The 72,089-nt window shown below is 43.9% G+C and overlaps 1 protein-coding gene and 3 pseudogenes across 2 annotated transcripts; 1 reads left to right on the plus strand and 3 right to left on the minus strand.

The window, feature by feature from the left end:
• The first annotated feature begins 1,185 nt into the window (after positions 1-1,185).
• LOC125536315 (uncharacterized) lies at positions 1,186-36,740 on the plus strand. Of its 2 annotated transcripts, XR_015614497.1 has the most exons (3): positions 1,186-1,791; positions 2,014-3,771; positions 36,355-36,740. XR_015614497.1 is itself a non-coding variant. In XM_087539294.1 (2 exons), the coding sequence occupies exons 1-2, from the start codon at positions 1,379-1,381 to the stop codon at positions 2,153-2,155; spliced, it is 555 nt and encodes a 184-aa protein (XP_087395420.1). In that variant the 5' UTR covers positions 1,186-1,378; the 3' UTR covers positions 2,156-4,253. The 2 variants fall into 2 exon arrangements, 1 of the variants encoding a protein (XP_087395420.1); XM_087539294.1 differs by lacking the exon at positions 36,355-36,740 and having other exon boundaries at positions 2,014-4,253.
• On the minus strand, positions 31,889-33,131 carry LOC147991900 (uncharacterized; annotated as a pseudogene).
• Positions 36,741-39,580: 2,840 nt separating the features above from the next.
• Positions 39,581-49,527, minus strand: LOC147991901 (serine/threonine-protein phosphatase 7 long form homolog; annotated as a pseudogene).
• Positions 49,528-49,824: 297 nt separating this feature from the next.
• On the minus strand, positions 49,825-52,623 carry LOC147991902 (uncharacterized; annotated as a pseudogene).
• Between the last annotated feature and the right edge of the window lie 19,466 nt (positions 52,624-72,089).

The following is a 72,089-nucleotide window of genomic DNA, read 5'->3' on the forward strand; positions in this document are numbered from 1 at the left end:
ACTTCAAAGCCACTTTGCATATATCTTTAAAATGAATTGTTGCTTTGCATATCTTGTCTAAATTGGCAATGAGGCCGCTCCCACAACCTGATTAGTTGTCGTATTTTTCCTTGTTCCTGGGATATCTAATCCCTACCTATGTAACTGAATTTCTTTTGCTCTCCCTCTGAAATGCATTGGCAGCATAACTGCCTTTACCCATTAAAATATATTCTCTTTTGTTAGTGATTAAATGTCTACGTCCACTATGTTATATAAGTGCGGTATATTTCTTTGTTTTATTTATCTCATTGTTATTTCTTACTCCCTTAGCCCTAGTAAATCAGATGCCCACACATATTTTTCGGTTCAGTTTTGGCATTTCATTGATAAAACTACTCCAATAGTCAAAGTTAAACTACGAAATACATAGACGTCTTAACCATTCAGTATGAGTGGTGAGCTATCCCAATAAAAATATCTGTTGCTAATTAGATTGGTTTATATGAAATTGAAAGATGTTCCATCTGATACATCAGTGTACCCGTACGCATGCAATAATGCGCAAGCTACAAAAATAGTAAACCGTCCCAATTAAGGTGCCTTGTCATTTCTGGTGAAAGAGAAGATGCCGGACACTGCACCAATTAAAGTGGCTGCAGAAGCAGAATGGCGCAATAACAGTACATGTCCAAGTCTGTTGGTTTTGCCCCACAATTTGTGTTGCAAACCTCCAATATCTGGACCGCTTAACGCGTCGGAGAGAAACAGTAGGCAGCAAGGAGCTTCGTCAAGGGGTGCTCCTGTGCTGCATGCATGCTGGCCGATGCTAGACATGGGCATGTGCACGCTGGCCAGAGCAACCGAGGCCCCGGCCGCGCGTGACGCTCCGTACGTCGGTGTACACTGAACTCCCACGTGTATATGTGCCTAGGCACTTCGTGTACACTGTACAGTATGTTTCATGGTATAAACTCCAATACTAAGGTCCTGTTTGTTTCATAAGTTCTAGAATTTTTTAAGTCCCAACTTATAAGTCTCGAGTCCCTACTTGTTTGTTTACAGGAACTTATAAATCCCGAGTCCTTACCTGTTTGTTTACAGAAAAAACTTATAAGTCTATGTTACCTCTAGTAATAAATGAATTACAGAATAGTGACAGCCGAAATAACACTTGTTCACACAAACGAATTAACACCTGTTCGTGGCAACACTTGTTCATAACAACCGAAATAAGAGAGATTACATGACAACCGAGATAACAGAGATTACGGCCCTGTTTGGTTAAGTTTTAGGACTTTTTTTAATCCCCTCAGCGTGGGCGTCCCTGGCGGATGCACTCGCGGATCATCCACCGGATCCGCTCCCTTGAGCTCTCCGAAGGCGAAGGCAGGGGGAGATGGGAATGGGAGGTCGGTCCTATGGTACGCGGCGAGGGACGAGGGCCTCAAGGCGCCGCTGCGGTGGGAGAAGAAAGCGCGGAAGTAGACACCCGGGGAGCACCTGCTCGACCCCGCCGAGCTGGAGCGGCTGCGGCAGGCGGGATGGAGGACGGGTCGGTGCGGGCCAAGTAGGCCGGGGTGACGACGAGGTGATGGAGGGCGTGTGCAGGGTGTGGTCCGGCTGCCAGGATCTTGCCGCCTGCTGGGTCGTCGAGCCGCAGGGTGGGGTGACGGAAGCCACGACATTCCCGCAGCAGCCGGCGGTGGCCGCCTCCGGTAGGCGGCACACGGGCCCTCCTACCGGCGTCGCAGTCGGCAAGCGAGCCTGCGAAGTGGCATGGTGGAGCGGACCCGGCATTGCATTCATCAGGTATGTTCTCTGCCCATATCTGTATTGTATGTCAGCCTCAAGAAGTACCCCAACTCTCACCTCGACACCGTGAAACTCAACAAGTTGTTTGTGGCCATGCTCCGTAGCAAACAGCTTCGGTGATTGATTCATATCTACCTCTATATCAGTTGACATGATTCTGCATCCAGTGTAGCATTATTTTCAAGATCTGATTTCTGAACACCTCTTGCTATAATACAGGGCCTCCCTTAGGTGGTATCATGTGAGGTACAAGGCTGAGGAGATTGTCAAGGATTTGATCGCCAAGACTCCCGAGTTCAGTGACCAGCTCTTGATGAATATCCTTCAGTACACCTGTAAGTTCTATAGCAAATGGTTGTAAGCAGTCTCAGTTCAACTAACAGTATTTGATGGATACCAAGTACTACTACCGATCATCCGTGTAAACTATCCCAACTCTATATTAGTTCTAGCAAATATTCTGATAGAAAATAATCGATTTCAGAAAAAAAACTGCAAAACTTGTAAGTTTATGCAATTATGTTGTTTTAATCTTTGCACTAAGAATTTCCATGCCTATATTTTTTAGGTATTCTTAGCAATTCGGATTGTACACTGAAATTTAGGTGCTTTCCGAGAGTTTACTGTACAATAAAATGATCTACCTTGCAATATCATTTTTTATCACAAATGAAGAAATTCAGAGCATCTAAGTCTTAAATTTATCTGCTAAAATATTGATATTTATACTTCATGTTTGGGGTTCTATTCATGAGCACTAGGCACTTCTCGACACTGCCACAATTATTCTAGAACCTCTTTAAATTTGCAATGCTCATCAGACCATGTCACGTGTCCAGTACAGGTTTTCCAGTCAACTATTCAAATTATCGACTAGGGACGATATTTTCAGTCCTACTGAGTTTGCAAAGGATGCGCCAAGCCAAGATTAATTATGATTTTTGTAAATTGCATCAGTTTACTTATGTACCTGCTCCTTAGATGATAGTGATTCAGTCATGGAAATTTCATTGCTTTCTTCGAGTGTCCGGAAAACTGATTCAACGCACGTTTGCCAGAAACTGTAGATTAGCAAGTCTAACGCGTGTTGAGCATGTCAGTCTATGTGTGGGATGGAGTGAAACTGTAGATTATGCTAGAGACGAGTTTCCAAAAAAAAGTCTTCAAGACGGCGCTGCTGCTGCTCCTTCTATGGGCAAAGTGGAGGCTGCAGTTCGAGGACTTCAAGGAGGAAAGGAAGACATGGTTGCTTCTTGGAGAGGTGAGTTGTTTTCTTGCAGAAAAATAAATCTCTAGAGTTGTTTAACTGAACCTTTTCCACTGTCATTGTTATGTTGAAAAAAAAACTTGCACGGATTTTTATTGGTCACTCAATGCCTAAGCTGTTGTTGGTTAATTTGAAATTGGACTGTACTCCAAGAGTCCATAAGATGTCATTTCCAGATGTGGTAGCTAATTTCAGAACTTAGCACCATTTTCTAAAAATAGGGCTGGGCAGTATGAGCCAACCACAGGGGAGGATATTTCAAGAGAATAAACTGATTGTAGTTGCCGAATTGGTATTAGTAAGTTGCTGTTCCAAGTTCCTAGAGAACCACTGGGGTTCTTTTGTTATCTAAAAATGCTTCTAATGTGTAATTCATCTAAAGAGTGTTTTAGTATTGTGATTCAGCCCTCCTGCAAGCGGTCATCTTGGAGCTTTCCATTGCCTCCCGCAAATGTCATCTCCCAGCTTGTGGCCTTGCCCCCAAGTTTTTTCTTACTGTAGTACGCTGCAAAAGCTTTGCTATTGGTTATTTTAACTGATCACAATACTCCAAAGAGAAACCGTGATAATAAGATTTCCCCTTTTGTGTTTTCTACAGAAAGTAGTCTCCATGCTTCTCAAATCTGGGTGCTGTTTTGTCCAGAGGCTTCCATTTACAGAGAAGCACATCGATGGAGAAAAAAGGTGTGGTGAAAGGCAATCTGTTTCAGGTACATACTCTGTACTGATTAAAACATATGAGCAAGGTTGCCAAAATGATATTCTATCTCAAAATGTTTTCTAAAACCTGGCCTCATAAATTTTGTTGTCTTATTATGAAGTACCGTACATATTTGTTCTCTACGTCTTTTTGTCCATAGCTTTTGGTTTCATTCTCTTCATTGTGTTGAGATTTTAGAAGCATTGAGCAGTCAAATGGCAAGTACAAGGAACATTATCACTATAACAGGGAGGTTGAAATAAGAAATTGAGATGATCACAAGTGAAAGTGCGTTATATCGACTAGAGGGGAGGTGAATAGGCGATTTTTATGAAAGTCTTCGAAACGTGGAAGTTTCGAAGACAAAGGATAGAAATAAACCTATTACCATGCAGCGGAAGGTAGACTACATTAGGCAAAGCATAGTCAAGTATTCAATGAAGTGAAGGCACAATGACTAATAGCAGCAATGTAGTAAGGATCAGGTAGGAAGATATTATGAAGCCAAACAGAACACGCAGTCACTCAGTGAAGACAAAAGATAGTGCAATCATACAATGACTTCACCAGGACCAACAGTAAGTGAAGGGAAGGGAAGGATGAAACCAGTGACTTGTTGAAGACAATGATTTGTTGGACCAGTTCCAATTGCTGTGACAACTGTACGTCTGGTTAGGGCGGCTAGATATTTAAATCTGAGGACACACAGTCCCGGACACCCAGTCCTGAACACGCAGCTCAGGACACCCAGTCCTCACCGTATTCCCCTTGAGCTAAGGTCACACAGACCTCGCCCAATCACTCTGGTAAGTCTTCAAGGTAGACTCCCAAACCTTCACAGACTTCGTTCACCGGCGATTCACAATGTCTCTTGGATGCTCAGAACGTGACGCCTAACCGGCTGGAGGATTCACAGTCCTCAAGTGTAATAAGTCTTCAGATCACACAGACAAGAAGAATTAAGTGATGCCTAACACCTTTTGGCTCTGGGTGGTTAGGGCTTTATCCTCGCAAGGAATTCTCTCTCAAAGGCTTCGGGTGGGTTGCTCTCAAACGACAAAAGCCGTACTCTAATTCTGAGCAGCCAACCGTTTATGGTTGTAGGGGGTGGGCTATTTATAGCCACTAGGCAACCCGACCCGATTTGTCCGAAATGACTCTGGGTCACTAAGGAACTGACACGTGTTCCAACGGTCAGATTTTAAACACACACGGCAATTTTACTTGGGCTACAAGCAAAGCTGACTTGTCCGACTCTGGACAAGATTCGCTCTCATAGTCTTCACTCGAAGACATAGATTTTGGTTAAGCATCACTTCAGTCATTCTGACTGGTTCTCTTGGACCCCACTTAACAGTACGGTGGTTCCTATGACTCAACAAAGAAGAAAAAGAACTACTATAGATCTAAGTCTTCGAGCCATAGGCTTCATGCGATGTCTTCTCTTATCATAGTCTTCGATGAGAATATCTTCATAAACCACCTTTGACATCAATGTCTTCATACATTTTTAGGGGTCATCTCTGGTAGGAAAACCGAATCAATGAGGGACTTCTACCTGTGTTATCCTGCAATTCTCACAAACACATTAGTCCCTCAACTAGGTTTGTCGTCAATACTCCAAAACCAACTAGGGGTGGCACTAGATGCACTTACAATCTCCCCCTTTTTGGTGATTGATGACAAACTAGTTGAAGTTTTCAACGGGGAATTTAATCTGTGAAATTGTAAAGGATAAGGAATTGTCTTCATAAGTTGCAAGGGCTCCCCTGAAGATGTGCATATAAGTAATTTGCTTTTGGAATGCAAATGCACATGGCAGGTTGTACTTGTGGAGATCCACTTCAACTTATGATGACAATCCACTATGCATGTGAAAGTATATGAAGATAATGACATGCATAATGGAAAATGGACGTCTGCAGAATGATCTAAGTGCGGAATTTATCGTCGTACATGCGGAATTTATCATCGCAACACAAGGTGGCAGATAAGTAGCAGACGACCATCGAGTTTAGGTGTTACAACTCGAAGAATCAAAAGTATCAAAACGAGAGTTGTAAACACGAGGCAAAATATAAAACAACCGCCCATGTGGACCCGCTTGAAGACTATCTAACTCATATGCTTCTCCCCCTTTTGTCAGTAAGGACCAAAAAGGTTTGAAGACATAGAGCATCTACTCGTTCCCATGAAGAGTAGGTGAATCAGCAGTGAAAGTGCGTTATATCGACTAGAGGGGGGGGGGTGAATAGGCGATTTTTATGAAAGTCTTCAGAACGTGGAAGTTATGAAGACAAACGATAAAAATAAACCTATTACCCTGCAGCGGAAGGTAGATTACAATAGGCAAGCCATAGTCAAGTATTCAATAGAGTGAAAGCACAATGACTAATAGCAGCAATGTAGTAAGGATCAGGTAGGAAGATATTGTGAAGCCACACAGAACACGCAGTCACTCAGTGAAGATAAAAGATAGTGCGAACATACAATGACTTCACAAGGAGTAACAGTAAGTAAAGGGAAGGGAAGATGAAACCAGTGACTCGCTGAAGACAATGATTTGTTGGACCAGTTCCAGTTGCTGTGACAACTGTACGTCTGGTTAGGGCGGCTAGGTATTTAAACCTTAGGACACACAGTCCCGGACACCCAGTCCTGAACACGCAGCTCAGGACACCCAGTCCTCACCGTATTCCCCTTGAGCTAAGGTCACACAGACCTCGCCCAATCACTCTGGTAAGTCTTCAAGGTAGACTCCCAAACCTTCACAGACTTTGTTCACCGGCAATCCACAATGTCTCTTGGATGCTCAAAACGCGACGCCTAACCGGCTGGAGGATGCGCACTCCTCAAGTGTAATAAGTCTTCACATCATACAGACAAGAAGACTTAAGTGATGCCTAATTCTCTTTGGCTTTGGGTGGTTAGGGCTTTATCCTCGCAAGGAATTCTCTCTCAAAGGCTTCGAGGTGGGTTGCTCTCAAACGACAAAAGCCATACTCTGAATCTGAGCAGCTAACCGTTTATGGTTGTAGGGTGTGGGCTATTTATAGCCACTTGGCAACCCGACCTAATTTGTCCGAAATGACCCTGGGTCACTAAAGAACTGGCACGTGTTCCAATGATCAGATTTCAAACTCACATGGCAACTTTACTTGGGCTTCAAGCAAAGCTGACTTGCCCGACTCTGGACAAGATTCGCTTTCAAAGTCTTCACTCGAAGACATAGGTTTTGTTTAAGCATCACTTCAATCATTCTAACTGGTTCTCTTGGACCCCACTTAACAGTACGGTGGTTCCTATGACTCAACACAGAAGAAAGAGAACTATGAAAGATCTAAGTCTTCGAGCTCCATAGGCTTCATGTGGTGTCTTCTCTTGTCATAGTCTTCAATGTGAATATCTTCATATACCACCTTTGACTTCAATGTCTTCATACATTTTTAGGGGTCATCTCTGGTAGGAAAACCGAATCAATGAGGGACTTCTACCTCTGTTATCCTGCAATTCTCACAAACACATTAGTCCCTCAATTAGGTTTGTCGTCAATACTCCAAAACCAACTAGGGATGGCACTAGATGCACTTACAATCTCCCCCTTTTTGGTGATTGATGACAAACTAGTTGAAGTTTTCAACGGGGAATTTAATCTGTGAAATTGTAAAGGATAAGGAATTGTCTTCATAAGTTGCAAGGGCTCCCCTGAAGATGTGCATATAAGTAATTTGCTTTTGGAATGCAAATGCACATGGCAGGTTGTACTTGTGGAGATCCACTTCAACTTATGATGACAATCCACTATGCATGTGAAAGTATAAGAAGATAATGACATGCATAATGGAAAATGGACGTCTGCAGAATGATCTAAGTGCGGAATTTATCGTCGTACATGCGGAATTTATCATCGCAACACAAGGTGGCAGATAAGTAGCAGACGACCATCGAGTTTAAGTGTTACAACTCAAAGAACCAAATGTAGCAAAACGAGAGTTGTAAGCACGAAGCAAAATATAAAGCATCCGCCCATATGGACCCGCTTGAATACTATCAACCTCATATGCTTCTCCCCCTTTTGTCAGTAAGGACCAAAAAGGTTTGAAGACATAGAGCATCTACTCGTTCCCATGAGGAGTAGGTGAAGCAGCAGGGTCGTTGGTGGTGTTTGGCGGTGCTGAAGAGCTTGGAGCAGAGTCGAAGCGTGCTGAAGAAGGTGGCGGTGAAGTAGCATCGTCTTCATCCTCGATCACTCTGGCATTCACAGTTGCAGCAGAGGAAAAGAACTCAGAGTCTTCGAGGGATGGAGTTCGTCGCAGCACTGCCCTTCGAGGAGGTGTGGAGTCAAACTTGAATCGCTCAGTGAAGCCATCCTCTCGAAGATCATCTTCAGAACATATCAGCGTTAGCCCTTTCCATGTGCGGCGAGAGGTTTCATGGGCAACAAAAGCATTCTTGGTGGCAAGATTGCGAATGCGATTAACATCCACCAAGAGGCTTTGCATCTGACGCTTCAGCCAGTCATGATGCCTATCCTGTTTCTGATGAAGAGCCACAAGAAGCTCTCGGTCGTTGAGAACACGAGTGCGCTTCTTGGGTCATGGAGCAGTTGTACTATCAGTGGCTTCAGTGAGAGCTGGATGCGGTGCACGTGTAGTGCCAGCCAAAGGATCCACACGAGTGACTGCTTCAACTCCTTCAATGTTCTGAGAAAAACTTTGATGCTCTGCATTCTGAAGACTTAGGGGTTCCTTGGCAGGCTCAGGATAGATGGCTTCAATCGACATATCCACATTAGGCAGAAAAATCCGATGATTGCGAGGAGATGGCTGATATGAGATAGTGGAGTGAAGTTTGATCAGCCGCATGACCCATGGGGCGTAGAACTTCAAGCCAAACAGATCAGAGCCTGATGCAGCAAGTTGGCGAATGAAGAAGTCCTGTGCATTGAAGCATTTTCCATGAAGAATATAGAAGACCAAAGTCTTCATTGCACCTTCAAGCTTGGCATGTGGAGAGTGTCCTTTAATTGGCCAGAGAGTTCGCCTTATGATGTGATAAATGGTTCTTGGCAGATACTCAAGGTCTTTAACGAAGAACTCCGTGGGATAAGCAGCATCTTGGGGCAATGGCTTCATCACACTGAGCATCTGACTCATATTAGGTCCAGTCTTCTGAAAGATTCTCTCAATAGCTTCACTATGAAGCTGACAGCCATGCTCGTAGAGATCGCCAGGAGTGGGCAAACCAGTGAGCTCAATGATGTCAAAGGCTTTGGCTTCGTGATGAACGTTTCCTGTCATCCACTCCAGGACCCAAGTCTTCGGATCTCTGCTATACCTGCGGATGTGAAGTGTGGCATAGAATTGGAGCAGCAACTCTTCATTCCAATGCTCTTGGTCAGTGACGAACGGCAGCAATCCAACTTCTTTGAAGCAGTCCAGAGCTTCTTCCAGACAGGGCAGACCAGCTATAGCTTTAATGTCAAGACGCTTGTGGGGGAAGATGCGACCTTGATTGTATAGAATGCAGGAGTAATAGCTTCGCTGCGGATAGCTCCAGAACCGATCAGATGATATCCTTTCCCTTGAGTAGGGGTTCCTGGAGCTATTGAAAAATGTGTTGTCTGCTCTGAAGCCATTGATATTGAAGGAGCCAGGTGCTGATGCAGGACCTGGGAACCTTGCAATCTTGGTATTGACTTCTGTACTTGAGGCCCGTGCTCAACATGATAGTCGAACTGGGGACTAGCAGCAAACTCAGGAACAGAAGTGGCGGGATCAGTGGCTTCACTGACTTCTGGTGCTTTTGTTGGTGAGGGCTCCACATTAGCTTCAGCCATGACAGCGTCAGTGGCTTCAGTGGTGTTGGTGGTGGCAGTCTCAAGATGTTCAACCTCCACTTGATGAACTGGAGGGTCGGTCACAGTCACGTTCTCCTCAAGAACAGCTTTTTGGTGAGACGGGGGTGTAGCAGCGCTTAGGGTTTCTTCTTCATCGACTGATGCAGCCGGAATGTCTTCAGCAGATTCAGCTTCAGACACAGAGACTGGAGGCCTTGGTCCTTTGCGAAGCCTGCGCAACGCAGGCGATGCCTGTGTAGTTGGAGTTGGCTGGGCCTCAAAGTCTTCTTCCTCTTGTGCGAGATCAGCCCATGAAGCATCCTGAGCGATTGGCGTCAGAGGACACCCAATGCTGATGAGTTCGCTGTGCTCGAGCTGAGGAAGGACTGCACCATCTTCTACATGGTCATGTTGACCAATGTCTTCAGCAGCGATGGGATCAGCTGCTGGAAAGTCTTCAGCTTCATGAGCCTCTGTGAAAGCAGGCTCATGGATTGTCAGTTGGCGTTCAGCGTCAGGACGAACCATGGAAATGGGTTCAACAATTAAGGGCTCTATGGGAGCAGCCCGTTCCTTCTTGGTCTTCCGCTTCTTCTTGGAGGGAGCAGTAGCAGAGGCTTCAGGATGTTTCCTCTTTTTGGCTTCAGCCTCAGCAGTCCTTGTCTTCTTCAGTTCTGAAGCGGTTGACCTAGCCTTTGGCTTCGAGCCAGTCATGCTAGTTGGGAAGACAATGGTATCTGCTTCCTGCATTGGTACGTTGGGTTCAGCCGTAGCGGGCTTCTTCTTCTTCTTTGCGGCCATCCTGGGGTCGATGCCAGGACGCCCAAGGGCCTTGCGCTTCTCAGCCTTATTGTAGGCTTGCACACATCTGTCAGCCAGAACCTTCATGCGCTCACGCGAACCCTGAGCTTCTGCACGTTTCTTTAGAAAGGCTTCCTTGAGCTCGTGCAGCATAATCTTGAAGTTCTTCACTTCTTGCACGCTGAGCTTGGCCATATGCTTCTTGAACTGAGCCTTTTCAAAGTCAATCTTCTGCTTCAGTTCAACAATGCGCTGAGCGATAGCTAGTTCTGAAGCAATGGCGCCATGGAAGGCGACACTGAGGCCAATGGGTAGTTGCAGATCTTCGAAGCTGATGTTTGGCATGTCAAACCACTCATCAATGAAGTTGTGGATGATTGTCACATCAAAGAGAGGCAGATCAGTGAAGATTTCCGTCTCTTCTTTGTTCTTGATGAGTTGCTCAAGAGCGTCATCTGCAAGATCTTCATCACTTGACAGATCAATGGCATCATTGCGCAGAATGGCAGCAGCTGTTAGCTCTTGGCCGGTGTGTGGCAGAGGTATCTTGACCTTCTGGGGCTTGGAGATGCGTGACAAATCTTCAGACTGCACACTGTCTTCAGGAGGTGCAGTTGCCAGTGGCTTCGCCCGTGAGATTTTTGGTGCAAAGGCCGGCTTTGAAGCTTTTGGCTGCTTCAGCTTCTTTGGCTTCGGCGCTGCAGGCGCTTCATCTGATTCAGCATCAGCTGCAGGCTCATTCACTGCAGTCCCTTGAACCAAGATATGGGTGATGAGGCCTTCAAGGTTGTAGAAAGGACCGATGACATTGGGTTCTGCAATTCGTGTGCCATCAGCCCTTGGAGCTGAGCGACCAGGGTTGAAGTCTAGTCCCAATGTCTTCTTGTTTTGCTTCGCTGAGTTCTGGGCAAACTGGAAGTTGCGCTTGAACAGAGTGTCGTCACGACACCATAGTAGTGACGATGGGTGTGCATCAACAGGCTGTGGCCCACGGACCATGCAGGGATAGAAGCCTTGTTCAATGGCTTCATCTCTGGACCTGGGTTGAAGATTCTTGTATAGGATGTCTCCCCACGGTCTCTTGATGGCATTTTTCTCAGCATATTCCTAGGTTACCAATCGGTATTTGAACCATTGTTCTGCCCAATATCTTCGAATCCATTGGATTCGGGTCTTGCGCTGATTGTAATCCTCTTCAGGATCTGGCTTGTACAGTTCTGAGAGGTCATCTGGCAGATCTCTAGATGTTTCTCCACGACGCTTTCTGCCACCCTTCCTTGCTGATTTCTCTGAAGCCATGAACTTTAAACTGAAAGGCTTCAACACGTTCAAAGGCTTCAAAGATTTTCGCTTGCTGGACAAACAGGAACTTGCTTCGGGTGAATTCATATGATGCTATAAGAATTCTGCAAATGAATGCGGACTATGAGAACCAAGGGATTCTCCCACGGACATGTACCTGTGACAGCATTAAGGTGCGAGGGAAGGGAAAGAGGTCATATGCATTCTCAGAAGATTTTTAATATAAATCAGTTTAGAAGACATTGACCTCATCGTGCGAAGACATTCACTCATAGATAAGGAGTTGGTTTCAGATTTGTACGAATCCAGAGATCAGTACAAGTGAGGAATCAAACTACTTTGTGAAGCATAAGTGAATATACTAGGCATGTTATGAGATGCAGTATGAGAGAGATCTAACTTGTGTGAATAGAAACTGCTTGTGGTAGAAAGTGAGAAAGCCATAGGATCAACGGTGCCGTAAAAAGGAAGTTTTATTTACCACACTAAGAACTGCTAGACGGAGTGGAAGATGAGGCCGAGCAGTTCGATCTTCCGTGCCCTAACTTGGCGACGGAGGACACCTATGGCGACGGCGGAGAGGACGATGTCCGCGGTCGGCGTGAATACAGCGTCGGAGAGGTTGCGGCAGCGAAGCGCTTCGTCGCCGGCGTCGTCGAGGGCTAGCGGTGGCGCTAGGGTTCGTGCGAGAGTGGAAGAAGAGATAATGACCGCCGTGAAGTGTGTATTTATAGGTACAGGGGCGGCACTGCGTTATTACATAGGTGCCCATGGCGATTTGCATCTGAGGAACACCTGGCCATTATGCGGAATTTTGAGGTTTGTTCCACGTCCCATGCACGCCTGGATTGTCGGGTGGTCTTTCCTACTTCTCCGGGTTTCATGTGGAGGAATGAGCATTGAAAACGGACTTAATGGTTGTCTCTGTATCTTCTGCTGACAAGGACACAGAGAAGACATTCGACAGTTTCAATAGAATGCATATAATTTGGAGAGATAGAATTTGAGATAGAAAGCATAGAGAGGTTAGGGTCTGATCACATTCACTTAGTTCAAAAGATTCAACAAGAAGACATAGTTATAAATGAATGCTGTAGAGGACAGAACACTAGTATATATATATCTATATAATCAACATAGTGAAGGTAATCATGAAGATATGTTGAGATTGAAGCCAAACCAAATGTGAATACATAGCAAATGTAACGCCATGAGTGAAACACTTCAAACAGAACATTTGGTGGTGGCGTTACCCACAGTATAGGAAGTATTAGACCCAGACACGGCGCACAATTATCGTGGCGCTTCGAAGTCAAATTCCACATTAATGTATTCACACTTAGAATGTATGTCTTCATTGATTGAAGATATACTTTACTTCGTGTGTTGCACATCTAAGTCATCAATATGCATAAGGGTTAGGATGTGTGCCTGATCACAGGACATTTGAGGATTCCAGGATATTTAGCTCACATCGTAACTTGCAAAATCTCTTCTCATCCAAGGGCTTGGTGAAGATATCTGCCAATTGCTCTTCAGTGTTGACGTGTATAATATCAATATCTTCCTTCACAACATGATCTCTGAGAAAGTGATGACGAATTTCAATGTGCTTTGTCTTCGAATGCTGAATTAGGTTGTTGGCAATCTTGATGGCGCTTTCGTTATCGCAGTAGAGTGGCACTTGCTTCAGATGAATTCCATAGTCATTGAGCGTTTGCTTCATCCACAGAAGCTGAGTGCAGCAAGATCCAACAGCAATGTATTCAGATTCAACAGTGGAGAGAGATACATAGTTCTGCATCTTTGAAGACCAACATACAAGTGATCGTCCCAGAAAGTGACATGTGCCTGATGTAGACTTGCGATCAACTTTGTCACCAGCATAATCAGCATCCGAGAATCCAACCAGATCAAACTCTGAGCCCTTTGGATACCATAATCCTAGAGTTTGGGTGTGAGCCAAATATCGAAGAATTCGCTTCACAGCTAAGTGATGCGACTCCTTTGGTGCCGCTTGAAATCGAGCACACATGCAAACACTAAGCATAATATCTGGCCTAGATGCACATAGATAAAGTAAAGAATCAATCATGGAGTGGTATACCTTTTGATCAAACTCTTTACCAATGTCGTCAGGACCCAGATGATGCTTGGCTGGCATTGGCGTCGTGAAGCCTTTGCAGTCTTGCATACCAAACTTCTTCAGGCAATCTTTGAGATACTTCTCTTGAGATACGAAGATGCCGTTGCGTTGCTGTCATATTTGAAGACCGAGAAAGAACTTCAGCTCTCCCATCATAGACATTTGATATTGCTCTCCAAGAGGAGGAGTCCACTTGTAATGAGTGGGACCGAAAAGATCCATGTGAAGCAGTTCGAAGGATCGAGTAGTGGTCATGATTGTCTTCGAGGGATGTTTGGCCCTCGTCATCTTTCCTGCCTCACAGGCACCGCATAAGTGATCTTTCTTGAACTTGACGCCCTCGATGCCTATGACATGCTTCTTCTTTGCCAGGGTGTGGAGGTTCCTCATGCCAGCATGCCCAAGCCTCCGATGCCAGAGCCAGCATTCTGAAGCTTTTGCTAGAAGACATACGGCAAGCTGTGGTCCTGCTGAGAAATCTACCACGTACAAATCATCTTTTCGATACCCTTCAAACACTAGAGACTTGTCAGATTCCATTAGAACAAGGCAACGATATTTTCCAAACATCACAATCATATTTAAATCGCAAAGCATTGAGACAGACATTAAGTTGAAGCCAAGGGATTCAACAAGCATGACTTTATCCATGTGTTGATCCTTTGAGATTGCAAGTCCACCTAGACCCAATACTTTACTTTTACCAGTGTCAGCAAATGTGATGTGGCTCTTGTCGGATGGACGTAAGGTTGAGTCCATAAGAAGGCTTCTTTTGCCAGTCATGTGATTTGTACACCCACTATCAATAATCCATTCTGAAGACGCTGGTGTCGTACCCTACAATGCAGTTAGGGGGATAGGCTTCACGAAGAGCATTGTGAAGCAAAAACATTTGACGAACCAGTGGGTTATGAAAACTTAGATCCAGATTAGGACTAATAGGGAGAGTAGCAAGCGATTCAGGAACGAAGTACATGGTAAGACCATTCGGGCATTTGATCTTGTGCCCTACAAGATGTTTAAGGTCCCCAGCAATAGCGTCAGACGATTTTGGTTTTCTGCTGGAGACCTTTCCCTGCAAAAGAGAGTTAAGCTTTCTTAGCCACCCACATCTTCAAGGGTGGCTTAGAAGCAATAAGTCTAAGTGCAGCATCTAAGAACTTTGGCTTTGGAGCCCTAGCAAACAGTCTTGCAGGCGGACAATAGTACTCATAAGAATAAGCAGAATAGTTCTTGGTCTTATGAACATGGCGGTTTGATGAACCGCTCTCATATTCATATGCCTGAGTATGGTTTCCCTGCAAAACATTTGTGTTAGTGCGACTCAGGTGAATCCTCTGTCTGTATGAAGCCTTTGGACCATATGAAGCCTTTGGTCTGAGGTTTGTCTTCTTCACGTGAGGTGTCATGATGACATTCACAGGAAGATTCTCCAGACACCTTTTCGGAACCCAGATCTTCTTCATAGGCGGTCCATTCCTGCAGTTAGTACCAATGTAGCTGGCAAACACTTCACCATTCTGATTCTTAAACAGTTTATAGTTTGCATCAAGGGATTCATCAATGATAATGGGGTTAGCACAAGTGAAGCCAGATAGATTGGATGGATCTGCTGAAGGTTCCTTTGCAGCAACCCACGTGGTTTTGGGGTACTGCTCAGGTTTCCAGTAAGAGCCATCAACATTCATTTTCCTTACGAATCCAACACCCTCTTTCCTCGGGTTTCGGTTCAGAATCTGCTTTTTGAGGACATCACATAGTGTCTGATGCCCTTTAATACTTTTGTACATCCCTGTTTCAAGCAATGTCTTCAACCTAGCATTCTCATCAGCAATAGCAGTGGTATCCTCAGCAGAGGGGTTAGTTACCACATCAACAGTTGAAGATATTGCAACGGTGGTAGCAGTACAACATCCAGCAACAGAAGTAGCATTATCACGCTCAATGCATTTAAGACATGGTGGTTCAAATCCTTCCTGAGCGAAACTGATCTGTTTGGCGCGAAGTGACTCATTTTCCTTTTGAAGATCTTCATGAGCCGCTCTCAATTTCTCAAGATCTTGCTTCCTTTGAAAATAATCATAGGAAAGCTTTTCATGAGTTGTTGAGAGAGTTTCATGACGACTTTCAAGTTCCACATACTTAACGTGAAGATTTTCTATGTCTTCAATTAAGGATTCAAATCGAGTCATTTCAGCACCTAACAGATCATCGCTTCTGTCTAACAGTTTTTGAATATGTTCCATAGCTTTCTGTTGTTCAGTTGCAATTTTAGCAAGTGTTTTGTAGCTGGGTTTTGAACCACAATCAGAGTCATCGTCACTAGATGTTTGATAGTGAGTAGTGCGTGTGTTTACCTTGGCACCGCGTGCCATGAAGCAGTAGGTAGAAGCGGAGTAGTCCTTGTCATTTTCATCGGTGTCGGTGGTGAAGTCATTGTCTTCAGTGTTGAAGATGGACTTGGCAACATATGCAGTAGCCAGACTTGCGACGCCTGAATCGGACTCCTCCTCAGACTCCACCTCCGCCTCCTCAGAAGCGGACTGCTCCTCTGAATCCATTTCCTTGGCAACAAACGCACGTGCCTTGCCAGATGAGCTCTTCTTGTGTGATGAAGACTTTGAGGAAGACTTGGAAGAAGACTTTGAGTATTTCTTCTTCTTCTTGTCGTCAAAGTCATATTCCTTGCTCTTCTTCTTCTTTTTGTTCTCATTGTCCCACTGTGGACACTCAGAGATGAAGTGGCCAGGTTTCTTGCACTTGTGACATGTTTTCTTCCTGTAGTCATGAGCAGAAGCTTCATCATTCCTTGAGCTTGATAGGGAAGACTTTTTGAAACCTTTCTTCTTGGTGAATTTTTGGAACTTCTTCACAAGCATAGCAAGTTCCCTTCCAATGTCTTCAGGATCATCCGAACTGCTGTCAGATTCTTCTTCAGATGAGGAGACAACTTTTGCCTTCAAGGCACGAGTTCGCCCATAGTTTGGACCGTAGATATCTCTTTTCTCGGAAAGCTGAAACTCATGTGTGTTGAGCCTCTCAAGTATGTCAGACGGCTCGAGTGTCTTGAAGTCAGGACGTTCTTGAATCATCAGGGCTAGGGTGTCAAACGAACTGTCAAGTGATCTCAGTAGTGTCTTGACGACTTCATGCTTGGTGATCTCAGTAGCGCCGAGGGCTTGAAACTCATTTGTGATGTCAGTGAGTCGGTCAAATGTGAGTTGGACATTCTCATTGTCATTTCGCTTGAAGCGGTTGAAGAGGTTGCGGAGGACACTGATTCTCTGATCTCTCTGGGTTGAGACGCCTTCATTGACCTTGGAGAGCCAGTCCCAGACCAGCTTAAATGTTTCCAAAGCACTCACACGGCCATACTGTCCTTTGGTCAGATGACCACAGATGATATTCTTGGCAGTAGAGTCCAGTTGAACGAACTTCTTGACATCAGCAGCAGTGACACCTTCTCCAGCCTTGGAAACGTCGTTCTTGACGACATACCATAGGTCGACGTCAGTGGCTTCAAGATGCATGCGCATCTTATTCTTCCAGTAGGGATATTCAGTTCATCGAAGAGGGGGCATGCAGCGGAGACTTTAATTATCCTTGCAGTCGACATAGCTAAAACTCCAGGTGGTTAAACCGAATCACACAGAACAAGGAAGCACCTCGCTCTGATACCAATTGAAAGTGCGTTATATCGACTAGAGGGGGGGTGAATAGGCGATTTTTATGAAAGTCTTCAAAACATGGAAGTTATGAAGACAAACGATAGAAATAAACCTATTACCCTGCAGCGGAAGGTAGACTACACTAGGCAAGCCATAGTCAAGTATTCAATAGAGTGAAAGCACAATGACTAATAGCAGCAATGTAGTAAGGATCAGGTAGGAAGATATTGTGAAGCCACACAGAACACGAGTCACTCAGTGAAGACAAAAGATAGTGCGAACATACAATGACTTCACAAGGAGTAACAGTAAGTAAAGGGAAGGGAAGATGAAACGAGTGACTCGCTGAAGACAATGATTTGTTGGACCAGTTCCAGTTGCTGTGACAACTGTACGTCTGGTTAGGGCGGCTAGGTATTTAAACCTTAGGACACACAGTCCCGGACACCCAGTCCTGAACACGTAGCTCAGGACACCCAGTCCTCACCGTATTCCCCTTGAGCTAAGGTCACACAGACCTCGCCCAATCACTCTGGTAAGTCTTCAAGGTAGACTCCCAAACCTTCACAGACTTCGTTCACCGGCAATCCACAATGTCTCTTGGATGCTCAGAACGCGACGCCTAACCGGCTGGAGGATGCACAGTCCTCAAGTGTAATAAGTCTTCACATCATACAGACAAGAAGGCTTAAGTGATGCCTAATTCTCTTTGGCTCTGGGTGGTTAGGGCTTTATCCTCGCAAGGAATTCTCTCTCAAAGGCTTCGAGGTGGGTTGCTCTCAAACGACAAAAGCCGTACTCTGAATCTGAGCAGCCAACTGTTTATGGTTGTAGGGGGTGGGCTATTTATAGCCACTTGGCAATCCGGCCTGATTTGTCCGAAATGACCCTGGGTCACTAAGGAACTGACACGTGTTCCAACGGTCAGATTTCAAACTCACATGGCAACTTTACTTGGGCTTCAAGCAAAGCTGACTTGCCCGACTCTGGACAAGATTCGCTCTCAAAGTCTTCACTCGAAGACATAGGTTTTGTTTAAGCATCACTTCAGTCATTCTGACTGGTTCTCTTGGACCCCACTTAACAGTAGGGTGGTTCCTATGACTCAACACAGAAGAAAGAGAACTACGAAAGATCTAAGTCTTCGAGCTCCATAGGCTTCATGCGATGTCTTCTCTTGTCATAGTCTTCGATGAGAATATCTTCATATACCACCTGTGACATCAATGTCTTCATACATTTTTAGGGGTCATCTCTGGTAGGAAAACCGAATCAATGAGGGACTTCTACCTGTGTTATCCTGCAATTCTCACAAACACATTAGTCCCTCAACTAGGTTTGTCGTCAATACTCCAAAACCAACTAGGGGTGGCACTAGATGCACTTACAAGCAGGGTCGTCGGTGGTGTTCGGTGGTGCAGAAGAACTTGGAGCAGGGTCGAAGCGTGCTGAAGGAGGTGGCGGTGAAGTAGCATCGTCTTCGTCCTCGATCACTCTGGCATTCACAGTTGCAGCAGAGGAAGAGAACTCAGAGTCTTCAAGAGATGGAGTTCGTCGCAGCACTGCCCTTCGAGGAGGTGTGGAGTCAAACTTGAAGCGTTCAGAGAAGCCATCTTCTTGAAGATCATCTTCAGAGCACAGAAGCGTTAGCCCTTTCCATGTGCGTCGAGAGGTTTCATGGGCAACAAAGGCATTCTTGGTGGAAAGATTGCGAATGCGCTTGACATCCACCAAGAGGCTTTGCATTTGGCGCTTCAGCCAGTCATGATGCCTATCTTGTTTCTGATGAAGAGCCACCAGAAGCTCTCGGTCATTAAGGACACGAGTGCGCTTCTTGGGTCGTTGTGCAATTGTTCTATCGGTGGCTTCGGTAAGGGCAGGATGTGGTGCACGTGTAGTTCCAGCCAACGGATAAACATGAATGACTGCTTCAACTCCTTCAATGTTCTGAGAAAAACTTTGATGCTATGCAGTCTGAAGACTAAGAGGCTTCTTGGTAGGCTCAGGATAAATGGCTTCAACGGACATATCCACATCAGGCAGAAAGATCCGATGATTGCGAGCAGATGGCTGATATGAGATAGCGGAGTGGAGTTTAATCAGCCGCATTATCCATGGAGCGTAGAACTTCAAGCCAAAAAGATCAGAGCCTGATGCAGCAAGTTGGCGGATGAAGAAGTCCTGTGCATTGAAGCATTTGCCATGAAGAATATAGAAGACCAAAGTCTTCATTGCACCTTCCAGCTTGACATGTGGAGAATGTCCTTTGATAGGCCAGAGAGTTCGTCTTATGATGTGATAAATAGTCCTTGGCAGATACTCAAGGTCTTCAACAAGGAACTCCTTAGGATATGCAGCATCTTGTGGCAATGGATTCATCATACTGAGCATCTGACTCATATTTGGTTCAGGCTTCTGAAAGATGCTCTCCATAGCTTCATTGTGAAGCTGACAGCCAGGTTCGTAGAGATCGCCAGGAGTGGGCAGACCAGTGAGCTCAATGATATCAAAGGCTTTGGCTTCGTGATGAACATTTCCTGTCATCCACTCCAGGACCCAAGTCTTCGGATCTCTATTGTACCCATGGATGTGAAGTGTGGAATAGAATTGGAGCAGCAACTCTTCATTCCAGTGCTCTTGGTCGGTGACAAACGGCAACAAGCCAACCTCTTTGAAGCAATCCAGAGCTTCTTCCAGACAGGGCAGACCAGCTATTGCTTCGATGTCAAGACGCTTATGTGGGAAGATGCGACCTTGATTGTACAGAATGCAGGAGTAATAGCTTCGCTGCGGATAGCTCCAGAACCGATCAGAAGATATTCTTTCCCTTGAGTAGGGGTTCCTGGAGCTATTGAAGAAAGTGTTGTCTGCTTTGAAGCCGTTGACATTGAAGGATCCAAGTGCTGATGCAGGACCTGGAAACCTGGGAAATCTTGGGATTGTCTTCTATACCTGAGGCCTGTGCTCAACATGATAGTGAAACTGAGGACCAGCAGCAGGCGCAGGAATAGAAGCAGTAGTATCATTGGCTTCGCTGACTTCTGGTGCGTGGGTTGGTGTAGGCTCTACATTGGCTTCAGCCATGACAGCGTCAATGGCTTCATTGGTGTTGGTGGTGGCAGCCTCAAGATTCTCAACCTCCACTTGATGAGCTGGAGGGTCGGTCACAGTCACGTTCTCCTCGAGAATAGCTTCTTGGTGAGACGGGGGTGTAGGAACTCTTGGGGTTTCATCTTCCTCTTGTGCTTGTGGGTGATCAGCCCATGATGCATCCTGAGCAATTGGCGTCAGAGGACGACCAATGCTGATGAGTTCGCTGTGCGTTAGCACAGGCGATGATACATGTTGGTGCTCGATCTGGGGAAGAACTGCATCATCTTCAACATGGTCATGGTGACCAATGTCTTCAGCAGCGGTGGGATCAGCTGCTGGGAAGTCTTCAGCTTCATGAGCCTCTGTGAAAGCAGGCTCATGGACAGTCAGTTGGTGCTCTTGATGTTCAGTGGCTGGGCGAACCATGAAGATGGGTTCAACAATCAAGGGCTCTGTGGGAGCAGCCCGTTCCTTCTTGGTCTTCTGCTTCTTCTTGGAGGGAGTAGTAGCAGAGGTTTCAGGATGTTTCCTCTTTCTGGCTTTAGCCTCAGCAGTCCTCGTCTTCTTCAGTTCTGAAGCGGTTGACCTAGCCTTTGGCTTCGAGCCAGTCATGCTAGTTGGGAAGACAATGGGATCTGCTTCCTGTCTTGGTGCGTCGGGTTCGGCCATAGCGGGCTTCTTCTTCTTCTTTGCAGCCATCCTGGAGTCGATGCCAGGACACCCAAGGGCCTTGCGCTTCTCAGCCTCATTGTAGGCTTGCACACACTTGTCAGCCAGGCTCTTCATGCGCTCACGAGAACCTTGAGCTTCTTCACGCTTCTTGAGAAAGGCTTCTTTAAGCTCGTGCAGCATGATCTTGAAGTTCTTGACCTCTTGCACGCTGAGCTTGGCCATATGCTTCTTGAACTGAGCTTTCTCAAAGTCAATCTTCTGCTTCAGTTCGACGATGCGCTGAGCTAGAGCTAGCTCTGAAGCAATGGCGCCATAGAAGGCGACACTAAGACCAATGGGAAGTTGCAGGTCTTCAAAGCTGAGGTTGGGCGTTTCAAACCACTCATCAATGAAGTCGTGGATGATTGCCACGTCAAAGAGAGGCAAATTGTTGAAGATTTCTGCTTCTTCTTTGCTCTTGATCAGTTGCTCAAGAGCGTCATCTGCAAGATCTTCATCACTGGACAGATCAATGGCATCGTTGCGCAGAATAGCAGCAGCTGTCAGTTCTTGGCCGGTGTGTGGCAGAGGCATCTTGACCTTCTGGGGCTTGGAGATGCGTGACAAGTCTTCAGACTGCACAATGTCTTCAGGAGGTGCAGTGGCCAGTGGCTTCGCTCGTGAGATTTTTGGTGCAGAGGCAGGCTTTGAAGCTTTTGGCTGCTTCAGTTTATTTGGCTTCGGCGCTGCAGGCGCTTCATCTGATTCAGCGTCATCTGCAGGCTCATTCACGGCTGTCCCTTGAACCACGATATGGGTGATGAGACCTTCAAGGTTGTAGAAAGGACCGATGACATTGGGTTCGGCATCGCGTGTGCCGTCAGCCCGGGGAGCGGAAGGACCAGGGTTGAAGTCTAGTCCCAATGACTTCTTGTTTTCCTTGGCCGATGCCTTTGCGTGCTGGAAGTTGTGCTTGAAGATATTATCGTCACGACACCATAGCAATGATGATGGGTCGGCATCTTCAGGCTGAGGTCCACGGACCATACACGGATAGAAACCCTGAGCAATAGCTTCAGCTCTGTTCTTGGGTGGAAGGCCTTGGAAGAGAATATCACCCCAAGGACTTTTGATAGCACTCTTCTCGGCATATTCCTTGGTCACGAATCTGTATTTGTACCACTGTTCTGCCCAATATCTTCGAATCCACTGGATTCGGGTCTTGCGCTGATTATAATCCTCTTCAGGATCTGTCTTGTAAAGCTCTGAGAGGTCATCAGGCAAATCTCTTGATGTTCCACCTCGACGCTTTCTGCCACCCTTCCTTACTGATTTCTCTGCAGCCATGAACTTTAAACTGAATGTCTTCAATGCGTTCAAAGGCTTCAAAGGCTTTCGCTTGCTGGACAAATAGGAACTGGCTTCGGGAGAATTTATATGATGCTGTAAGAATTCTGCAAATGAATGCAGACTATGAGAACCAAGGGATTCTCCCACGTACATATACCTGTGACAGCATTAGGGTGCGAGGGAAGGGGAAGAGGTCATATGCATTCTCAGAAGATTTTGAAGATAAATCAGTTTAGAAGACATTGACCTCATTGTGCGAAGACATTCACTCATAGATGAGTTGGTTCCAGATTTGTACGAATCCAGAGATCAGTACAAGTGAGGAATCTAACTGCTTTGTGAAGCATAAGTGAACATACTAGGCATAATATGAGATGCAGTATGAAGTGGATCCAACATGTGTGAACAGAAACTACTTGTGGTAGAAAGTGACGAATCTGTAGGATCAAAGGGGCCGTAAAAAAGGAAGTTTTATTTACCACACAAAGAACTGCTAGACGGAGTGGGAGAGGAGGCCGAGCAGTTCGATCATTCGTGCCCTAGCTTGGCGAGAGAGGACACCTACAGCGACGGCGGGGAGGACGATGTCCGCGGTCGGCGTGAAGACGGCGTCGGAGAGGTTGCGACAGCAAAGCGCTTCGTCGCCGGCGTCGTCGAGAGCTAGCGGTGGCGCTAGGGTTCGTGCGAGAGTGGAAGAAGAGATAATGACTGTGGTGAGGCGTGTATTTATAGGGACAGGGCGACTCTGTGTTATTACACAGGTGCCCCTGGCGATTCACATCTGAGGAACACGTGTCCATTATGCAGCATATCGGGGGTTGTTCCATGTCCCACGCACGCCTGAATTGTCGGGTGGTCGTTCCCACTTCTCCGGGTTTCAGGTGAAGGAATGAGCATTGAAAACGGACTTAATGTTTGTCTCTGTATCTTCTGCTGACAAGGACACAGAGAAGACATTCGACAGTTTCAATAGAATGCATATGATTTGGAGAGATAGAGTTTGAGATAGAAAGCATAGAGAGGTTAGGGTCCGATCACATTCACTTAGTTCAAAAGATTCAACAAGAAGACATAGCTATAAGTGAATGTTGTAGAGGACAGAACACTAGTATATATATAATCAATATAGTGAAGATAATCATGAAGACAAGTTGAGAATGAAGACAAACAAAATGTGAAGACATAGCAAATGTAACGCCATGGGTAAAACACTTCAAACAGAAGAATTTGGTGGTGGCGTTACCCACCGTATAGGAAGTATTAGACCCAGACACGGCGCACAATTATCGTGGCACTCCGAAGTCAAATTCCACATTAATGTATTCACACTTAGAACAAATGTCTTCATTGATTGAAGATATACTTTACTTCGTGTGTTGCACATCTAAGTCATCAATATGCATATGTGTTAGGATGTGTGCCTGATCACAGGACATTTGAGGATTCCAAGATATTTAGCTCACACCGTAACTTGCAAAATCTCTTCTCATCCAAGGGCTTGGTGAAGATATCTGCCAATTGCTCTTCAGTGTTGACGTGTATGATATCAATATCTTCCTTCACAACATGATCTCTGAGAAAGTGATGACGAATTTCAATGTGCTTTGTCTTTGAGTGCTGAACTGGGTTGTTGGCGATCTTGATGGAGCTTTTGTTGTCGCAGTAGGGTGGTACTTGCTTCAGATGAATGCCATAGTCTTTGAGTGTTTGCTTCATCCACAGAAGCTGAGCGCAGCAAGATCCAGCAGCAATGTATTCAGATTCAGCAGTGGAGAGAGATACACAGTTTTGCTTCTTTGAAGACCAACATACAAGTGATCGTCCTAGAAAATGACATGTGCCTGATGTACACTTGCGATCCACCTTGTCACCAGCATAATCAGCATCCGAGAATCCAACAGATCAAACTCTGAGCCCTTTGGATACCATAATCCTAGAGTTGGGGTGTGAGCCAAATATCGAAGAATTCGCTTCACAGCTAAGTGATGCGACTCCTTTGGTGCCGCTTGGAATCGAGCACACATGCAAACACTAAGTATAATATCTGGCCTAGATGCACATAGATAAAGTAAAGAACCAATCATGGAGCGGTATACCTTTTGATCGAACTCTTTACCATTGTCGTCGGGACCCAGATGATGTTTGGCTGGCATTGGCGTCCTGAAGCCTTTGCAGTCTTGCATACCGAACTTCTTCAGGCAATCTTTGAGATACTTCTCTTGAGATATGAAGATGCCGTAGCGTTGCTGTCGTATTTGAAGACCGAGGAAGAACTTCAGCTCTCCCATCATGGACATCTGATATTGCTCTTGCATCATATATCCAAACTCTTCACTGTACTTCTGATTGGTGCAGCCGAAGATAATGTCATCCACATATATTTGGCACACAAACAGTTCACCATCATATGTCTTCGTGAAGAGAGTGGGGTCGAGGGAACCAGGTATGAACCCTTTGCTCTTCTGGAAGTATTTGAGTGTGTCATACCAAGCCCGAGGGGCTTGTTTGAGGCCATACAGTGCCTTGTTGAGCTTGTATACCATGTCAGGATGTTTTGGATCTTCAAAGCCAGGCGGTTGTGCAACATACACTTCTTCTTCAATCTTGCCATTGAGAAAAGCGCTCTTCACATCCATTTGATATAGAAGTATGTTATGATGATTTGCATAGGCCAGCAGTATGCGTATGGCTTCAAGTCGAGCCACAGGAGCAAATGTTTCATCGAAGTCAATTCCTTCCACTTGAGTATATCCTTGAGCAACGAGACGAGCTTTGTTTCTGACAACTTGACCATGCTCATCTTTCTTGTTGCGATATATCCATTTGGTGCCTATTATATTGTGCTTCCGAGGATCAGGACGCTTAACCAGTTCCCATACATTATTCAGCTCAAACTGTTGAAGCTCTTCTTGCATAGCTTGAATCCATTCAGGTTCCATGAAGGCTTCTTCAACTTTCTCGGGTTCTGTTATTGAGACGAATGCGAAGTGCCCACAGAAATTTGCTAGCTGAGTTGCCCTTGAACGAGTGAGCGGACCGGGTGTATTGATGCTATCAATTATTCTCTCAATCTGCACTTCATTGGCAACACGAGGATGTACAGGGCGAAGATTTTGCTCTTGTTGATCATTGTCATTGTCATTGTTAGAGGGATTGTCTTCGGGCTGAGCATTGTCTTCAGGTTGATCAGGTGCGGAGATGATAAGTTCCTCTTCAGGTTGAGCTTCAGAGGGTATGATTTCTCCAGTTCCCATTAGTTTGATTGATTCACTGGATGGAACTTCATCTAGCACATTTGGCAGGTGCTCTCTTTGTGAACCGTTAGTCTCATCGAACCGCACATCCACTGTTTCAACCACTTTATAATGAAAGAGATTGAAGACTCTGTAGGAGTGCGAATCCTTTCCATATCCAAGCATAAAACCCTCATGTGCTTTTGGTGCAAATTTTGAAGTGTGATGTGGATCCTTGATCCAGCACCTGGCGCCAAATACTCTGAAGTAACTGACATTTGGCTTCTTACCAGTTAGGAGCTCATAAGATGTCTTGTTCAGAAGCTTGTGAAGATAAACACGATTGATTGTATGGCATGCAGTATCAATGGCTTCAGGCCAGAATTTTCTTGGAGTCTTGTATGCATCAAGCATCGTTCGGGCCATCTCAATGAGTGTTCTGTTCTTGCGTTCGACGACGCCATTCTGTTGTGGCATGTACGTGGCTGAGAATTCATGTGTGATGCCCAAAGTATCAAGATATGTATCAAGGCCAGTGTTCTTGAATTCAGTGCCATTGTCACTTCTGATGTGCTTTATCTTGGCGCCATAGTTGTTCATTGCTCGATTTGCGAAGCGTCTGAAGACATCCTGCACTTCAGTCTTGTAGAGGATTATGTGCACCCAAGTATATCTAGAATAATCATCAACAATGACAAAGCCATAGAGACAAGCAGTAGTAGTAAGAGTTGAGTAATGAGTGGGACCGAAAAGATCCATGTGGAGCAGTTCGAAGGGTCGAGTTGTTGTCATGATTATCTTCGAGGGATGTTTGTCCCTCGTCATCTTTTCGGCTTCACAGGCACCGCATAAGTGATCCTTCTTGAACTTGACGCCCTCGATGCCTATGACATGCTTCTTCTTTGCAAGGGTGTGGAGTTTCCTCATGCCAGCATGCCCTAGCCTCCGATGCCAGAGCCAGCATTCTGAAGCTTTTGCTAGAAGACATACGGCAAGCTGTGGTCCTGCTGAGAAATCTACCACGTACAAATCATCTTTCCGATACCCTTCAAACACTAGAGACTTGTCAGATTCCATTAGAACAAGGCAACGATATTTTCCAAACATCACAATCATATTTAAATCGCAAAGCATTGAGACAGACATTAAGTTGAAGCCAAGGGATTCAACAAGCATGACTTTATCCATGTGTTGATCCTTTGAGATTGCAAGTCCACCTAGACCCAATACCTTACTTTTACCAGTGTCAGCAAATGTGGTGTGACTCTTGTCGGATGGACGTAAGGTTGAGTCCATAAGAAGGGTTCTTTTGCCAGTCATGTGATTGGTACATCCACTATCAATAATCCATTCTGAAGCAGCTGGTGTCGTACCCTACAGTGCAGTTAGGGGGATAGGCTTCACGAAGAGAATTGTGAAGCAAAAACATTTGACGAACCAGTGGGTTATGAAAGCTTAGATCGAGATTAGGACTGATAGGGAGAGTAGCAAGCGATTCAGGAACGAAGTACATAGTAAGACCATTCGGGCATTTGATATTGCACCCTACAAGATGTTTAAGGTCCCCAGCAATAGCGTCAGACGATTTTGGTTTTCTGCTGGAGACCCTTCCCTGCAAAAGAGAGTTAAGCTTTATTAGCCACCCACATCTTCAAGGGTGTCTTAGAAGTAATAAGTCTAAGTGCAGCATCTGAGAACTTTGGCTTTGGAGCCCTAGCAAAAAGTCTTGCGGACGGACAATAGTACTCATAAGAATAAGCAGAATAGTTCTTGGTCTTATGAACATAGCGGTTTGATGAACCTTGCTCATATTCATAGGCCTGAGTCTGGTTTCCCTGCAAAACATTTGCGTTAGTGCGACTCAGGTGAGTCCTCTGTCTGTATGAAGCCTTTGGACCGTATGAAGCCTGTGGTCTGGGGTTTGTCTTCTTCACTTGTGGTGTCATGATGACATTCACAGGAAGATTCTCCAAACACTTTTTCGGCACCCAGATCTTCTTCATAGGCGGCCCATTCCTGCAGTTAGTACCAATATACCTGGCAAACACTTCACCATTCTGATTCTTAAACAGTTTATAGTTTGCATCAAAGGATTCATCAATGACAATGGGGTTAGCACACGTGAAGCCAGATAGAGTGGATGGATCTGCTGAAGGTTCCTTTGCAACAACCCACGTGGTTTTGGGGTACTGCTCAGGTTTCCAGTAAGAGCCATCAGCATTCATTTTCCTTACGAACCCAACACCCTCTTTCCTCGGGTTTCGGTTCAGGATCTGCCTTTTGAGGACATCACATAGTATCTGATGCCCTTTAAGACTTTTGTAAATCCCTGTTTCAAGCAATGTCTTCAACCTAGCATTCTCATCAGCAATAGCAGTGGTATCCTCAGCAGAGGGGTTAGTTCCCACATCAACAGTTGAAGATATTGCAACAGTAGCAGCAGTAGAACATTCAGCAACAGAGGTAGCATTATCATGCTCAATGCATTTAAGACATGGTGGTTCAAATTTTTCCTGAGCTGAACTAATCTGTTCGGCGCGAAGCGACTCGTTTTCTTTCTGAAGATCTTCATGAGCCGCTCTCAATTTCTCAAGATCTTGCTTCCTTTGAAGATAATGATAGGAAAGCCTTTCATGAGCTGTTGAGAGCGTTTCATGACGACTTTCAAGTTCCTCATACTTAACGTGAAGATTTTTTATGTCTTCAACTAAGGACTGAGATCGAGTCATTTCAGCGTCTAACAGATCATCGCTTTTGTCTAACAGTTTTTGTATGTGTTCCATGGTTTTCTGTTGTTCAGTTGCAATTTTAGCGAGTGTTTTGTAGCTGGGTTTGGAACCACAATCAGAGTCATCGTCACTAGATGTTTGATAGCGAGTAGTGCGTGTATTTACCTTGGCACCGCATGCCATGAAGCAGTAGGTAGGAGTGGAGTAGTCTTTGTCATTTGCACAGGTGTCGGTGATGGAGTCATTGTCTTCAGTGTTGAAGATGGACTTGGCGACGTATGCTGTAGCCAGACTCGCAATGCCAGAATCGGACTCCTCCTCAGACTCCACCTCCGCCTCCTCAGAAGCGGACTCCTCCTCTGAATCCATTTCTTTGCCAACAAATGCACGTGCCTTGCCAGATGAGCTCTTCTTGTGTGATGAAGACTTTGAGGAGGACTTGAAAGAAGACTTTGAGTATTTCTTCTTCTTCTTGTCATCAGAATCATACTCCTTGCTCTTCTTTTTCTTCTTGTTCTCAATGTCCCACTGCAGACACTCAGAGATGTAGTGGCCAGGTTTCTTGCACTTGTGACATGTTTTCTTCTTGTAATCATGAGCAGAAGCTTCATCATTCCTTGAGCTTGATCGTGAAGACTTTCTGAAGCCTTTCTTCTTGGTGAATTTTTGGAACTTCTTCACAAGCATAGCAAGTTCCTTTCCAATGTCTTCAGGATCATCAGAACTGCTGTCAGATTCTTCTTCAGATGAGGAGACAGCTTTTGCCTTCAAGGCACGAGTTCGCCCATAGTTGGGACCGTAGATATCTCTTTTCTCAGAAAGCTGAAACTCATGTGTATTTAGCCTCTCAAGTATGTCAGACGGATCGAGTGTTTTGAAATCAGGACGTTCTTGAATCATCAGGGCTAGGGTGTCAAACGAACTGTCAAGTGATCTTAGGAGTGTCTTGACGACTTCATGCTTGGTGATCTCAGTAGCGCCGAGGGCTTGAAGCTCATTTGTGATGTCAGTGAGTCGATCAAACGTGAGCTGGACATTGTCATTGTCATTTCTCTTGAAGCGGTTGAAGATGTTGCGAAGGACACTGATTCTCTGATCTCTCTGGGTTAAGACGCCTTCGTTGACCTTGGAGAGCCAGTCCCAGACTAGCTTAGATGTTTCCAAAGCACTCACGCAGCCATACTGTCCTTTGGTCAGATGACCACAGATGATATTCTTGGCAGTAGAGTTCAGTTGAACGAACTTCTTGACATCAGCAGCAATGACACCTTCTCCAGCCTTGGGAACGCCGTTCTTGACGACATACCATAGGTCGAAGTCAATGGCTTCAAGATGCATGCGCATCTTATTCTTCCAGTAGGGATATTCAGTTCCATCGAAGACGGGGCACGCAGCGGAGACTTTAATTATCCCTGCAGTCGACATAGCTAAAACTCCAGGTGGTTAAACCGAATCACACAGAACAAGGGAGTACCTTGCTCTGATACCAATTGAAAGTGCGTTATATCGACTAGAGGGGGGGTGAATAGGCGATTTTTATGAAAGTCTTCGAAACGTGGAAGTTTCGAAGACAAACGATAGAAATAAACCTATTACCATGCAGCGGAAGGTAGACTACACTAGGCAAGCCATAGTCAAGTATTCAATAGAGTGAAAGCACAATGACTAATAGCAGCAATGTAGTAAGGATCAGGTAGGAACATATTGTGAAGCCACACAGAACACGAGTCACTCAGTGAAGACAAAAGATAGTGCGAACATACAATGACTTCACCAGGACCAACAGTAAGTGAAGGGAAGGGAAGGATGAAACCAGTGACTCGTTGAAGATAATGATTTGTTGGACCAGTTCCAGTTGCTATGACAACTGTATGTCTGGTTAGGGCGGCTAGGTATTTAAACCTGAGGACACACAGTCCCGGACACCCAGTCCTGAACACGCAGCTCAGGACACCCAGTCCTCACCGTATTCCCCTTGAGCTAAGGTCATACAGACCTCGCCCAATCACTCTGGCAAGTCTTCAAGGTAGACTCCCAAACCTTCACAGACTTCGTTCACCGGCGATCCACAATGTCTCTTGGATGCTCAGAACGCGACGCCTAACCGGCTAGAGGATTCACGGTCCTCAAGTGCAATAAGTCTTCGGATCACACAGACAAGAAAACTTAAGTGATGCCTAACACTTTTTGGCTCTAGGTGGTTAGGGCTTTATCCTCGCAAGGAATTCTCTCTCAAAGGCTTCGAGGTGGGTTGCTCTCAAACGACAAAAGCCGTACTCTAATTCTGAGCAGCCAACCATTTATGGTTGTAGGGGGTGGGCTATTTATAGCCACTAGGAAACCCGACCCGATTTGTCCGAAATGACCCTGGGTCACTAAGGAACTGACACATGTTCCAACGGCCAGATTCAAACACACACGGCAACTTTACTTGGGCTACAAGCAAAGCTGACTTGTCCGACTCTGGACAAGATACGCTCTCATAGTCTTCACCCGAAGACATAGGTTTTGGTTAAGCATCACTTCAGTCATTCTGACTGGTTCTCTTGGACCCCACTTAACAGTACGGTGGTTCCTATGACTCAACAAAGAAGAAAAATAACTACTATATATGTAAGTCTTCGAGCTCCATAGGCTTCATGCGATGTCTTCTCTTGTCATAGTCTTCGATGAGAATATCTTCATATACCACCTGTGACATCAATGTCTTCATACATTTTTAGGGGTCATCTCTGGTAGGAAAACCGAATCAATGAGGGACTTCTACCTGTGTTATCCTGCAATTCTCACAAACACATTAGTCCCTCAACTAGGTTTGTCGTCAATACTCCAAAACCAACTAGGGGTGGCACTAGATGCACTTACAAGCAGGGTCGTCGGTGGTGTTCGGCGGTGCAGAAGAACTTGGAGCAGGGTCGAAGCGTGCTGAAGGAGGTGGCGGTGAAGTAGCATCGTCTTCGTCCTCGATCACTCTGGCATTCACAGTTGCAGCAGAGGAAGAGAACTCAGAGTCTTATTTCACCGAATTCAGGGTACTGCTGGCGGCAACGGCGATTGGAGCAGAGCAGGGATGCGAGGAAGGAGCGAAGAGGGGAAGCGATAAGGTTAGGTGCGGGGCAGGGGGGATCGATGGAAAAGTCCCTATAAGTTCCTCCTTGAGAGTCTTATTTCATAAGTCCCAAATGCCCACTTTAAGTCCTTATAAGTCCCTCCTGTTTGGTTTAGATGAGACTTAAAGGGACTTTTTTAAGTCCCTAAACCAATAAGTCCCCGGAAACAAACACCCTCTACATAAGCGAAGAACACCTGTTCATATCATTGTTGTTTCAAGGACCACAACCCATCAGCGACCCAAGCTCTGAATTGATTCATAGCAGCACCGTCCATCTCATTTGTTGAATCATTTGTTGTAGTCGTTGGCATAGACAATGGTACATAGTTTTCATTTTGATCACACTTGTCGAACTCTATATCAGGTAGTTCACTTTGTCTAATAAAATTGTGCAGTGCAATGCAAGCCACAATGATTTTGCTTTGTTTCTGTTGTGGATAACTAGGCAAGTGAAACAAAATCCTCCACTTGTTCTTCAGGACTCCAAAACACCTCTCGATGACATTTCTAAGTGAAGAATGGGTGAAATTGAAGTGTTCCTTTTCTCCTCTTGGCATTGTGCCATCACGTTACTCCTGGAAATGATAGGTTAAACCCTTATATGGTGCAAGATAGCCTGGTCTATTTGGGTACCCTGAGTCCACAAGATAGAACTTATTAGGTGGTGGTTTTGGAAACTTGTCACCAAATCTGGTTCGGGCATCATTGAAGACCCTCATGTCATGCACTGATCCTGGCCAACCAGCTAGGACAAATGTGAATCTCATATCAAAGTCACACACACACACATCACATTCTGACTCTTCTCCTTATGTATATTCCTATGCTGGGCAGCAGTGGCAAGTGGTACCACAACTTGTATGTGTGTCCCATCTATTGCACCAATGCAATTGTCCATAAACGGTGCATACTTTCTAGATCTTAATTTTGAATGCACAGTTCTGAATTGACGATCTTTTGGCTTGATGATGTCTTTTGCTAGCTTGACCAGACAGGCCAAAACCTTATCAAACTTCCTTACAATTGTCTCCAATGACCTAACAAATATGTTTTCTGTTTGTCTAACAGATTGAGGGGAACCTACTATCCACAGAAACAGACCTAGAGACTCAACAGATGACATTTTTTTGTGGACTTCAAACCATAGGAATCAACAAGCACACTATGCAATTTCTCAAACACTGGTCTGTGCATTCTAAACATGTTGTAACAGGATTTTTCATTGCCTAGTGTTGTCATAACCCAATCATGCCCAGACTCTATTGGTACTCTTCTAGGCCCTTTGTTACAGTAAGAGAACAAGTAGTACATACCAATCATGCAGGCCATCTGCATCATTCTTCTCTTCCTTTTTTGGTGCATGAACAACATCAGTGCTTCATCATCACTGCTGCTCCCATCATCACTGCTGATTCCATCAACACTGCTGTCATCATCCTGAAACATGCAAACATTAGTACAACTTATTCATCATGCACCACCTCTTCAACTTGAAAACATTAGTACATGCATGAGAAAGGACACACAGTAACATGCAATGATCATTTAACAAGGTCACACAGTACAGGTCCATTACATATATTAGAAAAAGGACAAACAAGATCACTACTACACTAGGACAAGTTCTTCATCATGCACCACCTCTTCAACCAAGTCAGTCTAGCCTGATCACTTGAAATGTTCTAAAATATGACTCAGTTTGCCTCATCTGCAAATAGTTGAGTTGCCATGAAGTACTCAACACTTGTTTCTTCTGCACCACATTGAACTGCCAACAGTTGACAATGAGTAATGGATTCCTTAGTGTTGTTTGCTTTCTTCTCTTTTGCCTTGTCCTTTGCTTCCTGCCTTTTGTTTGCATATTCAGTGATCATGTCAGAAGTGTTCTCACTAGTCATAGTATTGATGAGCCCTGTCATTAGTTTCACCATTGGGCTCTTGTGTTTCTTGCCTGGGCTTGAAGCTGACTGTTCACCGTTGCTGCTTCCCCTCTTCCTGCTAGTGGTGCTCATTGGACTCTCCTCATTTCCATCATCGGCAACAACATATTCTTCTTCATCTTCATATATGGGCACATAAGCTGATGATCCATCAACTGCCACACCTTGAAATAGCTCTATTAGCATATCCAAATACTCAGGATTGCCACCCTTGAATTTTCTGACATCTGGTCTCTCCTACAACATTAGTTAGGTAATTAGGACAAGGCTAAATAATGTAACCAAGTGTGAGCAATTCAGATGTAATTTGCAGAATAATGTATGTACCTTAATTACTTTTTCCACCACTCATTCGATGCGGTTATAGCTCCATCTCCAGTTTGGCCACAACCAGTTTGCTGCCCCAACCACACCCAAGCAGTATAGTGGCTCTTGAGTCTAGTTATGCAATTTTTGAATTGCTTGGTAGTATGGAGGAGGCCAGCACGCTGATAATTTTTTTTCTTCATGTTATTGTAGCATCTACTTGTCCAAGTACCATTCACACAATGCCCATCCCTAGCTTCCTCACAGGCGATGTTACAAAATACACTAATATGCTCGTCTGTCCAATCAGCCTTGGCAATGTTTTTCTAAACAAAAAATAACAAGTACACAATTCAAACAAAAGTAGAATCAAGCTAGTTCAAATTCTACACCAAGGTATACCATTGTACACACAATTAGCTAGCATATAAAGAAGATGAATTTGCACCCTGTGACAGAAAGCTAACTATGTATACCAATCAGAATTTTACCTCTCCAAAAGAAAAATCCTCATCTTCATCTTCAAAGCCTTCATTCTCATCGACATCTTCTGAAGATGTAGCAGTTGACGACACACGTTGCTTCCCCGCAGCTTTTCCTCTACTGCCGGCCGATGAGGACCCATGGGCTCGACCTACACCGCGTCCGGTGACCTGCAACACGGTCCTCCCACGCCCGATCACGCCTCCCTCAACGGCAGCTGCGCCCGGGGCGACGAACGGACGCAGGTGAGAGCCGGCTCGGCCTCCGATGTTCAGAGACCTTGCTAGGCCTCCTCCGCCCTGAGACACGGGCCTCCCACGACCAGGTCCAGTAGGAGGAAGACCATGGCCGGTGGACTGGTCGAAGAGGAGTTGCTGGTACGAGCCCAACTCCGGGAAGTCGTCGACGTTGTGGTTGAGATCCAAGAATCCCATTCCCCTCCCGAGATTTCCCCCGGCGGATGAGCCCTGGGATGCCTGATGATGCACGTGGAACTGAGAGAAGAAGGGGATCCGGTCCTCCTCATCGTTGGCCATGGTGGCGGCGGTTCAGGGTACTGCTGGCGGCGGCGGCGATTGGAGCAGAGCGGGGATGCGGGGAAGGAGCGAAGCGGGGAAGCGATAAGGTTAGGTGCGGGGCAGGGGGAATCGATGGAAAAGTCCCTATAAGTTCCTCCCTGAGAGTCTTTTTTAATAAGTCCCAAATCACCACTTTAAGTCCCTATAAGTCCCTCTTGTTTGGTTTAGATGGGACTTATAGGGACTTTTTTAAGTCCCTAAACCAATAAGTCCCTGGAAACAAACAGGGTCTAAACCATGAATGCAGTACTCGAACCCCATTACTGAGGGACTCCGACAAAGCCCCTCACGTTCGTCTCTAGGATACCAGAATCCATACATCCAGACTGCCAAGCGGACATATACAAGTCCCCGTTGTATGATAAAGTTGATCTAGACACTGGTGCAGACATATAATGAAAGTTTGAGGGTCTGCTTTGGAGGAGGCCCCACCTCTTGTATCGTAACGAACATGACACGATCTTAGAGAAAAAAGAATGATCATGGCACGAGTACACAACCTTTTCGGAAACAACTATTGCCACTTTTCACAAATCAAGAGTCAAGCTCAGTGCAAGACCTAAGAAGCAAAAGGGGTGATCATTATTTTAACATACAACTCCCCATGGATCAAGCCTAGAAGTATCAAGACTAGGAGATTTGTGGGTGAAGATGAAGTTTTGAGCACCCTTTCGGGAATGTGTCGTGAGGAGTTGGCATGCGGATAGGCTTTGGCCTCTCTTTTTGTTTTTCCTTTGTGTCGGCTTCTGCCATCCACTGATACACTTGATCAAACTATGTATCGATCTCTTCTACTAATTCAATGAAACATCAGTTTTGCTGGCCATTTAAAAAAAAGATGAAGTCTTGACAACCGTCTACAATCAAATGGTGCTGCTTTGATGCATGATAAAATAAATGCTAGATCTATCTCTACATGGCAAGTTGGTGGGAGCAACTCCGCACGCTTCATTTTTGGTTGCGCCCTTCGATTACCGGGCCTTGAGTTCAGGGTGAAATCCTACGTCTGGCCTTCACTACTTGTACATGGCAGTGGCGGTCTACCCTTCTTTGTTGAAGGCATTTTCTGGAGTCTATTTAGACTTTCTCTCCTACATGAAAACCCATGATGTGACCTATATGGTTGGATATCGCAACGAGTGGCTTCATGTACCATTACCTTCCCGGAGGCGTAGCTGTTGGGGAACATATCCTTAGTCTTATTGTTTCCAATGACGGTGGTGGGTGTTGATGTCGTCCTACATCGTGTTGTTCGCCTCACCTTAACCTTTACGGGTCCCTTTTTCTCATTTGTTTTCTTCTTCTTTTTGGATGTGTGCATCATCGATGTCTCAACCAACTCTCGACATTGTGTTGTTGCAGATGCTTGTTGTAATCAGTATCAACTTGATATTAATATATCATCGTTTACCTGACCAGGAAAATGTCTACAAGCCCCCCAAAGAAATGTCTACAAGATGTCACCTAATATTTTGCCTTTCTAGAATTATAGTTTAAAAATGTTGAGCATCCTTTACTTGGTCTGGCCCATGGAAAAGTTTGAGCCAACCTTTGGTGATGATGCTTGGCCGTTTCCTTTATGGAAGCACCACCCTTCATGATTTAGACTTAAATCTTTGGTATAGACACTTTACTTTGGGTGCTATCTTTGCAATTCGGGCTTGTTAATTGTTTGTAAAATTTGGTTTATGTAACCCCTATTTTAACTTATGTTTCGTCTATATTTGTAATCCAAATTGCTATAGTATTTTCACCTGTTTTTCAATTGTTTCCACAACAAACTTTTACAGTCAGTTTGTATGAGATTACAACGAGGTCAATAATATAGGGTTTGGTGTCGCGATTGCTTAAGCACATCGTCATGGCACGATTGTAGTCGAGACATCATCACCATCTTCCAGTTGTCATCAAAAGATCTGACTTCCTGTATCATCACATCCAAAGACCAATTAGATGCCAAAATCTCCTTACGATGACCTTTTTCCTAAGAGGAATGCCAAGAGCACTTTTTTCCAGCCGAGAGAATGTCAGGAACACCTCCTTTTGGCTATTTTTTAAATAATACATTTTTTATTAATTTGCATAAATATTACGCTCAAAAAATAATTTTCAAAAATAATACACCGTCGGCCCGCTGCAGACCGACTGGGCCTAGTCAGCCCGCAGCAGGCCGAGTGATCTCCTATCGGCTGGCTGCTGGCCTAGTGGCATGTCGGCCACGAGTTCAGTTCCCATGGACTAATCGGCCCGCTGTAGGCCGACAGGCACTAATTGGCCAACCGTAGGCCGACTGGTGCATGCCACCATTTTCCCCGTATGATCCCCATGTATATCACAGGCCGCCATTTCCCGCCAAATTTTCCCATTGTCGACCTCCCGCCATAGTTTCCCGCTTTGCTCGTTCCCACCATATTTCCCCGCTTTGCTCGTTCCCACCATATCTTTCCGCTCTCTAATTCCCGCCATATGTTCCCGCTCTTTAGTTCCTGCCATATTTTCCCGCTCTTCAGTTCCCGCCAGTATCCCCCACCATATGTTCCCCCTACCGAGTTCCCACCTTCCTTTGTGTTCTCAACCTATAAAACCCCCTCGTCACTAACGTTGGTAAGCATTCTAGCGTAGTCTCGTAGTCTCGCCAAGATGTCCGGATATCCTTTTGATCATAGTTTTCATAGTCGTATGTCCGAATGTCTGTTGCGTTTAGCCGCTGATTTCAGGGTTGACAACAGATTAGTTCCGTGAGAAGAAATCATCAGTAGTGACACCCTGCTGAATGAGCTGGCTCACGCATTAAGTCGGAGTGGGTGGCCTTCCAGGACCTTTGAGGAGATACGCATCGAACTTCTGAGGTTGCATGGAAGATACCTAAAGTGTGGTAGGTACCTAAATTTCGGAGCAAAATATACTTATTTATGGAGTGCTGACAGCGAGGATGAAGATGATATCTTCATGCTGCCGCTTCCGGGTTCTGCATCGTCAAAGGGCAAGAGTTCTTCATCGTCGAAGGGCAAGATTTCTGCATTGTCGAAGGGCAAGAGTTCTTCATCGTCGAAGGGCAAGAGTTCTTCATCGTCGAAGGGCAAGAGCTCTGCATCGATGGAGGATGACAATGATGACTTCATGTAGTTTTTATGTTGTATGTTATATCTAGTTGTTTAATTTAGATGTAGTTCTATCTAGTTGTTTGTACTGTCTTGTTGTACTACCATTGTGTTCTATCTAAATATGATGTTGTAGTTCGGATAACAGAGTACTAAAATAGAGTAGGCATATGTCTCATACATAAGTACATAGTCATTTTTCTCATACATAGAATAGACATAATTCTCATACAGAAATAGATGGTAATGTCTCTACTGATAGATAGAAGCGTCAGTGACGACGTCTGGCCTGGCGGGGAGGCGGATCTACAGGCGGCGTCCATCCCAACCTATTGGGTGCCCTAATGTTACGAGGAGGAATCTCAGACTCTCCCTGGTCATGTTGTGTATCATGTGTGGGGCCTGGTGGAGGAGTCGAAAACATGTTCATCCACTGGGTGTGCTGCGACATCTGAGCCTGTATGTTCTCCTTGGGATGTTGATCACTCCCTCACGTATCATGTTATGCCGACATAGACGCCTGATATCCGTAGGCTCCTGCATGATGGAACGCTAAGTCATGAAGAATGAGGTCGCCTCAATTAATATTGAAAACAATAAATATGAAGACACATACCTGCTGGCTGTGATGGCTACTCTGGCTCAAACACGAAGCTCGACGAGGGACCGTGTTGTTGTGGCTGTGGAGAAAACACGAAGCTCGACGTGGGACCATAGTGCTGCGGGTGTTGCCAGGTTGGTCAGGACGGGGTGGCCTCGTTGCCGACTGATGTGCTAGACATGGACGTGGTTGATGTCGGTGCATGGAGGGACGCGGCTGCTGCTGGTGGTGCTGAACAACGTCGCTTCTCCCGGTGCACGTGATAGCCTCGTAGACAGCCCATATTTTGTTATGCATTCGTTCCAAGAAGGGCTATAGCACAGGACGGTGGTGAAGAAGAGGTCCAGACGACAGTGATCGTCCAAAGGTGGTCACGTCATCGTAGAGTTCGTGTGTCAAGGTAGCCTGCAAATTTTCATGACGATTATTAAGTATGCACGTCAAAGTATGTGACAACATTACTTAAAGAAAATATATCTTACCGCGTACCGCCTAGAGCCCGAAGTATCATAGGTCGGGCACATATCCAACGGAGTAGGATCAGGTATCTCCTCTGGGTGAGAGTGCTCAACGATGCGTAACCGTGTTCCGGTCATGTAGCACGGCAAATAGAGATTGAATTCATTGAGATCAAAATTGTGATTCTCATGCCATAGATGTGTGTTTGTTGTCTCCCATTCTATAACATACGGCTCTAGTCTAGCTAGCCAGTCAGCAGTTGTCCTGGTCATGCCCTTCCTTGTTGTCCTAAAATTGTGGTGTGTGTTCAACAATTACCTAATGCTTTGAATTGAGTACTATGAAAGATGATGCAACATTGAAAAACTGGTTAATACCTATGGATGTGTGCTGGCACCGGGTTCTCTGTAGGGGGAGGTAGCTTCAACTACAAAAGACCAAATTGCCTCATAACCCTCTGTTGTGCCATCTCCTCGACAAAGACATCGAAGATGATCTTTGATTTCGTCATCCAGTAATCTCGGTCCCTTGTGCATAGCACAGACATACCACCAGGGTATCTCGCATTTATGGCTGCTTCTGTGTAGGTCTGCCAGATGACCCCCAGTGTACATATCGAACTGCTCGTTCAATGTCGTGTATGCCTTCCTGGTCTGATCACTAGCAAAGCGTCTCTGCAGAAAACAAATGTTAGTAGCCGCTAGCATTGAACTATCTCTGGTGCACACAAAAGTTACATTAAATTGTAACACGATACATACCTCGCGACGTGTCCAACACAGACCAAAAGTAGGCATGTCGATGCCGTCGGCATCAAACATGGCGGCTATAAGCTGATTAACACATACATCTGGTCGCCCTATAGAGAACCTCTCCCACGACCACAACTGTAGGAATAGAGGGCATCCAAGAAGGGCTGGCTTTCTCGATGTAAGCAGGCAACCGTTGCACATACCTCGGTATGTAGCCGCTATGACTGCCGAACCCCAACTCCTCTGTCTGATCTCATCCGCCGTCTGAGCGCTCGCTATCTCGAATTCCATAGGCATGTAGAGCACGCTAATAGTGGTGACATGGTTCTCTGTGAACATCACCTTGCCGAAACGCCACATTAAGTAGGCCTCTAGGCTCCGAGTGATCTGTTCCGCACTCAATGGCGCCGGGAACTTCTAGATCTGCATTAAGCAGAGAGAAAGTTTTAGTAAGCCGCGGGTATTTTCTGTAAAACCATATGCACGATAACTTGAAGATAAGAGCTAGGGGGAATAACCTGGAAATTGAGCAACCAATCATACTTAGGTCCATGATGCTCCCATACCGGATCCGGAGCATCAGGAAAAACACCATGAAAACATTGTGTAAGACCTCGCTCCCAACCAGCCGGTGCGTCCAACGGTCATATGGCATGACCTGCCAATGGTAGTCCGAGCAAAAGTTGAAGGAAATATGCCCTAGAGGCAATAATAAAGTTATTATTTATTTCCTTATATCATGATAAATGTTTATTATTCATGCTAGAATTGTATTAACCGGAAACGTAATACATGTGTGGATACATAGACAAACAGAGTGTCACTAGTATGCCTCTACTTGACTAGCTCGTTGAATAAAAGATGGTTAAGTTTCCTAGCCATAGACATGAGTTGTCATTTGATTAACAGGGTCACATCATTAGAGAATGATGTGATTGACTGGACCCATTCCGTTAGCATAGCACTTGATCGTTTAGTTTGTTGCTATTGCTTTCTTCATGACTTATACATGTTCCTATGACTATGAGATTATGCAACTCCCGTTTACCGGAGGAACACTTTGTGTGCTACCAAACGTCACAACGTAACTGGGTGATTATAAAGGTGCTCTATAGATGTCTCCGAAGGTACTTTTTGGGTTGGCATATTTCAAGACTAGGATTTGTCACTCCGATTGTCGGAGAGGTATCTCTGGGCCCTCTCGGTAATGCACATAACCTAAGCCTTGCAAGCATTGCAACTAATGAGTTAGTTGAGAGATGATGTATTATGGAACGAATAAAGAGACTTGCCGGTAACGAGATTGAACTAGGTATTGAGATACCGATGATCGAATCTCGGGCAAGTAACATACGATGATAAAGGAAACAACGTATGTTGTTATGCGGTTTGACCGATAAAGATCTTCATAGAATATGTGGGAGCCAATATGAGCATCCAGGTTCCGCTATTGGTTATTGATTGGAGACGTGTCTCGGTCATGTCTACATTGTTCTCGAACCCGTAGGGTCCGCACGCTTAAGGTTTCGATGGCAGTTATATTATGAGTTTATGAGTTTTGATGTACCGAAGGAGTTTGGAGTCCCGGATGAGATCGGGGACATGACGAGGAGTCTCGAAATGGTCAAGACGTAAAGATTGATATATTGGACGACTATATTCGGACATCGGAAAGGTTCTGAGTGATTCGGGTATTTTTCGGAGTACCGGAGAGTTACGGGAATTCGCCGGGGAGTATATGGGCCTTATTGGGCCATACGGGAATAGAGGAGAGAGGCCAAAAGGAAGGAGGCCTGCGTCCCCCCTCTGGTCCGAATTGGACAAGGGGTGCAGCCCCCTTTTCCTTCTCCCTCTCCTCCTCTTTCCTTCTCTCCTACTCCAACAAGGAAAGGAGGAGTCCTACTCCCGGTAGGAGTAGGACTCCCCCCTTGGCGTGCCCTCCTCCTAGGCCGGCCGCCTTCCCCCTTGCTCCTTTATATACAGGGGCGTGGGGGCACATCTAGACACAACAAGTTGATCAAGTTGATCGTCTCTTAGCCGTGTGCGGTGCCCCCCTCCACCATAGTCCATCTCGATAATACTGTAGCGGTGCTTAAGTGAAGTCCTGCGTCGGTAGAACATCAACATTGTCACCATGCCGTCGTGCTGACGAAACTCTCCCTCAACACTCAGCTGGATCGGAGTTCGAGGGACGTCATCGGGCTGAACGTGTGCAGAACTCAGAGGTGCCATGCGTTCGGTACTTGATCAGTCGGATCGTGAAGACGTACGACTACATCAACCGCGTTGTGCTAACGCTTTCGCTTTCGGTCTACGAGGGTACGTGGACACACTCTCCCCTCTCGTTGCTATGCATCACCATGATCTTGCGTGTGTGTAGGAATTTTTTTGAAATTACTATGTTCCCCAACAGTGGTATCAGAGCCTAGGTTTTATGCATTGATGTTATGCACGAGTAGAACACAAGTGAGTTGTGGGCGATACAAGTCATACTGCTTACCAGCATGTCATACTTTGGTTCGGCGATATTGTTGGATGAAGCGGCCTGGACCGACATTACGTGTACACTTACGCGAGACTGGTTCTACCGACGTGCTTTGCACACAGGTGGTTGGCGGGTGTCAGTTTCTCAAACTTTAGTTGAACTGAGTGTGGCTACGCCCGGTCCTTGCGAAGGTTAAAACAGCACCAACTTGACAAACTATCGTTGTGGTTTTGATGCGTAGGTAAGAACGGTTCTTGCTCAGCCCTTAGCAGCCACGTAAAACTTGCAACAACAAAGTAGAGAACGTCTAACTTGTTTTTGCAGGGCATGTTGTGATGTGATATGGTCAAGACGTGATGAGATATAAGTTGTTGTATGAGATGTTCATGTTCTGTTGAAGTTATCGGCAACAGGCAAAAGCCTTATGGTTATCTCTCTATTGCATAAGATGGAAGCGCCAAATAATTGCTTTACTTTATCGCTATGCGATAGCAATAGTTGCAAGAGCAATTGTTGGCGAGACAACCATGTGACGACACATTGATATAGATCAAGATGATGGAGATCATGGTGTCATGCCGGTGACGATGGAGATCATGACGATGCTTTGGAGATGGAGATCAAAGGCACAAGATGATGATGGCCATATCATGTCACATATTATGATTGCATGTGATGTTTATCTTTTATACATCTTATTTTTCTTAGTTCGGCGGTAGCTTTATAAGATAATCTCTCACTAAATTATCAAGGTATAAGTGTTCTCCCTGAGTATGCACCATTGCGAAAGTTCTTCGTGCTGAGACACCACGTGATGATCGGGTGTGATAGGCTCTATGTTCAAATACAACGGGTGCAAAACAGTTGCACACGCGGAATACTCAGGTTAAACTTGACGAGCCTAGCATATAACAGATATGGCCTCGGAACACGGAGACCGAAAGGTCGAGCGTGAATCATATAGTAGATATGATCAACATAGTGATGTTCACCATTGAAACTACTCCATCTCACGTGATGATCGGACATGGTTTAGTTGATATGGATCATGTGATCACTTAGAAGATTAGAGGGATGTTTGTCTAAGTGGGAGTTCTTAAGTAATATGATTAATTGAACTTTAATTTATCATGAACTTAGTCCTGGTAGTATTAGCATATCTATGTTGTAGATCAATAGCTCGCGTTTAGCTCCCCTATTTTATTTTTGATATGTTCCTAAAGAAAAACTAAGTTGAAAGATGTTAGTAGCAATGATGCGGATTGGATCCGTGATCTAAGGTTTATCCTCATTGCTGCACAGAAGAATTATGTCCTTGATGCACCGCTAGGTGATAGACCTATTGCAGGAGCAGATACAGACGTTATGAACGTTTGGCTAGCTCAATATGATGACTACTTGATAGTTTAGTGCACCATGCTTAACAGCTTAGAATCGGGACTTCAAAGACGTTTTGAACGTCATGGACCATATGAGATGTTCCAGGAGCTGAAGTAAATATTTCAAGCAAATACCCGAGTTGAGAGATATGAAGTCTCCAACAAGTTCTATAGCTAAAAGATGGAGGAGAATAGCTCAAGCAGTGAGCATGTGTTCAGATTGTCTGGGTACTACAATCGCTTGAATCAAGTGAGAGTTAATCTTCCAGATAAATTGTGATTGACAAAATTCTCTAGTCACCATCACCAAGTTAGTAGAACTTCGTGATGAACTATAGTATGCAAGGGATGATGAAAACGATTCCCGAGCTTTTCATGATGATGAAATCGATGAAGGTAGAAATCAAGAAATAGCATCAAGTGTTGATGATTAACAAGACCACTAGTTTCAAGAAAAGGGCAAAGGGAAAGAAAGGGAACTTCAAGAAGAACGGCAAGCAAGTTGCTGCTCAAGTGAAGAAGCCCAAGTCTGGTCCTAAGCCTGAGACTAAGTGCTTCTACTGCAAAGGGACTGGTCACTGGAAGCGGAACTGCCCCAAGTATTTGGCGGATAAGAAGAATGGCAAAGTGAACAAAGGTATATTTGATATACGGATTATTGATGTGTATTTTACTAGTGTTCGTAGCAACCCCTCGGTATTTGATATTGGTTCAGTTGCTAAGAGTAATAACTCGAAAAGTGAGTTGCAGAATGAACAAAGACTAGTTAAGGGTGAAGTGACGATGTGTGTTGGAAGTGGTTCCAAGATTGATATGATCATCATCACACACTCCCTATACTTTCGGGATTAGTGTTGAACCTAAATAAGTGTTATTTGGTGTTTGCGTTGAGCATGAATATGATTTGATCATGTTTATTGCAATACGGTTATTCATTTAAGTAAGAGAATAAATTGTTGTTCTGTTTACATGAATAAAACCTTCTATGGTCATACACCCAATAAAAATGGTTTGTTGGATCTCGATCATGGTGATACACATTTTCATAATATTGAAGCCAAAAGATGCAAAGTTAATAATGATAGTGCAACTTATTTGTGGCACTACCATTTAGATCATATTGGTGTAAAGTGCATGAAGAAAATCCATGCTGATGGGCTTTTGGAATCACTTGATTATGAATCAGTTGATGCTTGCGAACCATGCCTCATGGGCAAGATGACTAAGACTCCGTTCTCCGGAACAATGGAGCGAGCAAAAGATTTGTTGAAAATCATACATACTGATGTATGTGGTCCGATGAATATTGAGGCTCGCGGCAGGTATCATTATTTTCTGATCTTCACAGATGATTTGAGCAGATATGAGTATATCTACTTGATAAAACACAAGTCTGAAACATTTGAAAAGTTCAAAGAATTTTAGAGTGAAGTGGAGAATCATCATAACAAAAATAAAAGTTTCTACGATATGATCGCAGAAGTAAAATATTTGAGTTACGAGTTTGGCCTTCAGTTAAAACAATGTGAAATAGTTTCACTACTCACGCCACCTGGAACACCACAGTGTAATGGTGTGTCCGAACGTCATAACCATACTTTATTAGATATAGTACGATCTATGATGTCTCTTACCGATTAACCACTATAGTTTTGAGGTTATGCATTAGAGACAGCTACATTCACGTTAAATAGGGCACCATCTAAATCCGTTGAGATGACACCGTATGAACTATGGTTTGGCAAGAAACCTAAGCTGTCGTTTCTTAAAGTTTGAGGTTGCAATGCTTATGTGAAAAAGTTTCAACCTGATAAGCTCAAACCCAAATCGGAGAAGTAAACCTTCATAGGATACCCAAAAGAAACTGTTGGGTACACCTTCTATCACAGATCCGAAGGCAAGTTATTCATTGCTGAGAATGGATCCTTTCTAGAGAAGGAGTTTCTCTCGAAAGAAGTGAGTGGGAGGAAAGTAGAACTTGATGAGGTAATTGTACCCGCTCCCTTATTGAAAAGTAGTTCATCATATAAATCTGTTCTTGTGACTACTACACCAATTAGTGAGGAAGCTAATGATGATGATCATGTAACTTCAGATCAAGTTACTACCGAACCTCGTAGGTAAACCAGAGTAAGATCCGCACCAGAGTGGTACGGTAATCCTGTTCTGGAGGTCATGTTACTTGACCATGACGAGCCTACGAACTATGAGGAAGTGATGATGAGCCCAGATCCCACGAAATGGCTTGAGGCCATGAAATCTGAGATGAGATCCATGTATGAGAACAAAGTATGGACTTTGATTGACTTGCCCAATGATCGGCGAGCCATTGAGATTAAATGGATCTTCAAGATGAAGACGGACGCTGATAGTAGTGTTACTATCTACAAAGCTAGAATTGTCGCAAAAAGGTTTTCGACAAGTTCAAGGTGTTGACTACGATGAGAGTTTCTCACTCATATCTATGCTTAAGTCTGTCCGAATCATGTTAGCAATTGCCGCATTTTATGAAATCTGGCAAATGGATAAACAAAACTGCATTCTTTAATGGATTTATTAAAGAAGAGTTGTATATGATGCAACCAGAAGGTTTTGTCAAACCTAAAGGTACTAACAAAACATGCAAGCTCTAGCGATCCATCTATGGACTGGTGCAAGCATCTCGGAGTTGGAATATACGCTTTGATAAGTTGATCAAAGCATATAGTTTTATATAGACTTGCGGTGAAGCCTGTATTTACAAGAAAGTGAGTGGGAGCACTACAGCATTTCTGATAAGTATATGTGAATGACATATTGTTGATCGGAGATAATGTAGAATTATTCTGCAAAGCATAAAGGAATGTTTGAAAGGAGTTTTTCAAAGAAAGACCTCGATGAAGCTGCTTACATATTGGGCATCAAGATCTATAGAGATAGATCAAGACGCTTGATAAAATTTTTCAATGAGTACATACCTTGACAAGTTTTTGAAGTAGTTCAAAATGGAACAGTCAAAGAAGGAGTTCTTGCCTTTGTTACAAGGTGTGAAGTTGAGTAAGACTCAAAACCCGACCACGGCAGAAGATAGAGAGAGAATGAAAGTCATTCCCCATGCCTTAGCCATAGGTTCTATAAAGTATGACATGCTGTGTACCAGACCTATTGTATACCCTTCCCTGTGTTTGGCAAAGGGAGTACAATAGTGATCTAAGAATAGATCACTGGACATTGGTCAAAATTATCCTTAGTGGAATAAGGATATATTTGTCGATTATGGAGGTGACAAAAAGGTTCGTCGTAAAGGGTTACGTCGATGCAAATTTCGACACTGATCCAGATGACTCTAAATCTCAATCTGGATACATATTGCAATTGGGAGCAATTAGCTAGAGTAGCTCCATGCAGAGCATTGTTGACATAGAAATTTGCAAAATACTTACGGATCTGAATGTGGCAGACCCGTTGACTAAACTTCTCTCACAAGCAAAACATGATCACACCTTAGTACCCTTTGGGTGTTAATCACATAGCGATGTGAACTAGATTATTGACTCTAGTAAACCCTTTGGGTGTTGGTCACATGTCGATGTGAACTATTGGTATTAAATAACATGGTGATGTGAACTAGATTATTGACTCTAGTGCAAGTGGGAGACTGAAGGAAATATGCCCTAGAGGCAATAATAAAGTTATTATTTATTTCCTTATATCATGATAAATGTTTATTATTCATGCTAGAATTGTATTAACCGGAAACGTAATACATGTGTGAATACATAGACAAACAGAGTGTCACTAGTATGCCTCTACTTGACTAGCTCGTTGAATCAAAGATGGTTAAGTTTCCTAGCCATAGACATGAGTTGTCATTTGATTAACGGGGTCACATCATTAGAGAATGATGTGATTGACTTGAGCCATTCCGTTAGCATAGCACTTGATCGTTTAGTTTGTTGCTATTGCTTTCTTCATGACTTATACATGTCCCTATGACTATGAGATTATGCAACTCCCGTTTACCGGAGGAACACTTTGTGTGCTACCAAACGTCACAACGTAACTGGGTGATTATAAAGGTGCTCTACAGGTGTCTCCGAAGGTACTTGTTGGGTTGGCGTATTTCAAGATTAGGATTTGTCACTCCGATTGTCGGAGAGGTATCTCTGGGCCCTCTCGGTAATGCACATCACCTAAGCCTTGCAAGCATTTCAACTAATGAGTTAGTTGCGAGATAATGTATTACGGAACGAGTAAAGAGACTTGCCAGTAACGAGATTGAACTAGGTATTGAGATACCGACAATCGAATCTCGGGCAAGTAACATACCGATGACAAAGGGAATAACGTATGTTGTTATGCGGTTTGACCGATAAAGATCTTTGTAGAATATGTGGGAGCCAATATGAGCATCCAGGTTCCGCTATTGGTTATTGACCGGAGACGTGTCTCGGTCATGTCTACATTGTTCTCGAACCCGTAGGGTCCGCACGCTTAAGGTTTCGATGACAGTTATATTATGAGTTTATAAGTTTTGATGTACCGAAGGAGTTCGGAGTCCCGGATGAGATTGGGGACATGACGAGGAGTCTCGAAATGGTCGAGACGTAAAGATCGATATATTGGACGACTATATTCGAACATCGGAAAGGTTCCGAGTGATTCGGGTATTTTTCGGAGTACCGGAGAGTTACGGGAATTCGCGGGGAGTATATGGGCCTTATTGGGCCATACGGGGATAGAGGAGAGAGGCCAAAAGGAAGGAGGCATGCGCCCCCCCCTCTGGTCCGAATTGGACAAGGGGTGCAGCCCCCTTTTCCTTCTCCCTCTCCTCCTCTTTCCTTCTCTCCTACTCCAACAAGGAAAGGAGGAGTCCTACTCCCGGTAGGAGTAGGACTCCCCCCTTGGCGTGCCCTCCTCCTAGGCCGGCCGCCTTCCCCCTTGCTCCTATATATACAGGGGCATGGGGGCACCTCTAGACACAACAAGTTGATCAAGTTGATCGTCTCTTAGCCGTGTGCGGTGCCCCCCTCCACCATAGTCCACCTCGATAATACTGTAGTGGTGCTTAGGCGAAGCCCTGCGTCGGTAGAACATCAACATCGTCACCACGCCGTCGTGCTGACGAAACTCTCCCTCAACACTCGGCTGGATCGGAGTTCGAGGAACGTCATCGGGCTGAACATGTGCAGAACTCGGAGGTGCCGTGCGTTCGGTACTTGATCGGTCGGATCGTGAAGACGCACGACTACATCAACCGCGTTGTGCTAATGCTTCCGCTTTCGGTCTACGAGGGTACGTGGACACACTCTCCCCTCTCGTTGCTATGCATCACCATGATCTTGCGTGTGCGTAGGAATTTTTTTTGAAATTACTACGTTCCCCAACAAAAGTGACACATCCTCTAGAGTAGGAGCCATCTCTCCCCATCGAAAGTGAAACATGTGGGTCTCTAGCCTCCAACGGTCCACTAAGCAACTCAACAAGGAGGAGTCAATGATGAGGCGTTTCTCACCCGGGATAGACTCAACCAAACGCGCGAAAGGTAAAAGGCCGGCCCATTTCAACCTTCATCAGAGAACATTTCAGTTAGTGTCTCCCATTAATATGCATGTGAGTGTGCAAATTAATAAAGCACGTACCGCTGAACCCATCCTGGGTGTATCATCCAGTGCTCCTTAGGAGTGCAAGTGACCAGAGGCTCAAGCTTGCGCTCATACCATATCGCAGCATGATGACCCCTATCAATATCCCCATTCAGCAACCACAGTCCCGACATTCCTGCACATGTAAATTCAGAACATAGTGCTACACTTAATACAAATTCAGAACATAGTGCCACACTTAATACAAATTCAGAATATAGTGCCACACTTAATAAAAATTCAGAACATAGTGCCACACTTAATACAAATTCAGAACATAGTGCCACACTTAATACAAATTCAGAACATAGTGCCACACTTAATACAAATTCAGAACATAGTGCCACACTTAATACAAATTCAGAATATAGTGCCACACTTAATACAAATTTAGAACATACTACTGCTGGTTTACCTTCTTCCTCTCCCTCTTACTCCTCTTTTTCCTCTACCTCCTCTTCGTCCCCGGTTGCCTCGTCCACGCCCAGTGACGAAAGTGGGACAATTAGTGTCCCTATGGCCAAATTCATTGCATAGAATGCATTGCTTAGTCGGACCTCCTGCTTCAGATTCATCCATATCATTCCGGATGCGCTGACACTGCCGTCTGCCTCTACTTGTACGCATATGCTCTGGGTTTGGAATGTAACGCCTTTCAGCGGGGTTGACGCTGTTGAAGTTACCCATTGATCGAAAACCCATCAGCACACCTGTCCATGTATTGAGGACAGACTCTTTCAGAAAATATGGAGACACAAACGATATTGCGTCCATTCCAAGTTGCCCGCAAGCTGCAAGTACATGTGAGCAAGGTAGGTGAAGCAACTTAGGTTTGTTGCACGTGCACTCACATGTTGGCCAGGCTTCATTACCAATTTTCACCTCATGCGTCCTCAACTCATTTGCACATCCGAATTTGTTGTTGCTTAAGCGGACCTCAAACCTTCTTTCTTGATTACCGATGGCGACAACAGTGTGTGAGCTAGTTTTTTGCATCTTGTTGTCCATGTACTTCGTGACTCTTTTACAGTACCGTGTATTCGGGTTGTTCAAGATATGTTGCTCTACTTTTTGACGTCTATCTCTGAAATACTTGACGGTGCCATAGAAAATACCCTCAACGATGGTTGTAAGTGGCAATGCCCGGTTTCCTCTGAGGACAAAGTTGTATGTTTCCGCGAGGTTCATTGTCATGACACCGTACCTTGCTCCATGTGTGTCATGTAGCAAAGACCACCTCTACAGAGGCTCATGCTCTATCCACTACTGGAAGGTTTTAATCGACCTCCCGAGCCTTCTCCTAGTACCAGGTGGGTCAAAGCCTGGCAGGTCACATAGCCCAACAGGCTCCTCCTCCACGGCCGATGTTCCTGTTGCCAACTGTGCAGCTACTGCTTCAACATGTGCCCTCGCCGCTGCATCTCTTGCAGCTTTCCTGTCCCTCACGTGTCTCTGCGTGCACACATTATGTCTGTCACGTATCAAATTGTACTTCCATAACTGGTTCTGCTTACAGAGTTTTTTGAACAGATTCATCGGGTTCTTATTTCTAAACCGTGAGAAGAAATTAGCCCCCAGATGGCGCATGCACCAACGGCTCTGCAAGTCCTGCCATGGAGCTTGTTCCTCAGGGCCTGGGTTTGTCAGTGTCCTTATTGCACTGAGTATACCTGCATGCCTGTCATGAAGGATGCATACATTGGACTTCTCCTTCACAACTGATATTTTCAACTACCTAAAGAACCATGTCCAACTTTCAATGTTCTCACTCTCCATAAAAGCAAATATGAGTGGGACAACTTGATTTTGGCCGTCTTGACCTATGGTTGTCAGGATCTGACCCTTGTACTTGCCTGTGAGAAAAGTACCATCAACACATATCACCGGTCGGCAATGCGTGAAAGTTTCGATGCATACACCGAAAGAGAAGAAGAGACGATGCAACACCCTCACAGTTGGGAACTCTGGCATGAACATGTCTTGGATATCGATATAGGTGCCTGGATTCCGCTGCTGCAGGGTGTGGAGGAGCTGGACAACAGAGTCATATGCATCAAAATAAGAACCAAATCTCCTCTCAAGCGCCCCATGCTTAGCCCTCCAAGCCTTGCCATAAGAAATCATGTACTTGAACCCGGTGAATACTTTTGTCTGGACTGCCTTCACTTCCATAGCTTTGCCCTACACTATCTCATCATAAAACAACCGAGCAATAAGCGTCGATGAAAGGTTGGCATGATCTTGAGGGATGCAGGGAATAAGACAAGTGTGATTAACTAAGTCACTGATCACCCAACTTGTGCCATACTTAGGGAGAAAGCCATGCACCCTGGTGGGACAATCTACGTTCTTTCATACCATTGTCAGGAATTTCTGGCTGGACACCTGAGCTGTGAAAACCCTTTGCGTGGACATTGCCCAATTAATTATTGCATCCTTCAGGGCTTGCTTGTTCGGATACATAGCACCCTTCGCAATATTGTTCTGGTGGTATTGCCAGCCAAAATCATGTCCATCGTTCATAATCATTGCACATGAGAAGTCACGATTCCACGATGCAGGATTCGGGACCTCCTCTGCATTTTCTTATTCATCCGACTCGTCGGAATCATCGGCGTGACCCCTTTCAACATCGTTGTCTTCTTCTTCCATCTGGTCGTGCATGTGCCCATCTACCTCATCAGCGTCCACCTCGCCATTGTAATCACCATTGGCATTTCCTCCTTCTACCTGACTACTCTGCCCTGGTTCATAACCATAAGCATTTCCTCCTTCTACCTGATTGCTCTGTCCTTGTTCATAACCATCATCTCCAGCATTTGACATAGATAACTGCCTCCCTACACTGCTATGACCAGGATCGTAGCCACCCTCGCCTTCATGTGCAATGACCTCCTTCACGACGGGAAGCACTAAAGCAATAGGATTGCATCCCCTTCGTTCACAACCTTGTAACCACCGCACCCAATCGGAGTCTCGCTCTATTGGCCTCAAATAAAAGTAAATTATTGAACTTGATCGTGTCCACAATGCATGAACACCGACGGTGTGTGTTTCAGTATCAAGACCTAAACTTGCCGCAATCCATTCTTTCAACTACTGACAGACCATGTTTGAGGTGCGCTCATTGGCACCTCTATGTGAGTAAATTCACTCGGATCTGCTCCCATCTCAGTTGTTTGGACAGTACCAGGACCGTAGTAAAATCTGAACTTCACTACATCGGACATCAGACATCTCGGCTCACCTATTTTTTTCAACAATGAAATACAAGTATTAAGCAACAACTTAAAATACCCCCACTAACAAATATTAGACATGTCTATATATTAGCTAGCTATATATTACAGAATATTAACGGAGCAACTAATACAATTCACACACCTACAAGTATATTACGTATATTTGCCGAATCAACTACAAATATTGATAGATTTTAATATTTGACTGGACTGCCTATATTATGGATTTTACCGGAGCTACTACAAATACTGACACTCCTAAATACTTGACATCCACATATAGTACGGAATATTACCGGAGCAACTACACATTTTTACACAACTAATTAGTTGAAATCTAAATATATTTACGTATACTACCGGGGCAAATAACAATAATCGCACACCTAATTTATTTCACATCGAAACATATTAACAAATACTACCGAAGCACCTACGAAAAATAAAATGTTTGCCGAAATATACCCTTGAAGCGTGCGTGCGAATGAAGAACGACGAACAACGAACGGTGGCCACCAAACTGCCGGAGCTTCACCTCCACCACCTCCACCACACTGCCCCAACTTCACCACCACCACCTCCACCTCCACCGCTGATACGTCTCCGTCGTATCTACTTTTCCAAACACTTTTGCCCTTATTTTGGACTCTAACTTGCATGATTTGAATGGAACTAACCTGGACTGACGTTGTTTTCAGCAGAATTGCCATGGTGTTATTTTTGTGCAGAAATAAAAATTCTCGGAATGACCTGAAAATCAATGGAGAATTATTTTGGAATATATAAAAAATACTGGAAGAAAGATCCATGTCAGGGAGCCCACCACCTGTCCACGAGGGTGGGGGCGCGCCCGACCCCCTGGGCGCGCCCCTTGCCTCGTAGGCCCCCTGACGCTCCACCGACCTCAACCTTGACTCCATATATTCACTTTCGGGGAGAAAAAAATCAGGGAGAAGGATTCATCGCGTTTTACGATACGAAGGCGCCGCCAAGACCTAAACTCTCTCAGGAGGGTTGATCTGGAGTCCGTTCGGGGCTCCAGAGAGGGGAATCCGTCGCCATCGTCATCATCAACCTTCCCCCATCACCAATTTCATGATGCTCACCGTCGTGCGTGAGTAATTCCATCGTAGGCTTGCTGGACGGTGATGGGTTGGATGAGATTTATCATTTAATCGAGTTAGTTTTGTTAGGGTTTGATCCCTAGTATCCACTATGTTATGAGATTAATGTTGATATGACTTTGCTATGCTTAATGCTTGTCACTAGGGCCTGAGTGCCATGATTTCAGATATGAACCTATTATGTTTTCATCAATATATGAGAGTTCTTGATCCTATTTTGCAAGTCTATAGTCACCTATTATGTGTTATGATCCGTTAACCCCGAAGTGACAATAATCGGGATACTTACCGATGATGACCGTAGTTGAGGAGTTCATGTATTCACTATGTGTTAATGCTTTGGTCCGGTACTCTATTAAAAGGAGGCCTTAATATCCCTTAGTTTCTAATAGGACCCCGCTGCCACGGGAGGGTAGGACAAAAGATGTCATGCAAGTTCTTTTCCATAAGCTCGTATGACTATATTCAGAATACATGCCTACATTACATTGATGAACTGGAGCTAGTTCTGTGTCACCCTAGGTTATGACTGTTACATGATCGATCGCATCCGGCATAATTCTCCATCACCGATCCAATGCCTACGAGCTTTCCACATATTGTTCTTCACTTATTTACTTTTCCGTTGCTACTGTTGCCATCACTATAAAACACCAAAAATATTACTTTTTCTACCGTTACTTTTCCACCAATACCACTAATATCATATTACTTTGCTACTAAACACTTTGCTGCAGATATTAAGTTTCCAGGTGTGGTTGAATTGACAACTCAGCTGCTAATACTTGAGAATATTCTTTGGCTCCCCTTGTGTCGAATCTATAAATTTGGGTTGAATACTCTACCCTCGAAAACTGTTGCGATCCCCTATACTTGTGGGTTATCAAGACCATTTTCTAGTGCCGTTGCCAGGGATCATAGCTCTATTCTTTGAGCCACTTGGGATTTATATCTGCTGGTCACTATGAGGAACTTGAAAGACGAAAGAACTAAGATTTCCCTCAACTATGAGGGGAGGTAAGGAACTGCCATCTAGCTCTGCACTTGATTCACCTTCTGTTTTGAGTAAGCTTGCGACACCTACACATGCTATTGATTCCGATAGGTCGCATGTTATTGATGATGCCACTTCTGCTTTGCATGATACTTATGATGAAACTACTTCTATGCTTGATACTACTGTGCCACTTGGTGAATTTCTTGATGAACAACTTGCTAGGGCTAGAGAGAATGAAATTGTTGAAACTGATAATATTGATGAAAGTGATGATGAAGATTCTCCCCCTAGATATGAATTGCTTGTTGTTCCTGAGGGTTATGTTATGGATGAAGAAACTACTAGAGACTTTCTTGCCTGCAATGATAGAAGTGATCTTAAGAAGTTATTAGCTAAGCTTAAAGAAAAAAAACTCTGAATGCTAGAATGAAATACGATCCTGCTTATGCTACTTCACCTATCTTTATTACTGATAAGGATTATGATTTCTCTATTGATCCTGAGTTAATTACTTTGGTTGAATCTGATCCTTTCTATGCCTATGAATCTGAAACTGTTGTGGCACATCTTACTAAATTAAATGATATAGCTATCCTGTTTACTCATGATGAGAAAACTCGCTACTATTATATCCTTAAATTATTTCCGTTCTCATTAAAGGGTGATGCTAAGATATGGTTTAATTCTATTGATCCTGGTTGTGTGCGTAGTCCCCAGGATATGATTTACTACTTCTCTGCTAAATATTTCTCCGCTCATAAGAAACAACCTGCTTTAAGGGAAATATATAATTTTGTGCAAATCGAAGAAGAGAGTCTCCCACAAGCTTGGGGGAGGCTTCTCCAATTACTTAATGCTTTGCATGATCATCCTCTCAAGAAAAATGAAATACTTGATATCTTTTATAATGGACTTACCGATACTTCCAGAGATTACCTGGATAGTTGTGCTGGTTGTGTTTTCAGGGAAAGAACAGTTGATCAAGCTGAAATTCTATTGAATAATATGTTGACCAACGAAAATAATTGGGCACTTCCTGAACCAACTCCTAAGGCAACTCCAAAGAAAAGGGGTATTCTATTTCTCAGTCCTGAAGATATGCAAGAGGCAAAGAAATCTATGAAAGAAAAGGGTATTAAAGCTAAAGATGTTAAGAATTTACCACCTATTGAAGAAATACATGGTCTTTATTTTCCGCCTGTTGAAGAAATACATGGTCTTGATAACCCGACACAGATAGTAAAGGTAAATTCTCTCTATAGATATGATAAAGTTGAAATCCCTCCTGCTAAGTTTGCTAGCCAATGTTTTGATGAATTTGATAACTTTATGGTTAAACAAGAAGATTTTAATGCTTATTTTGGTAGACGATTGAAACATAATTCTTGTATGATTGAACACTTGAGTCATTATATGGCTAGTGTTAAAGGTTAACTTAAACTTATTAGTAAACATGCTTCTATGGTTACCGCTCAAGTAGAACAAGTACTTAAAGCTCAGAATGATTTGCTCAATGAATTAAACAATAAGAATAACAATGATGTTAGATTTGTGACTAGAGGTGGTAAAATGACTCGGGTACCTCTGTATCCTGAGGGCCACCCTAAGAGAATTGAGCAAGATTCTCAGAGAACTACTATAGATGCACCTAGTCCTTCTAAAAAGAAGAGAAAGAAAAATGCTAGGACTTTGCATGCTTCTAGTGAACCTGTTGTTGACACACCTGAGAATCCCAATGATATTTTTATTTCTGATGTTGTAACACAATCTGGTAATGAACATGAACCCAGTGATAATGTTAATGATGATGTTTATGTTGATGCTCAACCTAGCAAAGATAATGATGTAGAGATTGAACCTGTTGTTGATCTTGATAACCCATAATCAAAGAAATCAACGTTATGATAAGAGATACTTTGTTACTAGGAAGCACGGTAAGGAAAGAAAAGCATGGGTTCGGAAACCCATGCCTTTTCCTCCTAAACCATCCAAGAAAAAGAATGATGAGGATTTTGAGCGCTTTGCTGAAATGATTAGACATATCTTTTTGCGTATGCATTTGACTGATATGCTTAAAATGAATCCTTATGCTAAATATATGAAAGAAATTATTACTAATAAAATAAAGATACCCGAAGCTGAAATTTCCACCATGCTTGCTAATTATACTTTTAAGGGTGGAATACCAAAGAAACTTGGAGATCTAGGAGTACCAACTATACCATGCTCCATTAAAAAAAACTATGTTAAAACTGCTTTATGTAATCTTGGAGCCGGTGTTAGTGTTATGCCTCTCTCTTTATATCGTAGACTTGATTTGAATAAGTTGACACCTACTGAAATATCTTTGCAAAAGGTTGATAAATCAACTGCTATACCTGTCGGTATTTGTGAGGATGTGCATGTTGTGGTTGCAAACGTTACTATTTTAACGGACTTTGTTATTCTTGATATTCCCGAGGATGATAGTATGTCTATTATTCTTGAAAGACCCTTTTTGAATACTGCAGGGGCTGTTATTGATTGCACCAAAGGCAATGTCACTTTTCATATTAATGGTAATGAGCATACGGTACACTTTCCGAGAAAACAACCTCAAGTCCACAGTATCAATTCTATTGGGAAAATTTCAACAATTACTATTGGAGGTTTTGAATTTCCTCTTCCTACTGTCAAGAAGAAATATGATATTCTTATTGTTGGGGACATGCATATCCCCATTGAGGTAACTTAGTGTTATTCGAAAATTCTCCGGTTTCATGCAATTCAAAATGAGTTTATTAACAAGACCTGATCAACCTTGTTAGTGGATTCCTTTGGATGAGCATGAGATGGATGAATTTAGAAAACACAACTCTCTGTACCCTCTTTTTACTTTCTGTTATTTATATCAAAAAGCAAAAATAGTAGTTTCTGTATGTTTCTTGAATTATCCATGCAATAAAAAATCACCCTGAGACTATTACCTTGCCTGGTCCTTCTTTGTTTGACTTACCTCCAGGCAAGTACCTTTTTCCACCGGAGGCCATTCAAGCCTATCGAAACCCCACACCAGCTACAGAGCCAGAGCCGGAACCACAATTTGATCCTCACCGACAGTCTGTTTATCAGTGGAATCCCGAAGAGATCGCCAACCAGTGGCACCAGGGGGATTCTTCTCAGTACGACCCCAACCATTACTTTGGATATCCGCCAGGCTAGCCGTGGCCATAGACCAACTTAGGCCAAAAGCCTAAACTTGGGGGACTACGTATTTCTCACCGACATTATATTCCTGCTCACACACTCATGCTAGTTGTCAGTGCTCATACTTTTTCATTGTAATATCCATGCTAGTTTATTTTCCTTTTTATGCTTTCTTCTTGTGTGTTTGATAAACCTTAAAAAAACAAAAAAAAATTAGTTGTAGCTTTTTAGCTAGTTTACTTTTCATGCTGTAGTAGTAGTAATTAAAAAGAAAACCCAAAAAGATTTCGCGTTCTTCTTTTGCTTGTTGGGAGCTTTCCCGTGTAAATAGTTTTATTTCTTTTTCTTTGGGGGTCGAGAGGAGAAGACAATGATTAAAATGTTGAGTGGCTCTCATATACATTATTGTTGATCTAACAAAGAGTCCATATTACCTTGTCTTCTCTCTTGAATTGAATGCTTGCAGATTCCGGCTTAGTCCAATGCACGTGCACTGTTATTATTATCCACGCTATTCGGTCGTGCAAGTGAAAGGCAATAATGATGATTATATGATGAACTTATTGAGATGAGAAAAGCTGGTATGAACTCGACCTCTCTTGTTTTTGTAAATATGATTAGTTCATCGTTCCTGATCCAGCCTATTATGAAAGAAACATATTTGCAATAAAAATTAGAGATTATAGTTGCTTATGCCATGCTTAATTAGCTAGGAGCTTATAATGGTTTATCTTGCATGCCAACAAGCTATTAAAGTAGTTGTGATGTGGTATGATAGGGTGGTATCATCTTTTGAACGATTCGAGTGGCTTGACTTGGCACATGTTCACGCATGTAGTTGAAACAAAATCAACATAGCCTCTACGATATTTATGTTCATGGTGCATTATATCCTACTCATGCTTGCATTCGGTGTTGATTAATTTTAATGCATGTTCATGACTGTTGTCGCTCTCTAGCTGGTCGCTTCCCAGTCTTTTTCTAGCCTTCACTTGTACTAAGCGGGAATACTGCTTGTGCATCAAATTCCATAAACCTCAAAGTTGTTCCATATGAGTCCACCATATCTACCTATATACGGTATCTACCTGCCGTTCCAAGTAAATATGTATGTGCCAAACTCTAAACCTTCAAATAAACATTTTGTTTTGTATGCTTGAATAGCTCATGTATCAACTAGGGTTGTCTGTATCTTCCATGCTAGGCGGGCTATTCTCAAGGGGAGTGGACTCCGCTCCTCACTCACGAGAAAATGGCTGGTCACCGGGATGCCCAGTCCCATGCTTTATGCAAATCAAATCAAAATAATTGCAAACAAAACTCCCCCGGTGTCGGGGATATACCCCGCGGAGTAACCCGGCCGGAAGTATAACCCGGCCGGACTTGGCGATTCACCGGCGACCCGCACTGACCCGATGGTTTACAAACAACCTGACTGAACATTATGATTCACTGGTAACCCGGCGGGCGGGACAGACGGATGACGAGGCCCAAGACCCAGAAGGCCGATTCATGTTATAGTGGGCCGGTTTAAGAGGAAAGGCGTGAGAAATATTTTGTCTTACAAGGAGTTAAGACCTGGACTTGTATACGGTTTGTATTAGAAGGTAGATTAGTCCTAATCCTAATGGGACTCCACATGTAACCCGTCCCTTCCATATATATAAGGAGGGGCAGGGCTCCCCAAAGGGGGAGGCAAGCAAGAAACAATCTCTAGGGCTAGACACAAAGGGGGAGCCGGCTTATGCGGCGACTCTCTCGTGAGCATAATGAGATCTAGCCATAAACAGCATGTAGGGCTATTACCGGATGATGTTTCCCGGGGCCCGAAGCTGTCTAAATCCTTATCTTGTGTTGCGTCTCTCGATTCCGCTCAACCTCTCTCAAGCTACTACAAAGATGTGTTGGTCTCACGACTAAGTTCTCACACTAGGACATCTGTCGTGACAATTCCACGACAGGAAGGATCTCTTTAGGGTTCAAGAAGCTACGACCTGCCGGATCAGCGAGAGCCGGTGTGGAAGAATTCATGTCAACTATGAAGTTCATTAGTCAAAGATTGAAAAAGTTTTTCAATGGCGGCATATACAAGTTTGAGACAAGAGAAGCTAGAATTCGGCATACTGTGCGTCGCCGCCGAGGCGGCCTCACGAACCGAAGCCAGATCGATGAAGGAAGCCGGCAGGATTTCCGCTGAGCCGCCGTACGCCGCGTCATATCGATCCGCAAGTTGCCACTGCTGCGTATATACGTCTGAAGCCCCGAGTACGCAGTGTCCCGTTTGCTGTTTTGAGAGAATCAACCGCTGCTGCTGTTTCGAGTCCCAAGGGCCTTCACGTGAAGCTAAGCAGAATTGTTTTGTGCTTTCATTACCGATTAAGAACAGTACTTCGATCAGCCGGCTACTAGTGTTAGTGCTTGTCACATCAAGCTACAGTTTTTTTGTTCCGAACAGCACGTCAAGTTACAGAGAGCACGCGTCTGGGCGTTCCGTCAAATCTAGATAAAAGATCAATTTTTTGCTGTCACAGGTGTGTGTTGCCGAAATCGACAGGAATTATGCTGCAAACCGCCGAACGTCGTGTCAGATCAGTCCACGTGAAAACTCAGATTTTTGGGGAGGAGTAATCTGTACAGCAAGGTCCAGACTCGTTTTTTAATCATTCTTTTTGATCAGGCCAGCCACGAGTGCCACGAGTGCTAGTACGTGAGTCTATTAGTAGTATTTGTTCAGTTTTTCAAAGAGAAGAAGACCACGACCCGGATTATGCTCCATTGCCGAGTTGCTCGCGGCGTGCAAATCGCCGTTCACCCCTGTTCAGAGCCGCTTGGATTTTAAACTGACATTTATGCTGATCTCCACCTTGAGCCGTTCCATGTGAATCCACTGCTAAGTTGCCGCCGTCAAAACCGCCTCCATCTTACACTGTATCGGGGCCTCCATCTCCGCCGGCGGGTCTTCCTACTACGGCCGTGTGGCCACAGCCTCTGCCGAGTCACTATGAGCTGGAGGAAAATCCGGACAACCCCACAACAACTTGCCGGCCTGCCACCTCCGCCTTGGGGTACCTGTTTGGTGGGAGGACAGGCGGATTAATCCTGCGTTGTTAAGAAAAACAGAGGTTATCTATGGACATTGTGTACGGATTATTTGTCGTACCAATGCACCAGGTGATATCCATACAGTTTACTTTTTATCAATAAATACTTGTTAATTTTTTTTGAAAACAACCACTCTGCCCTATAGTGTTGTTATATACAGGTAAATTATTCATTACAAAAGTGGTGTTATACCGCGAATTCACGTTCGGCTGTGCCGCGTGGCTCCACGGGCACGCGTGTCGCGGTCCAGTTTACATCAAATGCGCCAGCTGACTCGCCCGTCCGCATCACCTTACAATGCCACGGACGACTCGCCCGTCCGCCCTCGCGGCCGGTTCACGTATCCACGTCAGCTTACAACGTGGAAGACAACTCGCTCGTCCGCGACGGTCTACAACACTATGGGCGATTTACCCGTCCGACCCCGTGGCCGACTCTTCCGTCCACGCCGGTTTACAATGCCACGGCCGATTCATTTGTTGTCTGGGCGAATCAGGTGCATGGCCGGTTCATCTGCCTGAACCGCCGGGACCATATTGAGTCGCCGACCAACCTAAACCGCCTCTGTCGCGATGAAGGGATCATCCATTGTCCGAACAAAAAAATCAAGTGATATCGGTCCGATTTGTTTTCATAGCACATATTAATTTTTATGTGAACAATTACTTTGGCATGTGATATTTTTTGGACGCATGACAATTGTTCATTACAAATGAGGCGTTATCTTACGGGCACGGAGCACGCACTAGCAATGTTTTGCACTGGCGTTTCGTCCATGTCATATCACCCGGTGAATGAACGTGAGAAAGTCGCCGTCTCTGTGGCCCGGTTTACATCAGCTTGCCGGGACTGTACCCGCGATTAACTCGCCCGTCCGTACCGATTTACGACACCGGTGCCGATTTTCCCCATCCGCACCGGCTTATAATGCCACGGCCGACTCATCTGTCCAAGCTGCCTCTGATGTTGCGGTCGTCCTTGTCGTCCGTCTCTCGCGGCCTGGTCTACATCAACATACCGGGCCGCACCTGTCTGCATGAGCTTTTTATTGAGTATGAACAAGTCGCAGCTTGGGTAACCTAGTTTTTCTTTCAACAAAATGGAGGCAAATTATCATATACTATCAACCGCCGTCTGCACTGGGTGGTTCAATGGGCAGGCGCACAAGTCGCCGCGACTACAGTTTGGTTAACTTCAAATCACTAGTTGGAAGGAACCATTGGCCGAGTTGCTGACACGGCTCATACGGGATCATTTATAACCCACCGCGGTCACCTCAACCTTCTGTGGATTCACATCGTGCTATCAACACCAATAATATACAAGTTATGCCGGTTTATATCACGGTCAAATATGGAGAGTTTCAAGCCAACTCCTCGAATCACCTTTGAGACTCGAGGGCTACAATGACATGACTCAGCAAATCTTGCCAGTTTCAGCAAATTTAAGAACCCCAGGACGATGGAGGGAAAGATAACTCCGGGGGCTAAACTTGGGGGCTAATGTCGGGGATATACCCCGCGGAGTAACCCGGCCGGAAGTATAACCCGGCCGGACTTAGCGATTCACCGGCGACCCGCACTGACCCGACGGTTTACAAACAATCTGACTGAATATTATGATTCACTGGTAACCCGGTGGGCGGGACAGACGGATGACGAGGCCCAAGGCCCAGAAGGCCCGTTCATGTTATAGTGGGCCGGTTTAAGAGAAAAGGCGTGAGGAATATTTTGTCTTACAAGGAGTTAAGACCTGGACTTGTATCCGGTTTGTATTAGAAGGTAGATTAATCCTAATCCTAACAGGACTCCACATGTAACCCGTCCCTTCCACATATATAAGGAGGGGCAGGGCTCCCCAAAGGGGGAGGCAAGTAAGAAACAATCTCTAGGGCTAGACACAAAGGGGGAGCCGGCTTATGCGGCGACTCTCTCGTGAGCATAATGAGATCTAGCCACAAACAGCATGTAGGGCTATTACCGGATGATGTTTCCCGGGGCCCGAAGCTGTCTAAATCCTTATCTTGTGTTGCGTCTCTCGATTCCGCTCAACCCCTCTCAAGCTACTACAAATATGCGTTGGCCTCACGACTAAGTCCTCACACTAGGACATCTTCCGTGACAATTCCACGACACCCGGGACTCTTGTTAGTTGGAGGCACTCGTTGTTTCGAGCAAGCCATGGATTGATGCTTGTTGGTGGAGGAGGAGTATAAACTTTACCATTCTGTTTGGGAACCGCCTATAATGTGTGTAGCATGGAAGATATCGAGATCTCTCGGTTGTTATGTTGACAATGAAAGCATACCGCTCAAAATATTATTCATATCTATTCAAAACCAAGCTCTGGCACCTCTATAAATCCCTGCTTCCCTTTGCGAAGGGCCTATCCATTTACTTTTATGTTGAGTCATCACCCACTTATTAAAAAGCACCAGTTGAAGAGCACCACTGTCATTTGCATCAATTACTGTTAGTTTACATTGAGTATACTTAACTGGATCTCTTTTACCATGAATTACAATGTCTAGTCAGTCCTTGATCTTTAAAGGTTCTCTGCATTTATGTTTTGCGGTCTCAGAAAGGGCTAGCGAGATACCATCTTGTCATATCATATCATGATTGTTTTGAGAAAGTGTTGTCATCCGAGATTTATTATTATTGCTCGCTAGTTGATTATGTCATTGATATGAGTAAACATGAGACCTAAGTGTTATTATGAATATGGTTAGTTCATAATTTTTTCTGAAAACTTGAATGCTGGCTTTACATATTTACAACAATAAGAGCAAACAGAGTTTGTAAAAGTTTTTCTTTTTCACTTTCAGTTTATCAACTGAATTGCTTGAAGACAAGCAAAGGTTTAAGCTTGGTGGAGTTGATACGTCTCCGTCGTATCTATTTTTCCAAACACTTTTGCCCTTGTTTTGGACTCTAACTTGCATGATTTGAATGAAACTAACCCGGACTGACGCTGTTTTCAGCAGAATTGTCATGGTGTTATTTTTGTGCAGAAATAAAAGTTCTCGGAATGACCTGAAAATCAACGGAGAATTATTTTGGAATATCTAAAAAATACTGGAAGAAAGATCCATGTCAGGGGGCCCACTACCTGTCCACGAGGGTGGGGGCGCGCCCTACCCCCCAGGGCGCCCCCTGCCTCGTGGGCCCCCTGACGCTCCACCGACCTCAACCTTGACTCCATATATTCACTTTCGGGGAGAAAAAAATCAGGGAGAAGAATTTATCGCGTTTTACGATATGGAGCCGCCGCCAAGCCCTAAACCCTCTCGAGAGGGCTGATCTGGAGTCCGTTCGAGGCTCCGGAGAGGGGAATCCATCGGCATCGTCATCATCAACCTTCCTCCATCACCAATTTCATGATGCTCACCGCCGTGCGTGGATAATTCCATCGTAGACTTGTTGAACGGTGATGGGTTGGATGAGATTTATCATGTAATCGAGTTAGTTTTGTTAGGGTTTGATCCCTAGTATCCACTATATTCTGAGATTGATGTTGCTATGACTTTGCTATGCTTAATGCTTGTCACTAGGGCCCGAGTGCCATGATTTCAGATCTAAACGTATTATGTTTTCATCAATATATGAGAGTTCTTGATCATATCTTGCAAGTCTATAGTCACATATTATGTGTTATGATCCGTTAACCCCAAAGTGACAATAATCGAGATACTTACCGGTGATGACCGTAGTTTGAGGAGTTCCTGTATTCACTATGTGTTAATGCTTTAGTCCGGTACTCTATTAAAAGGAGGCCTTAATATCCCTTAGTTTCCAATGGGACCCCGCTGCCACGGGAGGGTAGGACAAAAGATGTCATGCAAGTTCTTTTCCATAAGCACGTATGACTATATTCGAAATACATGCCTACATTACATTGATAAACTGGAGCTAGTTCTGTGTCACCCTAGGTTATGACTGTTACATGATCGATCGCATCCGGCATAATTCTCCATCACCGATCCAATGCCTACGAGCTTTCCACATATTGTTCTTCGCTTATTTACTTTTCCGTTGCTACTGTTGTCATCACTATAAAACACCAAGAATATTACTTTTGCTACCGTTACTTTTGCCACCAATACCACTGCTATCATATTACTTTGCTACTAAACACTTTGCTGCAGATATTAAGTTTCCAGTTATGGTTGAATTGACAACTCAGCTGCTAATAGTTGAGAATATTTTTTGGCTCCCTTTGTGTCGAATCTATAAATTTGAGTTGAATACTCTACCCTCGAAAACTATTGCGATCCCCTATACTTATGAGTTATCAACCGCCGCAACAACCTCCACCAATGAACTAGAAAAAAACTCCACCAAAATGCTCACCACGACCACCACGAGCTACCCCATCAGTAGATCGAGACCACTTTTGGTTGCCCTAACTAAGTTGAATCCATTCACAGTGCCAGAACCGCAAATAACTGGCTCATTTAGGTCTAGAAATTGGAGGCATTTTCATGTAGAGAGAGAAGAAGGAAAGAACAGAAGAAGAACAGAAGCTCTCGCGTGGAGGAAGAGGATAACAGGCGCACAAAGCCAGGCCCGCCGTGCATTGTGGGGCTGCACCCTGTCGGCCAGCAGCAGGCCGATCGGCCCGCGGTAGGCTGACAGGGGCGCCCATGTGACCGCCCGCGCCGACAGCTCCCTCCCTCCTCCCTCGTGACATGGCCTGCCCAATGCGCGGCCGACACATGGCACACACGACAGCTGTCGGCCGGCTACTGGCCGACTACACCCACTCGGCCTGCTGCGGGCTGACTAGGCGCACTCGGCCTGCGGCAGGCCGACGGTGTATTATTTTTGAAAATTATTTTTTGGGCGTAATATTTATGCAAATTATGAAAAAATGTATTATTTAAAAGAAAATTAGCCTCCTTTTTGCGCATCTGGCAGGAATATGGAGAACCGCTCTTTCGTCCAAAAGCATAGCTACGGCGGCTCCTGTGGGCCTTGTGTTTACGGGATGATATTGAAATGTCAAAAATACACGCCCACTCAGCAATATACACTTTCGGCTGGGCTGGAACGTATCCAAATAAACGATTGAAGATATTTCATTATAATTCTTAGTCATAGAAAAAACTTTGTATTTTCTTGGATTTTCGATCCAAATCACGATACCTGTAATTATTATGAGTATGAATAAAATTAAAGCCGTTTCTAAGAAAAAACTAGTTAGGGGTTATTCCTTCAAAGTTCACTCCCTACTTGTTTATTCAAAACATTTTATCTCCCGTACCGTTCATTCAAATACCGAACCCTTTTAACGTTGGATTTCTGTCAAAAAGAAGTTGGATTTATTGCGTCGATATCTTTAAAAGTAGATCCCATATTAATAGGTTTTGACATAAAAAAATCATGAAAAACTACCCAAAAATATAGGAAACCAAAAAAAGGAGTACCAAAAAAACCAAGATCCAGAAAAAGAAAAAGAAAACCAAAAACACCGGCAACCGAAAAAAGGAAGAAAAAAAGGAGTCCGGAAACACGGTTACGGTTTTCACTTTCTTTGGGAAGCACAAGTTGCGTTTTTCTCTTTTTTCAGGGAACCATAGGTTTTTTTTTGGAGACAATTCAGGGAAGCATAGGGTGTGCTTCACGCGGAAGTAAGGCTGTAATTTTCCCTTTCCGAGAAGCGCAAGCACGGATTTACTTCTCATAAAAGCATAGTTGTGCTTTTCGTGAAAGCACTGACTATGCTTTTGGTGAAATAGTATGTTGTGCTTCTTGCGAAAGCAAATTTATGCTTCTCGTGAAAGTACATTTTTTTAGAAAAACAATAGTGCTTCTAAAAAAAATCTCCAAAATTTAGAAAAAACCAGGCAAAAATTGAAAAGCCAAAAAAAACCTTAACCCATCTAAACCCGAAAACAAGTACAAAAAATAAAAATAAAATGAAATCCAACGGGAGCGTCCAGCACGCGACATGTGGCGTCGGCTACACGCACACCACTTGATACGCTTTCAGGCCGAAAAAGGAACCTGTTGGTCGGTTACTCCCAAATAATGGGGTGCAAACTAGGTCGGTCAGGATTTCATTCCATGTAGAAATAGCAGATTCCATTTATCACGTAGGTCGACTGTTAACACGCAAAGTGTAGTATCACGCTAGGTATTTTTTTTTCAAAGTAGGATAGACCCCAGTCTCTACATCTGAACGATGCATGCGGCCATCTTATTAATTATTCATAGAGGCCATACAAATCGCACTAGGTATGATTGGGCCACCCCAACTAGCAAAAGGCTCCTCTTCCCGTTTTCATAATATTCTAGAACATTCCTAGACTGTTTTTATTTTTGCTCTGTGTTTTTTCTTTGCGTTATATATTTTTGTTCTTCTTTTAATTTTTTCCCTTTCCCTCTATTATTTAATTTATTTTTCATTTTAAAATTCCTGAATAATTTTATTTTTATTTTATCAAATATTTATCTTATTTCCTGAATTTTTAATTTTGTGAATATTTCAAAAATTCACGAAAAACCTTTGAAATCTCGAACAAACAATTTTCAAATTTGCAAATCACGAACATATTATGAATTCAAAAATGTCCGGGAACAATATTTGAAATCATGAACAATTTTTGGAATCATGATTCTTGTTTAATTCTCGAATATTTTTTATCACATAATCATGAACATATTCGAAATTGAATAAAATTTTAAATCCGCAAATATATATTTGAAATCACATACATTTTTCATATTCCTGAACAGTGTTGAAATCATGAACAGCTTTTCAAATTCTTAAACAATTTGTAGGATCATGAATCTTTTTCAAAATCTGAACAATTTTCAAAGTTATGAACATATATTGAAATTTGTGAAAAAAATCTTGAACATTTTTCGAATTCCCGGACATTTTTTTAAAATGTGAACAGTTATTGAATTTGTGAACATTCGTAAAAAAATCGGGAACATTTTTTGAAATTCTTTTTTTAATCCAGAACATTTTTAAGTCTCAAAAAACAGAAAAACAGAAAAGGAACAATAACAGGGGCGCCCGCCCCACATATGGGCCGGCACACCATCACCCCCACTGGTCGAGAAATAGCAAGGGAGCTAGATCTCGTATTAAGCGAGACGGAGACGCCTGAGGATCGAACCAGTCTTCTCCCATTTTTTTATTCTTTTTTATTCTTTTTGCATTTGTTTCTCCACTTTTAATTATATTTTATATTTTGTTTATTTTTTAGTTTTCATTTTTTTAGTTTTCATCTACATTTTTTTATATGTCAACAACATTTTTATAATACACGTTTAACATTTTTTCAACATAAATTTAACATTTTTTAAATATATGGTCAACGTTTTTTCTATGCATATTTTGAACATTTTTTAAATGCTTGGTTAAAAAATTTCATATACATGATTAAAAAAATTTAATGCATGGTCGACATTTTTTCTATACATTTTCTTAAATGCTTGATTATCATTTTTCAATTAAAAATATTAGAAAAATTAATACATGGTCAACATTTTTTCTATACATATTTAAAATTTTGCAAACGCGTGATTACAATGATTCAAATACTTGTTCACCATTTTTTGCAAATGCTTGATTAACATTTTTATATAGATGATCAAAACAATTAAATCATTTTTTAATACATGGTCAACATTCTTTTATACACGGCTAACAATTCCAGAATGCTTGATTAACATTCTTTTAAATACTTGTTCTCTATTTTTTTCAAATGTTTGATTAACATTTTTTTATACATGACCAAAAAATTCATCATTGTTTAATACATGACCAATAATTTTTCTATACACATACAACATTTTCTGAATGCTTGATTAACATTTTTCAAATACTTATTAGTTTAAATTTTTTCAAAAATATACAGAATATTTTAAGGTATAAATAAAGTACAAAATTAAAGCAGAAAACGTAAAACCAGAAAAGGAGGCTGTGACCTCCCGTGCGCGTGGGCTGACCTACCTGGCTCGCCCGAGTGCGAGTTATAGGGGAGCCCGAGGAATAGGGGCTCGCTGTAAAAATATCCCGGCGCACACAAAAAATGGACGATTTTAAATCGGCCGGATGAACGAGTCCTTTCAGCTTTGGAGGCCGGCTGAGTCATCACATGTACGGCCGAAACCAACAATCCCATCCCCTTAAATTTTGTTGCATTTGGCTAGTCTGATGTGCTGGTTGCCGTCCTCCTGCCTGCCGAGACTGTTCATAAGTCAACGATGTTCCATTCTTCTTTCTGGGAAAAAATGAGATTTTTTTAAATGAGTTCTCTACTTCTTCTCCAGTGCTCTTGTAAATTATTATTTTTAACAAAAGGGGTCTCCCCCGATTTCCGTTAGCAGAAACCATGAACAGTGCATACAAAGTCTCCGTACACCACCCACTATAACCTAGATAAAACTATAACACGAGCAATAACGACAACTCTAACTAAGACACCAGCTACCAAAAGGAGCTACGTCCAGCATCAACGACAACTCCATTACACCGTTCTTAAGCCAAGAAAATCTAAAACTAAACATTAGAAATCCACAAACATATTTATATAAGCCAAAAGAGAAGGAAGCAAAATGAATGCTAGCCTCCAGAATTAGTAACTCCATGTTGGAGAGGGCAACGGTGGTCATCAGTGTACACATTAGCCACTCCTAATTTTAAGCATCTCAGCACGCCATCCTCTTGAAGCATGGAATACCTGACTTGCTACTTGATCTAGAAGTCTTAGTTCCGAGTTCAGCTCCCTTTGTTCTTCCTTTTTGGTCTATAGAATCGACCAAGAGTTAATGGGACGATAAGTTTTATGGAGAATCATAAAAGGGTCAATTACTCATATGTGCTCAAAGAAAATATCAATTTTGCAGGTCCAAATCGACCACAATAAAGCAAATATACAAACACATAACTTCATTGTATTCCCCTTCCCAAACGGGAAGATCCAGCAAAAGAACATTGTTTTCAAATCAGTAGGCATAGACTGTAAATTAAAAGTATTTTGAAAAATACTTCAGACAAATTTAGCAACCAAACAATGAAGAAACATGTGATCAACAGTCTCATTTGTACCACAAAAGACACATTTGAAGTTGCCAATCCAATATGTGCTTAACTTTGAGATTCCTTGGGGATGGGCTTCTGGGAATGAATCCTATGAAGCCGGCATGTCACATACACCCCCCCTTCAAAGGAACCGACATCCTCATCGGCCCATCAAAAACGTTTTCTCTTAGCACCATCTGTGTGTGCCAATGCCAGCATCCACATGTGCCCCATGTATGCATCATCGACCTGTACACGCCCTTGTAACCACAAGGGTCGGCTCTCATACCAATTGTAACACCCCGACCGAACCAACCTATACCTGGCCATTGCGCCTTGATCTGGATTAGGCCCCACAGACCAACACTAGTCTTTCTTGCATAATTTCTCATCACTCGTGCGCACCAAGATCAACTTCCCAGTCGGTCACCTATCGTCAAATTGCTCCAAGCCAAGCACACTTAACTTTGAGGTTCCTTTCGGTTGGGCTCCCGAAAAAGGTGCCCCTTGTTGATATGAGTAGTATCATTCCTATTAAGTTGAGATGTCACAGAGATCCCCTTTCTTTTCTTTTCTTGTTGAGCTTGCCGCAAAAGAGCGGAAAAACCTTCAACACAGAAGAAAAATAAATAGAGGGATAATGGGTCTCCCCGCCCAAGGCCTCTAGAAGGAAGAAAACTATCTGAATATCCACCAATAAGTTTTATAGAAAACCTTGTTGTCATCACACATATCATAATCATGGTTATCGACCCCTGAGAGAAACCAAAGCGTGAAAACATCTGCTCTAGAAACGACCATTCCACTCCGTTGTAGGCCTTTATTATATCCAGTTTTATGACGCACAATGCTTTCTTCCTCTTCCTAGGTCTAATCATGTGGACACACTCATATGCAACAATGGCATTGTTCGCGATCAACTGCCCAAGAACAAAGGCACTTTGTTCTTCTGAGATCACAACAAGTAAAATTCCTTTGAGTCGGTTTGCCAACACCTTCACCGCAAGTTTGTATAACACGTTGCATAGACTTATTGGGTGGAATTGAGATAGAAACTCCAGTGAGTTAACTTTCAAGATCATGACAATAAGAGGATCATTGAACGTGTTCAGCATTGCCACTCCTGCAAGAAAGTCGCAAAATGCATCACAAACATCATCACATACCAAAGACCAATTTCTCTAATAGAACATAGCCGGTTGGCCATCAGGGCCCGGTGCTTTTGTTGCACCCATTTGGAACAGTGTTGGCTTGATTTCCTCATCGGTAATCAAAGTAGTAAGCTATGCATTCATATTGCGCTTAACAACACCATCGATCAAACTCGGCAGCTCATCTGCATCCTCTCATCTCCTTGTCTACCATGCATCGACTCCCATCCTTGCACAACAAAGCTCTGACAGTGTTTTTTCTTTTGCAATGCGAAGCTCAATTTTGAAAATATTGGTATTCTGATCGCCGTCCTTTAGCCAACCCAAGTGAGTTCTCTGTTTATACATAATCCCTTCTCTCTCATAAATTTCTTTGAGCTGATCCACAAGGTCATAGATCTCCTGTGAGAAACCAGTCCCGAGCGCTCACTCCTTTGCGTCTTTGAGTTGCTATTTTAACCTGCTAATATGTCAACAAACCGGACTGAAATGGTACGGCCCCACAGCTGCATGTCTGATGTGACTCGCTGCAACCTTTCACGTAACCTTTCTAGCTGTTGACCACTAGATCTTGATCCATTCCACGCCTCGGACACCAAATTGTCATATTGTCCATTCCTTGTCCACATTTCCTCAAAACAAAATCATCAAACCCCCTTGGTAACGCAGGGAGCTATCTCCCTCACATGGATAACAAACACAACGTGGTCTGACTCCTCCGTAATCACATGTTCAACAGTTGTATCTGGAAATAGTATGAGGAACCCATTGTTGCATTTGGCGTGGTCTAGCCTGACTTGGACATTCTCGTCTCCTTATAGTTTATTATACCGCGTGCATAGGTACTTCGAATAT

Source organism: Triticum urartu, chromosome 1A (genome assembly GCF_056163025.1).
Source record: "Triticum urartu cultivar PI428250 chromosome 1A, HENAU_Tu73, whole genome shotgun sequence".
In the NCBI taxonomy this organism is placed as follows: Eukaryota; Viridiplantae; Streptophyta; class Magnoliopsida; order Poales; family Poaceae; genus Triticum; species Triticum urartu.

Bases quoted from the DNA above. Each gene is read 5' to 3' on its own strand.
- LOC125536315 (XM_087539294.1), top strand. From the start codon at position 1,379: ATGGGAATGGGAGGTCGGTCCTATGGTACGCGGCGAGGGACGAGGGCC. The intron at 1,792-2,013 runs GTATGTTCTCTG...GCTATAATACAG, and splicing joins CCCGGCATTGCATTCATCAG to GGCCTCCCTTAGGTGGTATC.